Genomic DNA, 60839 nt, shown 5'->3' with positions numbered 1-60839 from the left:
TTTTTCTGATTTTCTTTGTTTTAAAATGATTATTTGAGAGGCAGAAAAAGACAAAAGAATTCTTCCATCCCATGGGCTACTCCCCAAATGCCTACCAGGGCCAGGGGCTCTATCTGGGTCTCCCATGCAGGTGGCAGGGACCCAAGCATTGGAGCCAACACCGCCTGTCCCCTAACATGCACACATTAGCAGGAAGATGGAACTTCCCACTCAAGGGCAGAGCCAGGACTCAAACACAATTTGGGATGCCAGTATGCCAAGCAGATTTTTTTAAAAGAGTTGCAAGAGAGAAGGGCAGAGAGAGAGGATCTTCTACTCACTGGCTTACCCTGCAACAGGCCACAGAATGTGCCAGGCTTAAGCTAGGAGCCAGGAGTTTCCTCCACGTCCGCCACATGGATGCAGGAGCCCACACTAAAGTCATCTTCTGCTGCCTTCCCAGGTGCATTAGCAAGGAGCTGGATCAGAAATGGAGCAGCCAGGACATGAACGTGCACCCATATGGAATGTATTATATAGATGACGGTTTCATCCACTGTGCCACAGAGCTAGCCAAGCACCTGCCCCGGGACTGGTTGATGCGATTTGCTGTGCCTTGGCATCATCAGCCCCCATGTAACCTGTGGCCACACAGCTGGTGGTAGATGTACGCCAAACCTTGTCTGAAGTGGGCAGTGCAGCGGGGACGAGGGGTACTGGGTTAGCACACCCCGGAGGCCGAGTCGCCCCTGGCCTGAATGTGAAGATGCCAGAGACTAGAGGGGCACAAGCCTCATTGCCAGCCCATGGACCCTTACCCTGGCCCCTCTCCTCTCTCCCCGGGCTCAAAGGGTTAAGGGCCACCTGGGCCATCCCTGCAGGCCAGACCAAGCGCTGCGTGTTTGGGAGGGAGGGGAACCCCTTGGGCGCTACTCCCCAGGGTTCCACCCCCCACCGTCCCAGGGTGAAGCCCGATGGGCGGCTTGGCGGCCCGGGCTGCGCCTCGCGTTAGGACCCAGCGGCTCTGGCGCTGGAGGGCGGGCGCCGGCCCGTCGGGGGCCCGGAGGGGGGCTCGGAGCGGGCCCAGGGGCGGCTCCGTGGCGGACTCGAAGCGGGTGGTGGAGCGACCCGGACAGGTAGGCGCGGGCCTGGCGCTTGGGGGGCTCGGGGCTCGGGCGGGGACGTCGAGGGGTCTCCCCGAGGGCCGGGGCGGCTGCGGGACCCTGATCGCGAGGCCATCGGAGCAGATGTGAAGGGGGCACCTGGAGAGCGCCCAGCCCGGGGGTCGGGGTAGCCCGCGCCTGGGGCGTCGGGGGACGGAGGGGACGGCTTTGTTCTCCCGAGCAAGCGGGAAAGTGCGGGGCGGAGGGGCGCGGGTAGCGGCTGATTGTTCCCAGCTGTGCGGCCGCCTACACATCTGCCTTCCCCGGCCCCCGCCCAGCCCGCGAGGGCCTCCTCCTCCAGGACGCTTCGGAGAGGGGCCGAGTGGGGGTGGGGCAGCTCCTGGGCTCTCCTGTCCCCCCCCCCCCGTGGGGGGACCCTAACCCTCCCACTGCTAGGTGGCTGACCGACTCTTGCAGCCCACTCTTCGCCAGGGGCTCACTTTGTCCCTGGTCTGGTCACAGGGTCTTCAGGGAGACGGAGAGCACCCCGACCCCCAGCCTCAAAGACCTCCCTAACCCCCACTCAGCAGCTCCTGAGAAATGACAGCTCAGGCTGCCCCCCCCAACCCTGTCCTCTCCAGGCTGCAGGCAGGGCTGGAGGTCGGGTTTTCAGGATAGGGGTGTTGTTACATGGCCGGCAGGCCTTGGTGGCTGAGAAGGCAGTGTGCCCCGAACCCCAGGACTGAGAGCCAAAATGCCCTGCTTCTGCAGGGTCCTCCCCACAGCCCCAACCTCGAAGGAGAATAGAGTAACGGTTTCCAAGCCACTGGCTGCAAGAACTTCCGGTGCTGGAGCAGGGAGGGGACCCTCCTGGACAGATGAGCCAACACACGCTCTCAAATATTTTCACATATGCCACACACATTACATACACACATAAACACACATCACACACTCATGCACATACAAATGCACACACTTAACATACGCAAGCACATATACTCATGCATACACACAAATACTCACAAATGTACATACATACAGGCACACGCACACATAAACCCACACATATATCCACACACACATCCTTTCTCTCTCACACACACTCACAGTCTGAGGCTTCATCCCATGGAGCCCCACAGGGGCTCCAGCAAGTCTGTTGCTGGGGCCGAGACAGGAGACTGGATGCCCAGGCCTGGTGACAGCCAGGGACCAGGCCTCCCCAGAACTCACACGCGCCCCACACTTGTCACACCCTGCCAGGGGGTGCAGTGCCTCTGGCTGGTGATGTCACAGCCTCTCTGGGGCCAGAGGATCTGTGCAGGCTCCAGCCCTGGTGTGGGGTTGTCTGCTACTGCAGACAGACAGACTTGGGTCTCGTGCCTGAGTCGGGGCTGTAGCCTGCCAGGTCTGGGAAGCCTGGAGGCCTGGCAACAGAGGAGTCCTCTGGGGGCCTGGAGCCGTGCCCAGCCCAGCCCTGGCTGCGCCGGGGGCCCCTCCATGCACACGGTTTCCTGCCCAGCGAGATGCTCAGGGCCTGGGGACTAATTGGAAGCAGGTGGTGGGCTTGGCAGGCGCTGCTGAGTCCAGGCTGTGATGTTGGCTGGGCAAGGCTAATGGCCCAAGGATGTGCCTGGGGACAAGGCGGCACACTGGGCACCACAGCTATACCAGGGGTACAGGCATGGGTGTGAGAAACAGGGCTTGGGGGAGATGGAGGCGGTTAGAGCTGCCCCCCTGAGAGAACTGAGAGGCCTGTTCAGGGTCAGAATCAACTATGTAAAGGTCAGCGTTGTGGTGCAGGGGGTCAAGACACTTGTGGCTTCCCCTCTGGGCATTGGTTAGAGTTCCAGCCGCTCCACTGCTCATCCAGCTCCCTGACTGTGGCCTGGGAAAGAAGTGGAGGATGGCCCAAGTCCTTGAGGCCCTGTACCCACGTGGGAGACCCAAAGAAGCTCCTGGCTTCTGGCTTCAGCCTGGCCCAGCCATCACTGTTGCAGGGAGTGACCCAATCGATGAAAGATCCCCCGCTGCCTCACTTTTTATTGTCAAATAAGCAGACAGATCTTATGAAATGCTAGCCATGCTGCCAGCCTGGAGGGCCTGGCTCCTGTGAGCCGGCACCCTGCCAGGCGCCCCAAGGCCTGGCTACTTCTGCGAGGGGTGCAGGGCAGGCTCTGCAAGCCTGGGCTCCCGGCCCTGGGTGCAGTCCTTGTGCCTCTCTTCTTCCAGCTGCCTCTGATTCCCCCCGGCCTGCCCACTCTGACCATGAGAGCTGCCCACCTCATCCTGCTCTTGCTGCCTGGTAAGGGGTGGTCCACCCTGAGCTTCTCTCTTGCCCTGCTGCCTAAGCCCACCTCCCAGCCCCCCACCTCCAGCTCCTAGGGCCTCCGGCCTGCCTGCACCACACTGCACTGACTCAGGCCTCCTAGGGCATAGAAGAATCTCCTGGCCCTTTCCCCACCCAGCCTTCCACAGCAGTGGGCGGGGGTCTGGGGATTCTGGAAGGGGGCAGGCACCAGAACCTAGGCTTGCCCTCTCAGGAGGGTGCCCAGAGTCCGAAAGCTGGGTTCTGCACCGAGTTGGGGCCCTGCTGCTCCCTCTGTTGTCTCACCTTTTGAGGGGGCTGGACTGACCAGGGAAGTTCTAAACTGGGGTCCCAGACAGAATGAAGTGCTTACAACCTCACCCACCCTGTGTGTAGACAAAGGAAGAATCGGGCAGACATGGTGCCAGGGTGGGTGGGCTGAGGGCAGAGCTACAGTCCAAGGTGAGACCTGAAGTTCAAAAAGCCAGCCTGGTGTCTAAGCCTGCCCACCCTCCCACATCCTGTGCTAAGGTCTTGGAGGGCAGGTAGGAGTCCAGGCACAGGGAGGTTGGTCTAGGACAGACTGTGCCAGGGCTTGTCTAATGCAGGCAGGATGTTGGATCTCATGAACCTGAGGGCCTACGAGTGGGGTCCTCTGCTCCAGGGAGTGAGAGACCACCCCTCTCCTTGGAAGCAGCTTGGGGACCTTGTTTGTCCCTCCTGGGGGCATTCCCTCACACTTGACTCCTTCAGCAGGCCTGCTGGCTCAGGGCCAGTATGACTTAGACCCGCTGCCATTCCCGGAGCACGTTCAGTACCCTCACTATGGTGACCAGATCGGTAAGCGCTATCCCCAGATGACCCCTCACCCTGCCTGTGCTTTCCAGGCCTGGATCCCTAGCTGGGCAGGGCTCTGCCAGGGACCGGGTGGGGCTGGATGCTTGCAGTGCCCAGGGGTTGGGTCCTGGCTCAGCCTGCCCTTCAGCTGGGGCCTGTCACCAATTGTGCTTTGTTCTCTGACTGCAGACAGCCCGGACTACTACGACTATCAGGGTAAGGGGCTGGGGTCAGGAGGTGAGGGCCAGGTGAGGGTGGGGGGCCTGAGCCAGGAAGGAGCCAACAGACCCCTCTTGTCCCCCAGTTGCAGAGGCAAGTCCTCAGCCCTCAGAGGAGGAGCAGTTCCAGTTCCAGTCCCAGCAACAAGTGGAACAGGAAGTCATCCCTGTGCCCACTCCAGGTGGGTCCTGGGTCCCTGCTTGCCCATCCCCAGCTCAGGGAAGGGGGACCCATGCAATGCCCTGAACAGACCTCATTTTATGACCCTTGCCTGCCCCCTCTCTGACAGAACCAGGAAATGGGGAGACCGAGCCCACAGAACCTGGGCCTCTTGGTAAGAGTTGTGACTGCTGGGGAAACCAAGGCACAGCCCAGCACATGGGGTAGAGTCACAGGCGTCCCTGGTGGACTTGCAGGTTTAGGGAGCATGGGCTGCTGATGGGGACATGGAGTGCTGGGGGGCTAGCAGGCTTGTCCCTGCTTTCTGCTGGTATCTCCCAACCCCTCCCCAGGCAGCTCTGGAGGTCACCCCCATTTTCCCACTGTGGGCCTGGCTGAGTTGGCTCCAGCTGGTGGCGGGGGAGACAAGAGGGTAGGAGAATGAGGCAGGGGGTGTATGGAGAACTTTCTGGTGGCCAGAGAGCCTGGGTGGAGCCAGGAAGCACCAGGCTGGCTAAGTGCTGCCTTTTATGCCACCCCAGCCACGTGTGGGTATTGGCATCTGGCACGGGCCTGGAATGGGGGGTTCTCAGTTGGGCCAAGTTGAGCTTGACCTAGCTTAACCCCGCCCGTCACCTAGACTGCCGGGAGGAGCAGTACCCTTGTACCCGTCTCTACTCCATCCACAAGCCTTGCAAACAGTGCCTCAATGAAGTCTGCTTCTACAGGTAAATGCAGGTGGCCACAGGCAGGCAGCGGGGCAGTCGCCTGCCAGAGCTGGGGGCAGTGGGCTGTGGGTGGGGGCAGGGCAGCCCCAGCGGCCCAGGTTCTGGGAGCATGAATCTTGCCTGCCTGTGGTTAAGCCTGGGCCGGCCCCATGCCCTTGCAGTCTGCGCCGGGTGTACGTTGTCAACAAGGAGATCTGTGTCCGTACGGTGTGTGCCCATGAGGAGCTCCTCCGAGGTAGGAGGGTCTCGGCTTGGGCCTCCCCACACCTGCCTTGCATGCACCCCAATTAGGTGCTGGGACCCACGGCCAGGGCCTGAACTCCCCCCAACAGCCGGGCAGGGGGCCCCTTTCCCCAAGCCCCCTCACTCCTGCTCCTTCCTGTCACTCCCTACCTCCCAACAGCGGACCTTTGTCGGGACAAGTTCTCCAAATGTGGCGTGATGGCCAGCAGTGGCCTGTGCCAGTCTGTGGCCTTCTCCTGCGCCAGGAGCTGCGGGAGCTGTTAGGGTGGAGCAGGCACCCTGAGCTCCGGACCCCTCGGGCATCCGCGACCTTGGGCACTGCCTGACCTGGTGCTTCTCCCCTCCCCCTTCCTACTCCCTCATTGGTGAGGGCTCTGCAGCCCCAGGGTGTGGCTGGGGCACCTCGGGCCCTCCCGCAGCTGCTGACCTTGGCCCTGACCCAGCCTCCACCCCCTGAGTGGGTGGGGGCATCCCTGGCCTCTCCATGAGATGAGGGCCCCAGAAGTGCCTTTTCTGTCCTACTAGGGACAGTCCCCAAGGTGGCTATGCCACTCATTCCAGCCACCATGGCTTGGAGTGCCTCACTCCTCTCCCGGGCATGGGCCACTTCCGTTTTATACAAAATTAAAGACAAGTTTTTACAGAAGGTGAAGCCCCTCTTTTCATCCAGGGCATGGAGTAAGGGCTAGTCAGGGACCTCCAACACTGGATGAACCCCTGGGGTTCATGGGGAGAGTGGGTGACCTCACTTCTGTCATCCCAGCCTCCCATTCCTAGGTCAGCTCTGACCTGCCCAGGGCGGAACAGGGTGTTATAGGCAAATAGGATTCAGGGAGATGCTTTTCTGAACCCCAATGTATGCTCTGAGTCCTGCCTCGAAGTCCTGTCTCTGGTGTGAACAACACCCCCAGCCCCCAGCCAGGGACAGCGAACCCAGAGGCACAGGGGTATGGGGGGGAGCACAGCTGGGAGCTGCAACACGGGGGAGGCACAGGGGCTGCTGGACGCCAAGGTCTGGGGCGAGCCTTGCTCCTCCTGGCCGGCTGGTGGGACATGTGCCCATATGACCAGTAGGGTGAAGCCTGGATGGCTTAGCCCAGGGCTGGGACAAGAGCCCTTGCTAATCCCTCAGCCCGGTTTGTCCCCACCTACCTGGGCTGCCTGTGTCTATCCAGAGGTGGGGCTGGTTGGGAGGGCAATAAGCCTTGGAAAGGGTCAACCATAAGCTGGCCCCAAGCCTCACCAGTCCCATCTATTAGCCAAAGACTCTGGGGTGTGCTCCCCACCCCCAATACTGCTTCCCGGGGCTCCCCTGTCTGCCCATGGCCTCCTACACAGGGGAGGCACCCTGTCCAGTAGAGAAGAGACTCACAGGTACACACGGCTTCTAGAAAATGGATTCTTCTCATTACAAAAACCTTAAGTCTGAACAGGTAACATTATAAAAAGGTAGAAAAATACAGGAACTCTGGGGGATTTCCTGGTCAACACTGTAAACTAAGGCGCTGACACCCTGGGGAGACAGGAGCCAGGGGCCTGGGTGGTCAGGCCCAGGGAGGCCCTTGTACAGCCTAGGGTGGCTCGTGCTTGCGGGCGCCAGGAAACCACTGCTGGGCCTGGAGCTGGCATCCCTGCTCCAGGTGCCGGGGCCGAGGAGCTCACGTCTCTGCGGGGCTGGAGGGTGGGGAGAAGGACGCCAAGTTCCGTCGAAGCCCCTGCTGCAGTTGTCCCTTCAGCGTGGACACCTGGGAAACAGAGGCTATGAGGACAGCGAGGGCCCAGGCTGATTTGGGAGAGGAAGGGGACATGGCTGGGGGGAGGGGCAGGGCCTGGTGACCTGAGCTGACCAGTGAGAACCAGCCCTCAGCCAGTGCTGCTGTCCCGCCTCTCCTCTGCAACCCCAGCTTGTTGGCACAGCTTGAGGCCACCTGTACTGCCCTGGGAGAGAAGGGGCAAAGCCCTGGCCAGAAACACCGCATCCCTTGGCATCATCTGGGTCCCTCTCCAGCTAGGCTGACACCAACATGGGCCCACGCTGGTCCCTTTTCAGTTTTCAGGTCATGGCCAGCCCTCTGCCTCTGCAGTCTCTCCTGCCCCACCTCCCCCAGAGGCAACACCTGCCTACCTGCTCCTCCAGCCCCCGCACCTTCTGGAGGTGGGCCCGCTCCCGTGCCTCCAGGGTACGCTCAGTCTGCACCTGGGCACTGCGCAGGCGCTCCACCTCCTGCTGCAGCTCCCGCCTCTGCTGCTCCTCAGACTCCTGCTGGGCCACGCTAGGGTTCTGCTCCAGGGCCACCATCTGGGCCTGCAGGGAGGGGTGGCCACTCAGGCTGGTGGGTGTGTATGCGCACGTGAGTGTGACGGGTTGGCAGGTGACAAGCACACAGCCAGCACATGTGGGGAATGCAAAAGAAATCTCAGCCCTCCTCTTGTGGGCCCTCAACAGTGAACTTGGGGTGGGTCAGACGGTAGGATGTGGGGCTGTCTGGGACTGCTTTGCCCCCAGGCTGGGGATGGAGCTGAGGGCCTGGCTAGGGTGAGAGGGTGGCCGGCTGGATGGGGCAGCACCAGACCTCCAGCTGCAGAATGTGGGTCTGGGCCTCGGCCAGCTCCAGCTCAGCCCCTGTGAGTGTGCGGTCCAGGCGGCCCTTCTCCACGCTCAGCCGCACTGTGTCCTCCTGGCTGCGAAGCTTCTCCCGTTCCACCTGGGTGGGAAGAGCAGGAGGGGGTCAGGAGGCCCCTGAGGAGCTGAGCCACAGCGGGCCAGAGGCAGGGTGAGAGCCACTGCTGCAGTCCCCAGGGGGGGCAGGCCCGGGTAGCGGCCCACCTTGTCCAGGGTCCTCCTGAGGGCACCACGGTCCTTCTCGAGCCGCAGGGCCATGCGTTCCACCTCCCGCTTCTCGGCTTCCAGCTGCACCAGGGCCTGCTGCAGGCTGCCCAGGCGCTCCTGCAGCAGCTGCCGCTCTTCCTGCAGCCTCTGGACCGAGTGCAGTGCAGCAGCCTCGCCTTCCTGTCGCTGCCGCAGCACCTGCAACAGGGCCCAGGCAAGTGGTTTGCCCCTGTGGGCCCTGGGGTGTGCAGCTTGGAGAAAGGGTGCTGGCCCACTGTGCCCATTCAGCAGGCTACTGAGAAACCCATGTCAAACAAAGAGCACCTTGGGGCCTCAGTTTCTCTCTGTAATGGACTGAATGAGCCACACAGCCACACAGGTGACAGAGCTGAAGTGGGCAGGAAGGTCCCAGCCCTAGCCTCAAGCCCCAGGGTCTCCTAGTGCCCTGCGTGGAGGAACCCATCCTCCCAGGCCCTCACCTCCTGCAGCTGCTGTAGCTGACCCTCGGCCTCTGCCCGCTGTAGCTCCAGGTCCGCCAGCTCAGCCTGCATCGTCTGCACCTGTTCGCCCAGGGAGCTGCTCTGCTTCCGTACCTCTGATAAGGCCTGCCGGGTAGCATCCAGCCGCTCCTGGGGAACAGGGACTGATGGGGCCCTAGGAGCCCTAAGGCAGATGTCTCCCCTCTGTTCTGTACCCCAGGGCAGGTTCACAGCCCATAAAGGCAGGTGTTGCCTCACCTAAATGGGGAACCACACGGCAAGTCCAGTCCACACCTTGTCCTTGGGCCTGTCTAAGGTGGGATCTGCTGGGACCCTAATTCTCTCCAGCTGATTCTGCTCCTAGGTCCCCCTAGTCTGTACCTGGAGGCTCCTGGTCTTCTTGGGTGGGCCTTGACCCCTACTGCCCCCTTCCACTGACTGATGTTCACGGGCCCACCCTTTCCTCCAGGCCTACCCTCATTGGCTCCTCAGGGTTCCCACCGGCTGGCTCTGCACCAGGCCCCCTCCAAGTCTGTTCCTAAGGACCCCAGAAACCCTGTACCTGCAGCACCTGGCGGTCATGTTCACAAGCAGTCAGGGCCTTCTGCAGGTGTAGGTTTTTGTCCTGAGAGTTGGCAAGGCTGGCGTTGCTCTGGGCCAGGGCCTCGGTCAGGCCCTGCACCTTATCATGCAGGCTCCCCTCATTCTCCTCCAGCTTAGCCAAGGCCCCGCTCAGCCGCTCCACTGTCAGCTGCAGGGTCCTTGCCTTCACCTCGCCATCTGCCACCTGGCAGGACAGCAAGCCGGGCAGTCAAGGGGCTGTGCTCCCCATCGGCCTCCTGGACCGGATGTGTCTAGGCCAAGTCCTTCCCACCTCTGTCTGGGCCTCCGCCACTGATACCCATGGTTCCTATGCCCTACCCTACTGCTGGCTAACTGCTTGGCCCCACAGCCCCATCTGCTGGGGCGTCAGACACTAGTCTCTGTCCCATGCCAGGGAACAAGAGTGACACGGAGCTGCTGCGGTGTCACCTTGGCAGGTGTCTGTGCGGTGCTAGCCAAGCTAGTCAATGTTGTAGTTAGGGCTTAGCTTCCTGACAGCCAAACCAAAAAGAGAAAGGCGTAAACCCACGCTCTGATCTGTCGCACGGCTCCTCCTCTGAGTGTACATAGTCTGAATTCTAACTTTGGCCCTGCCATCTATTTGGCAGAGCCTCCATTTGCCTGTCTGTAAGATGGGAATGATGGCACTGGGCTTGAGCAGGGAACAGGGAGGGGAAGGGACCCACCTGCCTCTGTAGAGAGTCCACCCGGTCCTGCAGGACCTGGGCCTGGGCCTCGCGGTCACTTAGGCCCAGGCGGCTGCGTTGCAGCTCCCCCTCGAGGGAGCGCCGTTGCAGCTCCAGCTTCACTGTTCGGCTCTCGCAGGCATCCAGCACCTCCTTGAGGCGCCGCTTGTCGCTCTCCAGCTTCCCCTCATTGGCCTTCAGCTTGCTGACCTTCTCCTGCAGCCGGGCAGAAGCTCAGGCCCCAGTGCCCAGGTCCCATCTGCCCCATCCGCACTCCTTCCTCCCTCGGAATCCCAAGGTCAAAGTGGGGATCAGGCTGGACGCTCTGGGAACTTGGCCTCCCATGGGCTCGCAGCAGGAGAGCATGGAGGCTCCCAGGGTACATGCAGCAGAGGCTGAGTCAGCCAGCAGCCCCTCTGTATGTTAGGAGGTGGGAAAGCCACCGCCCGAGGACTCAGGGAACCCACACTGCTTCCAGCTGGCCTCAGCCCCCAGGGTTGGCCCAGGAGCTGCCTGCACAAGCTGAGCTGAGCCAGGCAGCTCTGGGTGGGCCCCGCTGTGCCAGGGATCTGGGAGGGGATTAGTGATGAAGGCCAGGGGCTGGGGAGAAGACAGAAGACAAAGGGTTCTTCAGGTCAGGCTGCTGCTCTGGGGCCTGGGCTGGGGCTGGGGGTGTGATGACTGCTTGCCCACGCCTAGCCTGTGCCTAACCCCGCTCCTGCCCCGCCTGGGCCCATGGCCCCCATTCTGGCTCCTGCCCAGCTTTGTTCCTGGCCTCCTCCAGCAGTCCCTGTAGCTGGGCCCAAGGCCAGAGCTGAAGCCGCAGACACAACAGCCCAGCTCAAGGTCGGCCCCCAGCCAGAGGCAGGGGGTGGGCTGTGTCTGTGGTCACGAGAGGCAGACACGGGGGCCTGGGGAGGGAGAGGCCAGTCACAGAGGGCCCGAGAATAGAGAAGATTGTTGGCTACAAGCTTAAGGCTCTGGCAGCGTGGACCCTGCCACCTCCCGGGCCTGGGCTTTGTGTCCCAGACACATACACACACAGAGGTAAACACAGACCGTCCCCCTCAAAACACACATCAAAACCCCAGCACAGCACTTATGTGACTGCATGCATAGACATGAGAGAGAGGTCCCTGTGCACCACCCATGTGCTAAAAGCACATGTGCCTTGTCTTTGTGAAGCCATTACTGGTAACCCTATTATAGGAGACAAAAATGAGGGCCAAACAGCAGACAGGCCTCGGGCCAAACTTGAATCCAAGTACATCAGACTCAAAAGCCAGTACCAGTGTAGTGGTACAGCACGTGAAGCCTCTCCTTGTGACCCCTGCAGCCCACAGGAGCACCAGCTGAAGTCCTAGCTGTTCCACTTCAGATCCAGCTCCCTGCTAACACACCTGGGAAAGCAGCGGAGGCTGGTCCAAGAACTTGGACAACTGCCACCAAAGGGGGAGACCCAGGGCAGTTCTAGGCTCCCAGCTTCGGCCTGGCACAATTCCAGCCACTGAGGCTATTTGGGGAACATTCTCTCCCTCTCTCTCTCTCACCCCCTCTCTGCCTTGCTCTCTGTAACTCTTCCAAATATAAATAAATCTTTCTACAGATTGGTAACCTCAGAGGAAATGTTGCTGCGTTGCAGCCATGCTCTTGGGGCGGAACTGCAGACGGGTGACCGCAGACTTAGGCAGGCAGAAGCCCCCTGATATGCACCGGCACCCCCAGACCCCGCTCCCAGCCTTCAGCGTCACGCACCTGGCTCGCCCGCAGCTCGTTCTCTGTGGCCTGCAGGCTCCGCTCCAGAGCAGCCACCTGGTCCTGCGTGGCCCGGCGCTCCCGCTCGCTGCGCCGTATGCTCTCCTCCCGCAGTGCCAGCTGTGCCTGGGCTCCACTCAGCCGCCCATCCACACTGCGCCGGGCTGCAGTCACCACCCAGCCCCATCAGACACAGCCAGGCCCAGTCCCCAAGGCCACGAAATTCCCGGCCTGCCCCCCAACCCACGTCAAGGTCTTTTGAGGCCAACAAGGGAAGTCCCAGGAGGAGACAGCCCTGTGTTGGGTCATGGAGCAAGGTCCCCAGAGCAGAGTACCTCCCCAGGTCCCACTCACCTTCCTCACTCTCAGCCACTGCCTTTTGCAGCTGCTGGGCCCGTGAGGTTGCACTGTCCCTCTCGGCCTCCATCTCAGCCAGCTGGTGGCTCAGGGCACTAGCCTGGGTCCGAAGTTCATCCTGCAGCCCCAGTGTTGGGAAGACCACTTCTTTGACACCTGCAGTCCTTCCAGCCCCTTCCCCCTCCAGGGCATCTGCTCCAGCCACTCCCACGCCAGCTCACCCGCTCCCTCTGGGCACTCCGCAGCTCCTGCACGAATTCCCGGAGCGCCCCCCGCACAGCCTCGGGGTCTAGATCTGAAGGTGCTGGAGAGGTGGCGGGTCCCGGGGATGGAGGCTGGGACCCAGGGCTCCGTTCCAGGGGGCTGGGGCTGTTGAATCCTTCCTCGCTTCCTAGAAGAACAGAAGGGCTCAGGGTGGCAGAAGCCACAGCCTGGCCTACAGCAATGCTGCTATGGGCTCTGGAAGCATCTCACTTGTGCTATTCGCACAGTGTCCCCAGCCAGCCTGTTTTGCACCACACAGTTAGCATGCCCTCACCCTTATGCCAAGACTTGGCCGGTCCCACAGCCCTCAGTTCAAGGCCAGGTTCTCTGTCAGAGATTTGAGGTTCACCTCTCCCCGCTCTTGAAAGGCCACCCTGCATCACTGTATTCTGGAACATTCCTTGTCCTGGGCCTTTATGGGGACCTGCCCCTGAAAAAGTCCCTGAGCTCCTGATGGGGGCTGAGGCCCAGGATGGCCATGCCACCACCACAATACTTCCTGGACTGAATATCTCCTATGAGTGAGGTGCTGGGCAAGTGTCAGCCCCAAAATGCCTCACTTCCTACTCACGATTCCCTGACATGTGAGGGTGAGCCCCGTCACCCCACAACACACACATGTGCTTCATAGGCAAGATGTGTTCAAGGCATTTCATGATACACTCAGGCTGAGCCAAGAAAACCAGGTACACATCAAGGAGTGGGGACAAGAGCAGGACGGACGGTCCCTGGGGGCAATCATTGGAGCCGCAGCACATGGGACCCTAACCTCCGCAGCCTGCGTCTCAGCCATGGTCACCCAAAGCGTGGGAACCTCTCCCCTGCCTAGGGAGATCCTGCTCCCCCCTCCCGTCCCAGTGTGAGCACCAGCCCCTTCTCCTAGCGTACAGGTACCACCTGCACGTGCCCCATCCCTCACCTTGCTGGCCACACTGCCACTGTCACCACTGCAGCCCAGAAGTCAGGGAAGAATACCCTGGGGTTCCCGTCAACCCTGGTTCTGTCTGGAAGCCCTTCTTGCCCTACCCCCACAAATAGGCCCAGCCCCCTTTGCATGTTATCTTTAAACTCTTGCTTTTAGGACAAAATGCATAGAGCTTGGGGGCCCAGCACAATAGCATAGTGGCTAAAGTCCTTGCCTTAAATGTGTCAGGATCCCATATGGGCACTGGTTCTAATCTTGGCAGCCCCACTTCCCATCCAGCTCCCTGCTTGTGGCCTGGGAAAGCAGTTGAGGACGGCTCAAAGACTTGGGATTCTGCACTAGTGTGGTAGACCCAGAAGAAGCTCCTGGCTCCTGGCTTTGAATTGGTTCAGCTCCAGCCAGTACGGCCGCTTGGGGAGTGAATCATCAGACAGAAGATCTTCCTCTCTGTCTCTCCTCCTCTCTGTATATCTGACTTTCCAATAAAAATAAACAAATCTTTTTTTTAAAAAATGTATAGAGCATAAAATGTGTCGCTGTCTGGGCTAGTGCCCTGGCATAGTAGCTCAGGCCTCTACATGTAGTGCCAGCATCCCATATGGGCCCTGGGTCAAGTCCCAGATGCTCCATTTCCAATTCAGCTCCCTACTAACATGCCTGGGAAAGCAACTGAAGATGGCCGAAGTCCTTGGGCCCCTATACACTCAAAGAGGCCAGGATGAAGCTCCAGGCTCCAGGCTTTGAACAAACCCAGTTCTGGCCATTGTGGCCATCTGGGAAGTAAACCAGCAGATGGAAGATCTTGGTCTCTCCTTCTCTCTCTGTAAATCTGCCTTTTAAATAAAACTCACACTGAGATCCCTACCTCACACCTCCTAACATGGCCACATTGGGAATCACGGTTACTGACACTGTTATGATAAAGTCACCTGCACAGGGGAGGGTCTGAAGCCTGTGTCATGCAGTGACACACCGTGTCTGGAAAGAGGGAATATTCAAGCCCCACACGCTGACCAAAGTCGTGTGGTACAGCTGTAAACCATGGAAGTATCAGCGAGTGGTGATAGGCCAGGCAGGAGTGCAGCCTGTACTAGGAGCTCCCGCAGGCACCCTCACAGTGGGGCTACCGCCTCCACCTGGAGACAGCCAGCCTGGGAACTTGTGGGCTCTGTCTGCAGAGCCCAGCAACCCCAGACATAGGGAAACAGCAGGTACACTGCAGACTTCTGTCCTTGTCATCACTTCCTGACAAGCCGAAGCCCCTCCCAGTAACCTGAGTAGGTAAGGGGCAGGTCACCAAGGATGTGAGCTCCTGGTGGGGTTTGGTCTTGCTGAGGAGGAGGCTGAGAACCAACTCCCCGCAGACACCGAGAGGGGACGACCCTGTTCCAGCAAAGCAACACAACCCCAGACAGCCAAGCTGGACCCCCGGGTAGGGCTCCATGGCTCCCATCCTTGCTGCTGCTAAAATCTGCTCTTCCAGGTATGATGCAAAGGCGGGTCCTCCTTGAGTTACATCACCTGGCCTGAGGAAGCGAGGACTCACACCCATAGCGGTTGGCATTCCCTGCCAGTCCTTGTCACAGCTGTGTGGTGGTCCACCTGCGGGACACACCCCATTCCTCTGCTGATGTGCCTCTGGCTTGGGTCCCCCTTGCCTACTGTGAATAATGTGACGAGGCACGTCTGCTTCGCTTACCTCTCCATCCCATTACTTGAACTGTATGTATTCACACAAAGTAGGTGCCTACTCGGTATCACGTGTGACCCTGGCTGTGTCCAGGGCTGGGATGGGGTACTGGGGGAGACAGAGCACAGGCCCCAGAGACTCAGCAAAACAGGCAGAGCTCAGAACCTGTTCCCAGCCTGAAAAAGCAGCAGGCCAGACAGGAGCGCTGAGCAGGACAGGGCGTGGCCTGGAGGAGGACCACTCCTTGGAGGGATTTAAGGGACGCAGGGACGCAAGGGCGCAGGGGCGACGTTCCCCACTTCCCAGCCCCACCTGCCCGCGGTGCTCACCTCCAGCGGGCGCTTCCCGAGCAGGGGAGCAGGGCACTGGCATGGGCCGTGCGGCAGGGCTTGGTCCACGGCCGAGGCCCAGGCCCCGGCGCAGAGCCGAGCGCAGGGCTCCGAGCTGAGCCTCGGCCGCGCGCCGCTGAGCCTCCATGCGGGCCAGCTCAGCCTCCAGGCCTTGGGCTCGGCCCTCGGCCGCGCTCAGCCGCAGCCCCAGCTCTGCAGCCTCAGCCCGGGCTGCCTCCAGCTTCAGCTCCAGGCTGCGAGCGTGTTCCAGCTGCTGCTTTTCCGCGGTGCGCGCCTCCTCCAGGGAGCTCAGTAGGCCTCGCTCCCGGATCCGGAACTCTCCCTCTTGCTCCTGCAGCTTCCGCTGGGTTCCCTGGAGCTGGGGGCGAGGGGAGGGGGGCAAGGGGCAGACAAAGCCAGGAGGTGGAGTCAGCAAAGGCGCCCCCACCTCCAGGCCCAGACTGCGCCCACTGTCCCTTCAGTGGCCCCCTCTCTAGTAGGGAGTTAAAGAGCATCCTGGGAACATGGGAGGGAAGTGCTGGAATTTTTGTCTCCCTTCCAAGGGTCAGCTGGCAGTGTACAGTGCCAGGCACTAGCTGTTTCCAGGAACATCTTCACTCCCACTCTGTGGCGGAGGCACTGAGAGTTAGGTAACTTGTCCAAGCTCGTGCAGCTGGGGAGCTGCAGGGCTGGGATTCCAAGCCGGGCCTGATAGCCATAGAAGTTAACAGCCACCATACTGCTTCTTGGCCCACAATGGGTCAGTAACCTGCGCATGGTGGGCACATGCACCACAAAGCATTTACTGCCGGGGTGCATGCGCACAGAGGTGAAGACAACCCTGTGGGTCGCAGTGTCAGTCAGCCTGTCACGGTCTCACTGGGCACTCCTCTGCTGCGCCCCACTGGATGCCAGCACCTGTGCCCTGCTGTGCTGGTCCCCTCTCCCAGAGGCACAAAGAGATAAGTGACAAGGTCAGGGTTACACTGCAGGTGTAATGAAACTGCCGGAAAAAGTCAAGTGCAAAGTCAGACAGCCCTGGGCTGTGTGTGACCATGGACAGACCCCTCCACGTGAATCCCAGTGTCTGGTTCTCCCTGTAAAACAGGATACACAGCACCTGCCTCAGGGGGCTGCTGGGGTCATCACCAGGCTGCACCTACAGTGCCATCTCCCCCTGACCCATGCCTGCACACAGTAGGCCCAGTGCTGTCTACACCCACATCTGCACACAGCAGGCCCACTACTGTCTACTGTTGCTGGGACCATAGCTCCTGAGGGAGTAGTCCTTGGTGGGGGTCCTCAGAGTGCCCACCAGCTCCCTGCCTGGGCTGGAGGGATTCAGCTCCCTACTTCCTAGAGCCCACCCATACTGGGCTGCCCACCTCCTGCCCTGTTACCTCCTGCCGCACTGCCTCCAGGCTGGCCTCACCCTTCTGTAGCTTCTGCCGGAGGCCCAGAGACTCCCGCCGGTTCTCCTTCTCTGCCCGTTCCCCCAGCGCCAGGCGACCCTGCAGCTCTGCCAGCTCCCGGGCAAGCCTGGAGTTCTCACTGTCCAGCGCCTTCATCTGTGAGAGTGGGGGATGTGGCAGCAGTCAGCCCTGTCCCTGGGGTCACCCTTTTCCCCAACAATGATGAGCAACTTGAAATCGAATTTATTTAAAAGGCAGAGAGAGAGAAAGAGAGATCATTTGTCTGCTGGTTCATTTGCCAAACGGCCACAACAGCTGGCGCCAGGCCAGACTGAAGCCAGGAGTCTGGAGCTCCAGCTGGGTGTCCCACATGGAGGGAGAGGCCCAAGCAGGGTCCCAGCTCATGAGCCATCTTCTACTGCCTTCCCAGATACATCAGCAAGAAGCTGGATCAGAAGCAGAGCAGCTGAGACTCAAACTGGTGCTCCCATAGGGGATGCCAGCCTTGCACACGGTGGCTTCACATGCTAAGCCCCACCATCAGCCCCAGTGATGACCACCTGTGCTGAAAAGCACGCCCCGTGTCCAGCTCACTTCTACTGACCCATCTAATCTTCCTACGTCCCTCCGTGGGGCAGGCAGTAAGGTTATCCATATTTAGCAAGTGAGAAAATACTCAGTGAGTGGAAGGGCACACAATCCACCAGTCTGCAATCCCAGGCCAAGTGGATGGCCCACGTGTGTTCTAGGCCTGTCTCCCCAAGGCAGCAGGTGGGGGTGATGCTGGTGGGGGTAGGACAGCGCCTGGGAGCTGAACGAGGCTATTTCCTTTGACTCTTCCAGAGCAGAACCTAAGCCCACAGTGTCCAGGGCAGTGGGTAGTTCTCACCGCCTGCTCTGGAGATGGGCTTGGAGATCTCATCCCCAGGCTCAGCACACTGCTGGCCAAATGCCCCTCCGCTTCAGGATCCTGCAAGGGACTGTGGTAAGGATGGGCCTTCTATCCTGATCCATCCATTTCCAACTGGTTGAAAACTAAAGGACAGTGATTCTGAATGCTTGAAAATGGTGTGAAATCCAAATTCCAATGTCCAGATGCAGCACTTTGCTGCACGTACTGTCCAGTGGAGTGCAGTTGCTGCCACGAGTACCAGGTGGCCACTGAAGCCAGACACATTGATCTACTGGCTATTTACAAACAGGCGCATCAGCCCCAGATCGCTCTCGGACCCCTCTGAGAACCAGAGACCTGGCTCCGCTCCACTCAGAGAAGTGAGTCTCAGCATGTACACAGGGGGGCGGAGGGTGTGCTGAGGGGCAGTGGATTCAGCAGCCGCTTGGGGCACCTGCATCCCTCAGTGGAGTGTCTGGAGTCAGGTCCAGGCCCTTGCTTCCCACTCAGCTTCCTGCTGATATGCCCAAGAAGCAGCAGACTGCTGCCACCCACAGCTCCTGGCTTCAGCCTGGCCCAGCCGCAGCTATTAAACTCATGTGGGAACCAACCCAACATATGGAAAATCTCTCACTCTGTCACTCTAGCCTTTCAAACAATTCATTAACTATATAAGCTAGTAAGTACATCTTGCAAGGACTTCTCCAAGTCTGACCCTTCACACCAAGTGTGGTAGCAAGCCCACTTAGAGTTCAGAGCCCTGGTTCTACATTCGGGAAACTTGGGTCCAGGAGGAGGGTGGGGCGGCATAGGAAGGGTACCTGGCGCCGCAGCTCCTGCAGCTCCCGCCGGGCCTCCAGCCGTGAGCGCTCCACCTCCTGCAGCCCGGCTCGCAGCTCCCCAGCCTCCCGGCCCGCGGCCGCTCGTGCCTCCTCTAGGAGTGCCAGCTTCTGCTCCTTGTCCTCATTGGCAAGCTTCAGACTGGAGGGGACAGAGGGAAGCAGATGCTGTGGATCCTGTGTGCTACAGGATCCTGAACTGGCTCTGCCCACTGCTTTGCCACCTGGGCACATGGTCCTCGGCCCTAGCAGAAGTAAACCAGTGACTGCAGGAGGGGCCTGGTTTCACAGGTGACAACAGCAGGTAGGGGCCGAGTCTGGATCAACCCCACTGCTGTCCCATGGACCCTCTCTGTAGGAAGACAGTCACATAAAATGCTGTGCTAACGGACAGAGATGCCTCTCTAGGCCGCTTCCTCAGCACCATGGGCCCAACACCAAGGTTTGAGGGATGAGGCGTGGTGGGCAAGGTCAGGGCTCCAGAAAGGCCCTCCACAATGGGGCTAAGTATTCCACCCATCCCGGGCCACTCACCTGATCCGCTCGCCCTCAGCCTTGCGCACAGCAGCCCGCAGCTCCTCGTTGGAGCGCCGCAGGGCCTCACGCTCCTTAGCCCCCTCGCTCAGGCTGCGCCGCAACTCGCCCACCTCCTGGCGCTGGGCCTCACGGGCTTCCTGGCTCTCACGCACCTTGCGCTGAGCCTCTAGCAGCTCTCGCCGCAGCCCGTCGCGGGCGTCCTCCAGCAGGCGCAGCTGCGTGCGGAGCTCCTCAGCCTGTGCAAGCAGGTCAGGGCTCAGCAAGCCCTGGAGCTGGGCCAGCAGGGCCTGCACCCAATGCTCTGACCAATCTGTGCCAGTTGGAGCTATGCTTTGGGGCAAAGCAAGCTGGGGGCAGAGGCTTCTCACCAGAAGTGATTCCTTATCAGTCAGGAGCATCCTGGAGATTCCCCACTCCCCCCACCTCAAGTCCCCCAAATCCCACATGCTTCATAACTGCTCACTGACCTCACATATAGGGGAGGTCAGCTGCTCTCCTGCTCCCTCCCCTGACTTCCAGGGGACAGCAGGAGTGTATGGCCAGCAGGGCCCAGGGAAGCTCACCTCACGTACGCAGGACTCATGCTGCTTGCCCAGCTCACGGGCCTGCTCCTGCAGCCTCTTCACTTCCTGGGCATTCGCCACAGCAGCCTCCTCAAGCTGGGCCCGAAGGTCATGCAGCTCAGATGTCAGCGCATTCACGGTACTCTGGGACACATGGGCCCCTCAGATGTGGTCCTGCTGCAGCCTCTCTGCTCCCCACTGCCCACTTCCGGCTTCAAACGCAGCCCTGCCCAGCCCCTCTGTGGAACCCTCCATGTCAGGGACCGCTGTTCGCCCTCAGACTAGGGGACTGCCCAGGGTGAAGCCGGGCCACCTCCCTCATATGGGGGCTCCCGAAGGAAGGGACTTCCCCACTCAGACAGACGGGACCAGCCACCCTGCCTGCCCTACCCGGTCCTGCTCCTGCCGGCTCTGGGCATCTCGTTTGTGCCGCTCCATGTCCAGGGAGATGGCGGCCAGGCTATGGCGCACACCCATCAGCTTCTCTGACAGCGCCGCCTTCTCAGACTCCTTCAGGGACAGAGCCTGGGCAAGGGGGCAGGGAACAGAGGGCTCCAGGTCAGCAGGTCCTGGGGGTACGTGCAGGTCTTCTCCCTGCCTTCCCTGAGAACTGTGCCCACTGGCACGTGGTGGGTCCTGGGTAGAGGTGCACGCTCACCCTTTACTGCAGCCCTGCAGCAGGGCAACTGGTGGCCGCAGCAACCTGAAGCTGAGCCTTTTGCTGTCCCTTTATGGATAGGACCAGGGGCCTCACAGAGGCCAACCGACTTGCCCAGCGTGGCCCAGCTGGTGGGGACGGGACAGGAGATGGATGCAGGCTACACGGCCTCCACTATGCTGTGGAGGTCTGGAATGAGTTTGTGTTGGAGACGGTCAGCTGACACCCCTGGGCATTGTGGGGGTGGCTTAGAGGATGGCATGCCCAGTCTGTGGTAGGATGAGCGATGGGGAATGGGGATGGTGTTTTGGTATCACCATCAGAGCTGCTGTCCCCCACACGCCCTTATGGCCAGGCACGGTGCTCAGCCCTCCCCAGTGGAATAAACTGAGGCCCAGGGAGGGAGGCAGCCTGCTCCAGGGATCCCGGCCATTGAGCAGCGAAGGTGGCACCCACAGCACCTACACACCTGCTGCTTCTCACTCTCGGCCAAGAGCAGGCCTTCATCACGCTCCTGCTGCAGGGCAACGATCTCCTCACTCAGCTCCTCCTTCTCGGCTTCCAGGCGGGCCAGCAGTTCCTCCTGTTCCCGCTGCAGCTGGCTCTGCAGCTGCGCCCGCTCCGTCTCCAGCTCCCGCCATGCCGCCTCCTGGGGACCGGGTCCAGGCACATGTGACACAGCAGGCCGGGCCCAGGAGGCCCCCTGTGAACCTCAGGGCAGAAGGGTTGTCTGTCCCCCACCCCTGCACACATCCCCCTGAAAGACAAGGTAACAAGGCAGGAATTGGGGGACATGAATGAGGCCAACTCAGGAGGTCCCAAGGGTCAGAGGCGTGAGGGTGAGGGGACAGAGGTTTGGCTCCCTGGGGAGTGGGTGGATGGGTATAGCCCACTGGCAAAGGACAGCTCACGAGGGGTAAAACCAGCCCCTGGCACTTTGTGTACAAAGCAGAAGGAGGTGGCCTGTCTTCACGTGCTGCACTGCCTCCTTCTGGAGAGATGTGGTAATAGCCACCCACAGCCAAGGTGCCCCCGGAGCCAGGCAGCCACAGTCCCGAGTGCCCCAGCGGACAGTATCCCAGCACCAGGAATATTTGCGGAGGACTGGCTAAGTGCCAGGCACCATGCTAACCGTTTCATATGGTTCATCCAACCTCCCACTCTCAGTACCTTGTCTCATAGCCTATTAAATCCACAGGGGTCCTGCCCATGCAAACAGTGCTTCTTAACAAAAGCATTTATCTGTTATGCATCAGGTCAGCATCCCCTCCACAATGAGGGTCACTGGGGATGGACCTGCATAACGAGGACTGGCTGGCCCCAAGGCCTCCATGGCAGAAATGGAGTTTCACAGACATGGAGCCCAAGGCAGAGGAAGGAGGATGCATTGCCTGGCATCACAGAGGGGCCTCCCTCTCCCACCCAGCCGCCCAGACCTTTTCTCGCTGGAGCCGCTGCAGGTCCTCTTCGTGGGCCACCTGTTGCTCCCGCAGAGAGGCCTGGGCCTCCCGCTCGGCCTGTACCAGCTTCTGGGCCAGGAGCTCCTTGTCCAGGGCCACCTTCTGTTCTATAGCTATCATCTGCTGCCGTAGGCCCGCCAGCTCCCCTGTGCCATGGAAAGGAAGAAAGGTCAGGGATGGTTCAAACTGCCCCCTGCCTTGGGCCAGCAGACTCAGACGGGAGGTGAGTGGCGGGAGGTGAGCAAAACCCCAGCAGGAGAGGCCAGTCCATCTTGGAGAAGTGGCTTGTGCTTTCCTGGCCTCTTTTTCCCTCCGCTGCACGGGCCCTCCAGCCTTCTCCTCTTGGCCTCCCTGGAATGGTTTCCAAGAGTGAAATGACTGGGAAAGGAGGTCCCCTTGAGTGGGAAGGACTTCAGAAACGTAACAGCTCCTACCCCTGCGTGTGCACCCCAGGCCAGGCTAAAGACTCCACGGATAACACAGCCATGCCTCTGGGTAACACGCCCAGGTCAGCCTCATCTCTCCTGGGAGCTCAGTGAACAGCAGTCATTTTTTAAAACTATCCAGCTTTACGGTGAGCACCTCCTTTTATTGGAGCCCGCGCTGTGGCACAGTGGGTCAAGCTTCAGCTTCCAACACCTGCGTTCCTTATCAGAGTGCCTGTTCGAGACCCATCTGTTCCACTTCTGAAGCAGCTCCCTGCTAGTGTACTGGGCAAGGCAGCAGACCCGAGCCCCTGTCAGCCCCATGGGAGACCCAGATAGAGTTCCAGGCGCTTGGCTTCAGAGCATGGCAGCTATATGCAGAGTGAACTAGCAGACTGGAAAGCTCTCTCTGCATATCCCTGGCTGCCCCATCACTCAAATAAATCTTTTTAAAAATAATTTTTTAAATTATGTATTTTCATTTTATTTGAGAGGCAGAGAAAGATCTTCTGTTACTTGGTGTAAAGCAAGGCATTTGGGACTCTCAAATGCATTTGGATCTCCTAGTGGACAGCAGGGACCCACCTACTTGAGCCATCACTCGCCTCCCAGGGTGCCCACCAGCAGGAAGCTGAGGCAGAGCGAAGCTGGGACTGGAACCAAGCATGCTGACAGGGGCAGTCCTCTGTTGTCTGCTGGCCACAGACGCCCTCAGTGGAATGTGAGCCATTAGCACCCACAGAGGTGGCCCAACCCAGCAGGCCCCGGCTGGGTCCTGGCTGACACAGGTGGACATGCACCCAAGCAGGAGTTTTGTTTATGTGCGGGGGAGGGGGAAGTGGGAGCTGTGGGCTCAAGGGCTGGGGGAACAGGGGCCGAGTAGCTCCAAGTCCTTCCATTGTCCTGCAAGACAGCTGCCACCAGTGCAGAGCCAGGCACGATGTCACCAAGGCCCTTGCGTGCTCATCTCACCTCCCGCTGGCAGCTGGCTTAAGCTAGTTCCAGAACCAGCAGCCCAGGGATGGCAGGGGCTGGCTGAGATGAGCAGCAGCACAGGACTGGAACCTGGGTTAACCAGACCCCCCAGCACTGTGGAACCCTAGATCTTTACAGGACTGCAGTCCAGGCAAGAACCTGCATTGCCCCACTCCCCCAGCTCCTCCCAGTTCCCCAAGCCCCCAGCCCCTCGTACCAGTCAGGGTTTCCTTGGCCAGCAGCAGGGCTTGCCCCTCCGACTCCAACTGCTCCCGGCGGGCCTCGAGTTGGGCCAGCTGCCGCTGCACATCAAACAGGTTGCTCTCCAGTGCTTCCTTCTCCAAGCTGCAGTACACACATACCCCTTGAGGCCCTATGACGCAGATGAGGGGCCCCAAGAAACTGTGGTCTCAGGGTATGACCAGCCTTGGGCCAAGTGCCAGCCCACCTGCCCAGCTTGGCCCATGCTCCCTGGGGAAGGCTAAACCACAGCTAGGATGTGTTGGTAAGCCAGGCTCCTAAGTAACTGAAGCAATGCCCTGCCTGCAGCTCCAAGGCCAGGGCATGACTGGCCACTGTGGCCCTGAGCAGATCCCCTGGGGTGGGGGGCACAGTCCCCTTTCCCCTGCCGATCCCAGCCTTACCGTAGGCGGGTGGCCTCCTCTGACAGGCTCCGGCCTTCACGCTCAGCTGCAGACAGCTGCACAGCCAGGCTGGCCCGCTCCCTGGCCAGCGCCTCCTTCTCCCGGGCTGCCCGCTCCAGTGCTTCTGCCTGCCGCTGAGACTCCCGCCGGGCCTGCTCCAGCTCCTGCTCCCGTCCACTCAGCTGCCGGGAGAGCTGGTGCCCCCCATGCAGGGATGTAAGCATCGCTCCCAGAACCCCCAGCCACTCACCAGGGCAGCACCCAAGTCAGTGCCTAACACAGCCCTGGTAGGCAGGAGGCCCAGGTTCAATCCAAGCTCATCCCCTCCCACAAGCCTGTTCCTGCACCTGCCATACCCAAGCAGGCCTTCACTACTCTTTGGGAGCCACCAACCTTCAGTGTAGTCAGAGGTCCCTCCGGGAAGCTGACCCTGATGGATAGACTCCATAGCAGGATCCCTTCTAACTGCAACACCCCCAAAAGCTTCTGGTCTACCTATTACCATTGTAATTTATCTGCACTCAAAGCAGATGACAGGACAGGCCAGCCCATGCCAAGCGCTCACATGAGTTTTCTCACACATTCTTCAATACAACCCTCTATGGTAAGGACTCCCAGCCCCATGTCACAGCCAGGACTTAGTCCAGGACAGGACGAGGAAGCCAGGTGCCCCAATGCCACTGCCCTGCCCCAGACTTCCGGTCTACCTGGGCCAGCTGCTCCTGCAGCTGCGTACGCTCCCTGCGCAGTGTGGGCAGCTGCTGCTCCAGCGCCTCCCGTGCCTGCTCTGCAGCCCGCAGGGAGCCCTCCAGGCCCTGCCGCTCCACCTCCTGCTCCAGTCTCAGCTGCTCCAGTCGGCCCTGCTCGCCCAACGCCAGGGTGGCCTCCTGCTCTGCCTGCCGCTGCCGGCCCAGCAGGGCTGCCTTCTCTTCTTCCAGCTGTGGGATCCAGCAGGAGTGAGCCTGTGACCCAAGGCCAGGTGGGCTTCCTCCTCCACCCGTCACAGCCAGGCCAGGAGACAGGAGGACCCAGGGGAGGGAGGCGAAGGGTGCGGCGAGATGGCATCAGGAGAGAGGCGGAGTCTAGGACAGACAGGTGCAGGGTGTTTGGTGGGGGGTGGGTCAGGCTGGTGGGCTCTTGCTCATACCTGGGCCACGAGGCGGTTCAGCTCCAGCTTGTCCTGAGCGAGGCTCTCATTGAGGGCACTCAGCTTGGACAAGGAGTCGCGCAGTGAGGCCTCCTCTGCCCTCAGCTTGGTCATGGTGAGCTCCAGCTCCACTCGGCCAGCCTCAGCCTGCAGGGCGGCCAGCCAGGGAGACAGGAGGAAAGGAGATGAGGAGACACAAGACTCGGAGATGTGGGCCCATGGTGAGACCCCACGGGAGACACACAAAACCACGGGCAGGAGCAGGTGTGTGCGAGAAGCCACACCGCACGGCTATGCCAGGAGAACCTCCATTTCTGCTGTACTGCCCAGGGCCCAGGCCAGCAGGACAAGGGCGGGTACCCACCCAGGACTCTCATCGACCCAGGACCTGGGTCCAGAGTGGGACTGGATGAGCCTGAGCTACAGGCACTACCCTCAGAACCATCTGGAAAACCAGGGACATGGCTATTAAGCAAAGTTAGAAACTTGGGTCAGAGGTCGAACTGTGACCTCTGCGGGGCAAAGGTCAGCTTGAAACAGGATCAGTCCATGGCCAGGGGCCCAGGGAGAGAGGCAAGTTCACGGCCACATAGCAAACAGGGACGCACCTTGGTCAGCGCCTGGGCCACCTCGGCCTTCTCGGCCTGTAGCATGTCCCGCTGCAGCGTGGCACCGCTCAGCGCCTCCCGCACCTCCACCAACTCCTTCGCCAGCCCTGAGCGCTTCACTTCCAGCTGCTCCAGCTGCCGGTGGCTGCGGGACACGAGGGTGGGTGGGAGCCCTGTCAGCACCCAATAGGAGGCTGAGCCAGGGGCCAAGCCTGAGGCAGGGGCCTGGCGACGGGGGGTGGGTGGGTGGGGGTGAGGGGGACCAGGGAGTAACCCGCAAGGACGCTTCTGGGCTTCAGTCTTCACATCTGCCTGCCTTATGAAGCTGTTATCAGGATAATATATGCGGTTCTTGCCTGACAGGTCCCCCCAAAGGGCCTTCACACACAAGGATATCCACCCTCATCATGCAGGAGACATCATCACTACACAACACAGTTACTCCTTCAACTAAGTAGCCCTGTGACCTGGAGCAAGTCATATGGCCTCTCTGTGCCTCAGTTTCCCCACAGCACCTTCTCCATCATAGTTAGCATGACGGTTAAGTGAGAGTCCGTGGGCCTGGCACTGAGCATCAATATGAAAACTGCAAACTATAGACAACTCCTATCATTTTAAACTTAAAAATCACCATTATCATCTTTTTCCTCTTCCTTAGTGCTACGATCAGCACACACTGCCTCCTCCTATCAGTTCTTTACTCCTGGGTGACACCGCCTCCCTGTGGGGGCTGGTGCAGAGACCCAGCACCAGGCAGAGGGGTGTGTGTGCAGGGTCCCTTGGGGCAGGGGCAGGCTGCTCACCTGCGCTCCAGCTCCCGGCGAGCCCGGGCCACCTCCTGCACCGTGTCATCCTGCTCCTCTTCCAGCCGGGCCCGCTGGCGCTGCAGCTCAGCCTGGGCGGCCTGCAGCTTCTCCATCTCCTGCCCAAGCTCCTGGGCCCGCTGCTGGGCCACCTGCAGGCTGTGGGCCAGGCTCTCCTTCTCCCTGCGGGACAAGTGGCTGCTGGGAAGCCAGGAACTGCGCAACACCCTGTCCTCAAAGGTGTGTGCCTCTAGGAAACCTTCTCTGACCACCCCCAAATGTTCAAAACGGGGGACAATCTCCAAGCGGGGTAGGTGTTTGGCCTTAGGGAGATACTTAAGCCCACATGGCTCTCACTCCTGACTGTGGCTTCTGGAAGGCAGGGATGATGGCCCAGAAGCATGGGCTCCTGCTCCCCAGGTGGGAAACCTGGATTCAGATTAAAAAAAAAAAATCTCCAAGGGGTTGGTGTGTGGCATAGGAGGCTAGGCCAACACTTTCAACACCGCTGTCCCATACGACGCAGATTCAATCCTGGGTGTTAGGCTTCCCATCCAGCTCCTTGCTAAGGCACCTGGGGAGGCAGCAGGAGACAACAGCCCAAGTGCTTGGGGCCCTGCCACCTACAGGGCACCCCACCAAGGTGGACTGCCTGGTTCCTGGCGTCAGCTTGGCCCAGCCCCCGCTGCAGTAGCCACCTGAGGCATGAGCCAGCCGTTGGAAGGCCTCTTCTATCCCCCTCTATCTGAGACCTTTCAGGCAACTAAAAAACTCCTACATGCAAATCTCTGAGAAACCTGGTGTATTGGAATCCTGTCCCCAGAACTCTCTGAGGTGACAGGCGTGTTCCACGGCCACGTACAGAAACGCGAATGGTCCCTGGGGAGCACCAGCCCGGCACCTGCTCAGGAGGTCGTTGGCGCTCCGCAGCCGCTGCACCTCGCGCTGCGCGTCCTCCCGGGCCTGGGCGGCCCCCGCGGCCTGGTCCCGCAGCTGCCGCAGCTGCTCCTCCAGGGCACGCCGCTCGTCCTCGCCCTCGCTCAGCTGCTTCCTCAGGGTGCCCAGGAGCTCCTGGCTCGCCTCATAGCGCCCACGCATGTCCTGAGGCATGGGGTCTCTGAGCGCGGGGATCCTGCGACCCTCTGCGGACCCCTCAGCTTCCCGCATGTCCTTCACCTCCCTGGCAGGGACACTTCCCTGGGGAACCCTCGGGAACCCCTACAGACCCCAGCACCTCTCAACTTCACCAACCCTCCTCCCAGGCTCCGCCCCACTACATCCTGGTCCCACCCTCGGACTCCACCCATCTCTGGTCCCGCCCACAGCTGCCCATGCCCCGCCCACTCTGACTTAGATCCCGCCCTGCTCTGCTCTGAGGCTTCTCAGGGCTCCACCCTGTGGCCTGGGGCTCGGGAAGCTCAGGCTCCTCCTACAGGGAGCTTGGGCCCCGCCCCCAGATCTATAGTCCCGCCCAATGCATATGGTTCTGCCCCAGGATTATGGCCCCGCCTCAAAACTGTGGTTCCACCCCCAAGGCCTCAGTCCTCTCCAGGACTAAGACCACACCCCCAAGACCAAACTTTGACCCCGCCCCCATGGCTATGTCCCCGCCCCCATATCCCTGGCAGTGCCCGCCCACTTACCCCAGCCCAGTCCCACCTGGACCTGTAGCTGACGCTTGTGCAGGGCAGAGTGGATCAGGGTGAGCGTGGAGGAGTCGGAGCAGGCCGGGGACGGGCCACGACGCGGGGAACGGCCGCGGCCGGGCGAGCAGCGCCGTGGTGGGGACGGGGTCCGCGGACCCGAGAGGCCCCGCAGGCTGCCATCTGAAGCGTCCGCAGTGCGTTCGGAGCCGCTTAGCTGGACGCCACTCTCTGTATCTGACAGGACCGCCTGGTGGTGAAGTCGAAGAGCAGCAGGAACAACCCGAGTTAGCTGGGCCAGCGAGGCTTCCTCCTAATAATGTTCCCACAAAAGCCTTCCCGATTTCACCTCCACCAAGGCAGGGCCCTCAACCTGCCATACAGGCCTCCCATTCATTGGTATGACCTCGTCCTGCTGGACTTCTCACATATGCAGCCAGGCAGCGCTGAGCCTCCCCTTGCAGAATGGGGTCCCCCCGAGCAGAGGCCACCAAGCTAGCAGGGCTGTGCAACAGCAGCATGGGGTCTCCTGGCCCACTCCTCACCATTCAGCCCAAGGCCACCAGAGCGTGGGCAGCCAGGCCTGCCTGAGGTTCCCAGCTCACCCCTCTCCTGCCCGTCATCGTTCCCACCAGCACCTGGGCCAGATCCCGCAAGGTCTGCTGCAGCCCCTCTCCGTCTTCTGCCTCCGCCACCTGCTCCTGTAGCCGCAGGGATTCCTGGGAGACGTTAGGGAGGCTCAGGAAGGCTGGCAAGGTGCTCTGCCCACACCTGAGCCTTTCTCTTCTGCCCAGCGCCTCTACCCCCGCAGCCTCCCTGCCTTTGGGGACAGACCATGCTGGGGAGTCATGTCCCATCCCAGCCACACAGGCCTAAGCTTGTGTCCACGGATGTGCCAGTCCTGGCCCCAGCCCTGCCCCACCTGGCCCCATCTCGGGGCTCTGCATCTCACCAAAGCCTCCAGTTTCTCGGCAAGGGCCTTGTTGGCCTGATCCTTCTCCAGACCCTGGCTCCGGAGCTGCTCCACTGCCTGGGCCAGCTCTGCTGCTCTGCAGATGAGGGAACCAACACAGGATAGGGAACCTACCCCAGCCCCTGGGTCAGGCTTCCCTAGACCTGGGGTTGGGGAGGACGGTGGGAGGGAGCCAGGAGCCACCTGTGTAGCTGTGTGACTTTGGGTAAGTCACTTTCCCCTGCCTCAGACTTCTCTTCTGTGAAATGGGCATGGGCTCACCCCCTAGCATCATCTCTGGGTCTGGTCCAGGAGGCAGGAGGACTTGGGCACAAGTTCCAGCAGCAGAAGTTAAACTGCTCATGATGTGCTCTGGACAAAAAGCCTCGGACCCTCAATTAGGGTGCTGGGGGCAGCCTGGCTGAGCCCTCACAGAAGAGATCCCACTCCTGAGAGACAGATCCACTCTCCATCGCCCACTGAGTCTCCGGGCACTCACGCCATGGGGAAGCCTGCCTCGGCAGTCCCCGTGGCCACCCACCTGGCACTGAGGTCAGCCTTGTCCAGGTCGCTCTGCACCTGCAGCTGGGCCAGGTCTTGCTCACGAAGGACCTTCTCCCGCAGCTGGGCCTCCAGCTGGGCCTGCAGCAGGGCCTGCTTCTCCAGGGCAGCCTCGACCCGCCCCTCGGCCAGCCGCAGGCCAGCACTCAGTCCCAGGCCCGCCTCCTGGATGGCCCGGGACGTCCGAGCCAGCTCCCCTCCCAGCTGCAGCAGGTCCCTGGGGGGAGAGGGCACAGAAGGGGATGGGATGGAGGGTGGCTCCCAAGTGCTAACTCCAAGTGTACTGAGAGGCCATTTGTCACTTCAGATTGAGGAGGAAAAAAATAGAAGTCACATCACACACTACGGGATGAGGCTATGGGACAACAGGCCCTGTGTCACTTAGCAGGTGGAAGGGGACACAGGTACGTGATCAGAGCAGGAAAAGCTAGGGACACAGAGGGCAGCTGCCTCACCAACTGCCCCTTTAAAGGAGTGTCCCACAGGGATACGAACAACCCCAGCACAAGCTGACCCAGTTGTCCCTTGGGCTCTGCAGGGAACTGGCCCCAGGACCGCTCATAGCTATCGAACTCCACGGGTACCTAAGTTCCTCCAATAAAGTGCTATAGGACCGTCATCTAACTGTACATTAAATCAGCTGTGGATTACTTCTAACACCTAACAAGGAAACTGCCATAAGCAGTTGTTACTGGAGGGGATATGGACAGAGGCTGGCTGCATGTCTCCAATGTATTCTTTAATGTATTTGAGACAGGTTGAGAAAAAGTTTCATCCACTGGTCCACTCTGCAGGTGCCTGCAGCAGCCAGGGCTGAGCCGGTTCAGGGTGGACGCTAAGAGCTGGAAATATAATCCAGGTCTCCCACGTGGCAGGCAAGGTCCCAATCCCTGAATCTACCCCACCTTCCAGGCCTGTGTCAGCAGGAAGCTGCGCTCGGGAGCAAGCCAGGGATCCAGCCCAGGTGCTGATGTGGGGGACAGGCATCTCTACCACCAGGCTCACCACCTGCTTTCAATCTACAGTGGGTTCAATCCAACGATGTGGAACCCACAGAAACAGAGCTGGCCAGAGACCAAAAAGGCATGCATGTGTATGTGAGGGTGTGTGTGGATCTAGTGTGCTTGAGTGTGTATATATGAGGCTGTGAGTGCATGTGACTGTGTGTGAGGGTGTGAGTTTGATTTACTTGCCTGTATGAAATACTCCTAGAGGGTCACTTAGGAAGCCATTAATGCTGCTTGCCTCCAAGAAGGCCAGGGCAATGCTGGGACCCGAGGGGAGGCCGACCCTCCCTGCACATCCTTCTGAACTATCAACCCTGTAATGTCAATCCTGCACATACGTAAAACGCAAATGTTTAAAATGCAGATGAAAATGAGAGGCATCTTCAAGCCATCAAACAGGTTAAATTGTTCCTTCTCGCCAAGGACCTATCCCCCAGGGAACCCAGTGGTCAGGAGGGACCTCAGGGAAGGGCTTTGCTCCAGAAATCCTCTGTACCTAAGGCAGTGACGAAGGAGAACAGCACCATTTTGCAACCTCTGAGGATTGTCTGGCTCTTGGCATTGGGTCAGTGTTGTGGCACAGCGATTTAAGCTGCCACTTAGGACTCCATAGGAGGACTTGTTTATATCCTGACTGCTCCACTTCCCATCCAGTTCCCTGCTAGGGAGCCTGGGAGAGTAGAAGAGGATGGCCCAAGGTCTTGGGCCCCAGCACCCACATGGGGGACCCAGAAGCCTCTGGCTATTGGCTTTGGCCTAGTCCAGCCATCACTGTTGCTGCCTCAGCCCTGGCCTTGACCCTGGCTCTTTGCTTTGCCCCACTGGCCGCCCCATCAAGTCAACACTTGAGCTGTGTCCTCCATTTGGAGACCCCCAGCTCTGCTGGCTGCATTGTCTCTGCCCCCAAAGCTTGCTGCCCATCCTGGCTCCTGCTGCCCCCCCCTAGCCTTTAGCTTTGCTGTGACCTCCCCTATCCCAAGCCTGCAGGACATGTCCTCTGTCCCCTTTGCTGTCCCTTAGCACTCCCATCCTCAAGCTGGACCCCAAAGGTCTGCCTGGTTACCACTAGCAATTGCAAGGTCCCTGCTAGCAGTAGTGAATGTTCTAATGAATTATTATTATTATTGTTAAAAGCTGGGCCTGCCTGAAATAGGGAACCAGGAGCTTCTGTTGGGTCTCCCACATGGGTGCAGGAACCCAAGGCTTTGAACCACACTCCGCTGCCTTTCCAGGACATAATCCAGGAAGCTGGATTGGAAGTAGAGCAGCCAGGACTTGAACTGCCTCCTATGTAAGATGCCGGCATTACAGGTGGAGGATCAGCCTACTCTACCACTGAGTCGGCCCCATTCTAGTGAATTAAAGACAAAAGCTGTGCCAGACATTGTGGTGCAGCGAACTGAGCTGCTGCCTGTGATCCCTGTACTCCATATCCAGATGCAGGTTGGAGTCCCAGCTACTCTGTGCTTCTGATCTAGCCTCCTGTTATTGAGTGTCCACTGGCCCAGTGCCTGGCCTCAGGTATGTGTTGAGTTCAAGTTGTGCTAAGTTTGACCTAGAGAGCAGGCTGGCCTCCCGGCAGCTGTCACCCTTCCCCCAGGCCCGCCCACAGCAGCCCCTCACCTCTCGGTGTACATCTTCACCTCGCTGACCAGCCGGCGGACCCCCACCACCTGTCTCCAGAGGATGAGCAGGCGGCTGTGCTCACTGCTGAAGTAGGCGTTGAAGGACTGGAAGGGAGGTGGAACATGTAAGAGCTCGCCCAGGGGTCCAGCCGGCACTGTTCCAGGATGGACAGGAGGCACCGTCACCCAGGAAGCGGATGGCTCTGTATGGGCCAGCCCGGAGCCCATGCAGGGGCTGTGTCAGAGCGGCCATTCTGAGGCACCCTTTGGCACAGGGGAAGCTGGGTTTTGATGCCTCTCCTGGCTGCAGGAGGCAGCAAGGAAGGGCAGAGGGTACTAGCCACCTCCACTTGTGTCCCAGCTGCCCACCCACTCTCCTGTGCTCAAAAGACAAGGCAGCAGCTGCCACATGCTGTCACTACAAGGAAGAGAAAACACACATAGGCCCGGTGTACCTGATTGGTGACAAGGGCCAGAAAAGATTACAATGTCTGCTGAAATGCTCACTGAGTCGGCAGCCCCCATCTCCTCCGACCCCTCTGTCCCCTCTTTCCCCTCCTGTGCCCACCTCCTCCTCGCGCCTCCACGCCGCCTCCCGCTGCTCCAGCTCCTTGCAGCTGCGTGTCCAGTCGCTGGTCACTTTGCGGATGTCCTCGCTGAGAGCCCGGTTGGCCGAGCCTGCCTGCTCCAGCTGCTCTCGGAGCATGGCGTTCACCTGTGCCAGGCTGGTGCTCCTGGGCAGTGGGGAGGGAGATGGGCAGGTGCTCACCCAGGGGAGCCACTGTGCCCTCCCAGACGTGCCCTCACCTCTGCTGTTCCTCCTCCAGGCGGGTGAGAGCACTCTCCAGGTCATGGCGGTGCTCTGCGTCCTGGTTGGGGAGTTGGGGGAATATCAGGTTGGACGGGCAGAGGCGAGAGAGCCTGTCCCTGCCGCCACCACTACCCCTGCCCTGGTATCCACCTGCAGCCGCTGCTGCTCCAGCTCTGTAGATTTCTCCAGCAGCTGCTGCTCCAGCTCTGAACACTTCTTTTTGTACTGGAGAATCTGGGACAGGTGGGGGGGCAGTCAGGGTTTAGTTCTGGGTGCCGCAGGTAGGGTGATGCAGGGCAGACGGAGCACACGGGGAGGGCAGAGGAGGGAGTGGGTGACCCTGACCTTGGCCTGCAGCCGCTGCACCAGCTGGGCCTGCCGCTGCTGGCCTTCCTGGTAGGCCTGCAGCTTGCGCCGGTAGGAGGCCTGCTCCTCCTGCAGCTGCCTCCGCAGCTCCACGCTCTGCCGTACCAGCCCCCGGGGCTCCTGTGTCTCTGGCTCCCCACACTCCAGCCGCACAGACTGCTCCAGCTGCAGGGAAGGGCCCTGAGTGAGGGTCCAGGCCTTCCGGGAAAGGCAGACCCAGGCCTTTCTACACGGGGTGCCAGGTTTTGCCCGGCCCACAATGCCTTACTGATACCCTGGCAAGGCAGTGGGTGTAGGGGACAAAACAAGCACATGGAAGCAAGGCCAGGGTGCTGCATGTATGCGTGGCTGCAACAGGGCATGCACAGACACAAGCAAGGGGACTTACAACACGCACTCCTGCAAATCACAAAGGCGCGGGCAGTGGTAAACCCTGTAGGCCCACACCGCGCCTGCCTGCACCTCTCCTCCAGAAAGCCCAGCTGAGGCCTCTGATGAGTCATGCCCAGGTCTCCCTGCACCCACGCCGCCCACACACCAGGGGGAGCTCGGCAGAGCCTGGCAGTGTGCTCCCCATGGCAGCTCTGAATCACGACAGTGCCGGGCTGCAGCACGGCTCTGACTCAATTAATGCCTGTTGAGATCATAAACCAAGGGCATGCGCATGTGTGACTATGTCCAAATCACACATGTGCAAGTGTGAGCTTGGAGGCATGCACACCTGCAGTGCACCCGGGCAGCCCCAACCGTGGGCAGGGTGACACTGAGGGAATGCCTGCAGGCATGGTGTCAGATGGGTTGAGGTACCTAGCAATGCTATGCCCTCCAGCCGGGCTCAGTGACTCATCATATGCCCTCCTCTCCCTATTTACAGGAAGCCTCCAATGCCATCCACCTCTCCCTCCAGGCCCCTCTGCACCCAGGCAGGACACCTGCCCTTTCCATTACGCTTTGAGGCACCTGATGGTCCCAGATGGCCCTGTGGTCTCCCGCCCAGCTGTGAGGGGATACGAGCTGAGGCAGGTTCAGGGTGAGCTGAGCAGGGTAATGAAAGTGCACACGAACCAGGGCAAAACACAGGGTGACCCCCAGTCCTCCTACCTTCAATGCTAGCTGCACACATAACAGCTAGCTCCCCCTGCCCAGAGCCAGGCCTGCCACAGCCTGGCAGGGTATCCACAAGGGTCCAGGCCTACCCAGTCTCCCCAGGGGACTGTGAGCCGCTCACGGCGCTAATAATAGCCATCTCTCAATCCACCCACCACCAGGACACATTGAGGCACAGGGGCCACTGCCCAGAGGGAAGGGCTGCCACAGGCTGCATGGGCTGCCCACTCAGTGGGAACGCAAACCAAGGATGCCTGGTCAGTTGGCAGGGTGCCCACCTCTGTGTGTGTACCAACTCCCCTTGCTGGGTACCACGGATGTTTTGTCATCCATCTCCGTGTGGGACCCACGTGTGTGCTGGTACATGCTGACCATCAGGTGTGTCCGGGCCTTCCTAAGGACGAAGAGGTGGTGCCTGGGGTGGGAAATGTGATATGGCGCCAGCGTTGAGTTCATGTGTGTCAGGGCATGAGCACCTGTCGGCTGCCTATGTGCACTGCTGGGAGGTGTGTGCACAACCAGACATGGGTGCATCTGGGGAGGGTGTCCCCCCATGGGTGTCCAGGACTGTAGGTCTCTATGGGACCGATGATGGCTCTGTGCCTCAGGCACAGAGGGCATGCCCTGTGCTGCCCGCATCGTGGAAAGTCAGTGGTGCAGTAGCCGGGTTTTCAGGACCCTCGGGACCATGGCAGCTGCGGAGTGGTGTCCATAACATCCAGCTGTGGAGGCATGCTACACTGTGCACACTTTCCGCGGCTCAGCGTGTCTGCAGTGTGCTTTGTGGCTGTGCACCCCCATGTGAGGTAACAGCCCAAGCACCCCCTGTGACCCAGGTGCCATGTGCTTTTCGTGATGTGGAGCCACGCCTTACCCCTTCCAGGAGCTCTGCCCCACAAACAGCTTCTCATTTTGCTTGCAATTCAAAAGGCAAGGGAGCTGCTACCACGTCAGGGATAAAAGAAGTTTAGGGTTTCCCCTAGCAACAGTCCCCCTTGAAACTGCATTCAGTTCACTCTGTCCGGGTTGCCATGGAGATGGGGGAGGAGGCCAGAGGATCAGCCAGGGGGCGTGGTCATTCCCTCTGGCCCCCTGCGGCCTCTCTCTGCAACTGCTCCAGCTCCACTAGGACTCTGGGGCTCTCTCTCTCCGACCCTGGAGTGACCTCTGGGAACCCCTGCCTCAGTTTCCCTGCAGAAAATGCAATCAACAAGACAAGCATTCTGACCCTGCTACCACGCACCATCCCAGGGTAGCTGTGGGGTTTAATTTTTTTTTTTTTTTATTTTGTATTTATTTGAGAGAGAGAAAAGTGAAGAGAGCTATCCCACCCACTCACTAGATCACTCCCCAAATGTGTGCAACAGCCAGGAGTGGACAAGCCAAAGCTGAGAACAGGGAACGCAGTCCGGAGCTCCCACACGGTAGCTGGTGCAGGAACTCAACCACTTGAGGCATCACCACTGCATGGCAGGGTGCACAGCAGCCAGACGCTAGAGTCAGGAGCCAAAATGGGCAGTCACACTCGGGGCCCTCCAGTGCGGGACACAGGCAGCTAACACCCCCGCTGCTGTGGGGTTTAAAGGACCAAAACAGGGTCCAGCACAATAGTTCAACAGGCTAACCCTCTGCCATGCAGTGTCAACATTCCATATGGGCATCGGCTCGTGTCCCCCCTGCTTCACTTCCACCCCTCTCCCTGCTTACAGCCTGGGAAAGCAGTGGAGGATGGCATATGTCCTTGGGTTCTTTCAACCACAAGGAAAAAGCTCCTGGCTTCAGATCGGCCCAGCTCAGGCTTATGCAGCCATTTGGGGAGTGAGCCAGCAGATGGAAGATCTCTCTCTCCTTCTCTCTCTGTAAAATCTGTTTTTCCAATAAAAAAAAAATCTTAAAAAGGAAAAAAGGACCAGAAAGGCTGGCAGCCCCTAGCTCACCACAGTAAGCACCAGTTACAGCCATGGGGGTAGGCCTGCCACCTGCAGGCACAGCCCTGAGGGGGAGCAAGGAGAGACCGCTCCAGCACCCTGGACTCCTCTCCTGCCCTCAGTTTCTCCAGATTCCTCTAAGACCCAGTCCCCAGGAAAGGCCTTCAAGGTCATTCTCATCTGCTTCCCACCTCCAGGTGAGGTCTCACTCAAAGCATCTGGGACTGGCAATTCACAGCACCGGGTTCCTTCTGCATACCCTGCGGGCGTCCTTAGCCACTTGAGGGAACATTCCAGACTAACTCAGCCCACCATCCCCACCCATGCTCTGTCCCTACAGGGAAGGACCTCCCACCTCCTCTTCCCTTCTGCCAAATGGTCAGGAGGGCGCAGGTGGCAGAGAGCCGTGCAAGCTTCACTGCGCATCCAAAGCTGACATGTCAGGGACAGTCCCCAGAGGTCTGGCACTGTACCACGGGCCAAAATAGAGTTCTCACTGGGGAGGGGGCTGGCTCAGGGCCACATCACCAACAGCAATGTGGAATCCAGGGCTTTGTTCTGATCTAAGCACTAGCGGTCGCCTTGGGCCCCCTTCCTGGCCCTCGGCAAGCCCTAACAAGCTAGGGGCTTGTCTAGGCAGCTGGCTACCAGGACACGGGCCCATGGGCAAGCATACACAGAGATGCATCCCATTTCCCAGCCCCAGTTTGTAGGCCTCAGTGTGGCCGGCCCGCCCAGGGGTCTAGGACTCACCTCAGCTCTGCTAACTACTGTACAAGGGACCCCAGGCAAGTCCCTGGCCCTCTGGGTCCCTTCCAACTTACCCATTCCCTGTAGTCACCTGCCATAGCCTGGAGGCCCCAGACTGGCTGTGCACCTGCATCCTGTCCCCTAGCTCAGACCCTCCTCCCTCCTCAGGCCTGCAGCACAGGTCCCTGGTGATGTGAATTCTTCTGGCTTGGGATTCAGGCCTGGCTTCTCCTCCCTTCCCTGCCCAGGGCTCACAGGAGCATGGGTTAGATCTGTGACTACCAGTGGGTCAGCCTGCTCCAACATCCAGCCTCAGCTTGGGCCCCAGCAGAGCCTGGGCAAATGGGAATCCAGAGAGATGCCCAAAGAGCAGAGGGGTGACAAGGGCCTCTGGGGGTCTTACTGTCGGTGTCCCACACCCCACGCAGGGCTGGGATACAGGGGAAACATGGAACCCTGCTGGCAGGCTGCACTTTATCAGGTGACCGCTCACGGCAATGCCACATTACATGTCCCCTACAGAAAACAGGCCCTGGGCCTGGTGTGGTAGCCTAAAGTCCTCACCTTGCACGCGTCAGAATCCCATATGGTTGCTGGTTCTAATCTCAGCAGTCCCCATTTCCCATGCAACTCCCATCCAACTGGTCAGGGAAAGCAGTCGAAGACAGCCCAAAGACTCGGAACCCTGCACCCGTGTGGGAGACCCAGAAGCTCCTGGCTTCTGGCTTTGGATCGGCTTAGCTCTGGCCATTGTGGCCACTTAAGGAGTGAATCAACAGACGAAAGATCTTCCTTTCTGTCTCTTCTCTTCTCTGTATATCTTTCCAATTAAAAAAAAATAATAATAATAAATCTTAGAAGAAGAAAACGGGCCCTGAGAGTGGAGTGATCTCAAAGGCCACACAAGCACACAGAGCCACACTCTGAACCCAGGCACCTATTGCCCAGGGTGCAGGTCCTGGCAGCAGGCGAGCCCCAGCCCTGCCCCAGCCCTGTCCCGGCCGAAGCCCCGGCAGCACCCACCCTCTCGGTGACTGCGTTGTACTTAATAGCAAGCTCGTCGCGCTCGGCCCGGCTCTGGGCCAGCAGATCCTCCACGCGGGACAGCTCCTGCTGCAACAGCTGATTCTCTTCCTGCAGTGGCAGCAGTGACGCCATCTCTGAGGCTGGTGGCGGGGCTGGCAAGGGGAGGTGAGACACAGTTGGCTTCCGCTAGTTTCCAGTGGGCCCTTCTCCCCACTGCCCCTGCCGTGGTAAGAGGTCCAGTGAGGCCCTGCAGAGGGGCTGCTGAGAGAGGCAGCAGTTCCAGGCCTGCACAGGGAGCTGAGGCAGAAAGGTGGAAGGTAGGGTCTGGGGTGAGACCTCTGAGAGCAGACAACTGCGCTCAGAGAAGCCCCAGAGGTGGCCAAGTCAAGAGACAGCTGCTGAGTTCTTGCACAGTCCTTCCCCAATTACTAGTCCTTGGGCCTCAGTTATGCTCCTCTGCAAAATGGGTGGGACAGGCACCTGAGCCTGCTAGAAACACATTTAAAGCTCCTTGAAGTCCAAAGCTTCAAGAAATTTCTGAAGCTGAGATGGGGGGGAGGTCAGTTTGTTGAAACAGAGGACAAGGAAGAGTTAGGAGGGAAAGGAAAGCTGGGGGTCATTTGCTCTCCTCCAGGGGGCTCCCCTCCCACCCTGGAAGGACAGCTGGACATGCACCATGGGCCTCAGGCAGCCAGGGAGGGCCAAGTCTCTCCCCATCTGGGACTCTATTCCGTCATCTGTAAAATGGGTCTCCCCTCTGCAGGACTGTGCCTGCCTCAGGTGAGTTTGCAAGAAGTGGATACCAGTATAGTTATCTCTAGGATGGCTGGGGGGCAGCAGGGGGCAAGGAGAGGGCGAGAGAAGAGGTATGGGGGACGTGGAGGGTACCTGGGCTCTCAGGCTGGGACAAGTGGTGGGCAACAATCTTGCGGATGCGGGAAGATAGGCTGGCACCCTGCGAGGCTGGGGTAGGGTCGCCTGTGCTCGGGCCCTTCTCTTGGCCCGGCCCCGGGAGACCACTCCCCAAAGTCTGCAGGAGAAGAGAGAGTTTCAGGGGGAGCAGGATCCCTGGGCACAGAGGGGGAAAGTCTCTGCCCCCCAAGATGGGGATGCTCGGGAGACATCCAGGCATCTTGGAGTTAGCGCACAGCCTGCGCCTGAGGCTCAGAGATGGCCCACTGCCCCCACCCCTGCACCAGAGAAGCACATCCTGAGAAATAAATGGGCAGCCCGCGGGACAGCAGGGAAAGCCCCACGCTACGATCCAGTCCAAGCTGGGTGGGTAAAGGCACAGCTAGACCTGAGAACACAAGAATCCTAAACTCCAGGGCAGGGACCTTGTCCTCACGCAGGGCACAGGGGTAACAGTCTTACCAGGGTGCAAAGCACAGCCCCTGTGCACCCCGCCCCCAACACACACAAATACGCCATCTACCCAGCCTGCCAGGCCTCTCTGCCCTACAGCACATAGTGGGGCAGAATCCCCTGGAACCCACCTGGATAACTGTCTCCAGTGCCACCTGGGCCTCCAGGGACCCAGCCAGCTCCCGGTTCATGAGGAGGAGGAAGCAGTGGGCTCCCTTGTGGCCCCTTCTGCAGGCCCCCAAGACCAAGCTGAGCCTGCCGCTGGGCAGAGCAGTGGCAGATTAAGCTTAAATCCCGCGGTGACCCCACGTGACCAAGGCAGTGGGAGGAGCAGGGTGGAGGGAAAGGGGAGAGCAGAGCGAGGGAACAGAGGGGAAGGGGAGCAGAGGGGGAGAGGAAGAGGAGGAGGAGACAAGGGATGGGGGAGGGGGGAGAGGAGGAGCCTGGAAGCAAGGAAGTGGTCCCTTGAACACACACACACACACACACACACACACACCCTCTCCACCCTCCCCACAGCCCGGTTCTAGGTCCTAGAGCTCTCCAACCTGAGGGTGGTGTCAGCAGGGCCCTGGACCACAGCTCCCCACAGCACAAGCAGGGCAGACAAAGCAGGCTGTGGGGCTTTGGGCCTCCCACCCCTACTCCCACTCCCCACCCCCTGTTATGTGACACCAGCTGCGTCCCAGCTAAGATTGGGGCATTAGTGACACTTGCCTGTCTGCAATTCAGTAAAACATTGAATGAGTGTGAGACATGGTGCCAGGTTCCCCAGCGAGATATTTCTTCGGGAACATTCATTCATCTGAACCTCTGAACTGCACCACTCCCCATGGCCCAGGGGCGGCCTGTTGTGGTCTTAGGCAGCTAGCTTGGGGTCAGGAATTTGAAAGCCACTCCTCCCCACCTAGGTGTTCCCTCCTGCGCACCTGTGATGCTCACCTATCACCACCTGGAACCTGAGAGGGGGCGGCATTGTGTGTGTAACCACTCCCCTCACAAGCCCCCATAAACACCCATGACACCGAGGGGCTCGCTCTGTTGGTCACGTGCTTCCTTTGCTCTTGCACTCCGACTCTTGGCTCCCCAGGACCCGCTTGCTCTCCGGCTACCCGTGGACAGACTCCGAGGACAGGGAGTCCCTCAGCATGGCCCCTGCGTGTCTGTATTCCTCACCCTCTGTTCACTGCTCGGAGCAGTCAGTGAAGATGTGACTGCTAAGATGTTTTGTATTTCTAATGTGTGTACCCTTGAGAGTTCCAGGAGAGGGGAGGCCTAGCGGTAGTGGAATGTGGGCAGAGAAGCCAGGAAATGGTGAATGTTTGCAGCTTTGTAAGTGTGTGCAGATTGTTTGTTACATGTGTCTTAGGATAATTTATATTGCTGGGGATGCCGGGACATAGGACTTCAGACGGGTTTCACGGTAATGACCATGTGTTCCACTCAGAGTTTCAATTCAGACTAGATTGCCATGGTGACTTCAATTGCTAATTTCTAGTAGGCACTGCTATCACCAAGCTTAGTTAATAAAGACTCCTAGGCTTGTTCGGCGTGATCTCTCTTGCACCCCACAGCAGGTCTGCGGTGAGGACTGCAGCTCTGGGTCGGCATGGGACACCCAGCTCTGATCTTGGACAAGTCAGCTTCCTGAACCTCAGCTCTGTCATATCTAAAACAGGAAGCAGGATACCGATCGCAGAGGGCTGTGGAGTGGAAAGGTGTGAGGGTGTCAGCAGCCCACCTGGCGATGCGGAGGGGCTGGGTAAGCAACAGAGCCTGAGCCCTTCCTCCTATTAGCCTCAACTGCCTGGGCTCCCTGCCTGTCAGGGCTGGGGCCAAGCTCGCCACACATTCGCCTTGTCTCCTTTCTTCTTCACCTCTACCCGTTCCCAGACCAGGGGCTCTCACCTCATCCAGGTGGTTGCAGCCAGAAACAGTAGGCCTGAGCTCACTCCACTCAGGCTCCAGAGCCCCGCACTGAGTGCCCAGTGCATCCCAGCTCCACCATTACACCTAGGTCAGAACCCGGCTTGCAACAAGTGCTACAGATGCACACCAGCGCAGGTGGCACTCTGCAGGCCCAGCTAAGAAACGTGTCCTATAGATGGAAACCCAGGACACAGAGTACTCCTGGCCCAGAAGGTAAGGGCTGCCAGGTTCCCATGGTAAAGCAAGACCAGATCAGGCAAAACAAACCAGCCAGGGGGTAGAGAGTACTCACAAAACCCAGCGACAATCCCCTGCAGACAGCCTGCCCAAGCCTCTGCAGGCTGCTGCTGCCGGGGGAGGCCTGGATGTCCCCCATCACGTGCCCAGCTCAGCAGACAGGGACCTCAGATATGCCTGGTGACATGAGCTGGGTTTCTGTGTCTCTCTCCCAACTAGTACTTCATACCACAAGGGAAGAAAACAGGATATTAGACCCCGAGCCCCAGGTGACAATAGCCCTGGCTCCAACTCCAGCTGGGTTCCTGCTATAGACTGTGGATCCCAAGAAATCACAGCCAACCCTGCGAGGAGGATGTAGGCTGCTCTAGCAGCCCACTGCAGAAGAAGTAGCCAAGCTCCTCACCGGCACCTGCTGAGTTCCTAGCATGCACCTGCCTGCTTAGACTCCCATCTTGGCTGTGCTTCCTCACTTCTCTGAGCCCCAGTGTCCTCATTTGTAAAATGAGATAGCAATGGCAACCGCCTCTTCCCTCCTAAGAATCAGATAAGATACCCCGTGCTTAGCTGGCTGCCTGGACCCAGTGTGGTAGTAACTGCCATGTGTGCACCGTGAAAGCTCCCTGAGTCCACCAGCATGTGTGGGCAGAGGTCTTTCCCAGACTCCCTTGCAGCCTGCTACAGCCATGTGATCCAGTTCAGACCAGCAGAAATAAGACAGCAAGGGTGAGTGCCACTGCTGACCCAACCCACAGAGAAGCTCCTACGGAATCCCCAAGGTCCCAGGGAGCCACAGATGGAAGACATCTGGGTCTGTAGAACCCCACGTGGAAAAACACTTGCCAATCACCCAGCAGCAGGCATGATGAGAAGGGACCACTAATGTGCTCAACCTCTGTTGCCTCTGGGTGGAACCACTGGCTAGTGCTGCCCTTACAGCTGCCCACACTGAGACGCACACTGGCCATCCCTGCTGTGCCGTCACCAGTAAGACTCTCACAGACTTCCCCCAGGACCTCATGCCTGGCTCTGACTCAGCTGCCACAAGATGAGTAACTACACAGACCACACGTGCTGCACCTGTCCCCTCCTGTGCTCTGTTCTGCGCTTGCCCACCCTGCCAGGCTGCTTTTTGCTATGCATCACTATAGGAAGTGGCCAACAACCACCTGCCACAGTCAGACACACCAGCTGCTGTGACTCAATGACCCTTCTTTATTCTCTATAGCTAACCAGAAAGTAACAGAAATCTTGCAATGGGGCAGGTACGATGGCTCAACTGACTAGTCTTGTGCCTGCTGAAATGCCAGCAGTCCATGTAGGAGCTGGTTTGTGTCCTGACTCCTCCACTTCCCATCCAGCTCCTGATTGTGGCCTGGAAAGGCAGTAGAGGATGACCCAAATTCTTGGGACTCTGCACCCGTGTGGGAGACCCTGAAGAGGCTGCTGGCTCCTGGCCTCAGATCAGCTCAACTCTGACCATTGCAGCCATTTGGGAAGTGAACCAACAGATGGAAGATCTTTATCTCCTCTTCTCTCTGTAAAGTCTGCCTTTACAATAAAAATAAATCTAAAAAAAAAAAATAAAAAGATGATGACTTGGTTCAAAACACAGAATGTGAAGTACCTCTTTTAAAAAAAATCTTGCAGCCACTGTGAGCTAGGCCCAGGGCCCTGAACCTGCCACCTGTATTGTCCCCACAGCCCCAGGAGCTGGGAGTCATCTTCCCCACTTTGCAGGGATTCCACTGAGCCCCAGCAACATTCAACCATCTGTTCAAACACACCCACAAAGACCTGGAACTGCAGCCAAGACCTAGGCCTGCTTAGCTCCCAAGAGCTCTGTTGCTTTTGTTTCACTTATTATTATCTTTTATTTTAACTTATTTGAAAGTCAGGGAGATAGACATAGACACAGAGAGCTCTCATCCTCTGGCTCACTCCCCAGTGCTGCCGCAGCCCGGCCTGGGCCAGCCAAAGCAAGGAGCCTGGAATTTAAAAGGGTCTCCCTTGTGGATGGCAACGATGTAAGGACCTACGCGCTCCCCTGCTGCCTCCAGGGTGTGCATCAGCAGGAAGCTGGGTCAGGTCATTTCCAAAGGGACAGGCAAGCCGGCTGGAATCGCCTGGGCTGTGGCCTAGGTGGGGGTGCTTGTTTACAAGTCTGTTTACCTCCATGGCTTTGTATTTGGAAAGGCCTGCAGCTGTGTCTAGCCTGGGTCTGTTTCCCTGCTGGGGGAAGGAATGGGGACAAGGGGCAGTCCACTGGTCTGGCACTGGTGGGCTCTAACACCTGCAGAGGGGGCTGAGGTCCAGGTCAAGGTTGAGGCCACCCTGGAGTGCAGTGGTGGAGGTTGGGGGAAGGGCAGTTGTCCTGAGGTGTGGCTGGCCTGGCTGCTGGAATGCAGCAGGCCCCAGCATGGCAAGGGTCTGTGTCATCCTGTCTGGGGTCCCCAGCCCTACTGGTCATCCCACAGGCTCAGCAGGCCTGTTCTGGTCCTACCTGACCGCATGGCCTACTTCTTAAAAAAATAAATAAATGAAAAGAAGATGACGACTTGATTCAAACACTAAATGTCAAGTATCTCTTTTAAAAGTTCCTGGCTTTGGCCTGGCTCGGCCCTGTTAATCACAATCTTTGGGAAGAATAACTGGTAGACAATTAATAAAGCTTTTAAGCAAACAAACCTGCAACCAAAAATGCTTCAAAACGCAAGCTTTCTGAGCCGTGGAAACTTCCACACCTGACTTGCGCATGATGGTTAGTTGCACGACCGCACAAAACGCTGCGTCAGACGGCCTTCAGGTATGCAGATGAAGAGTGTGCGAAGCAAAAATGGATTTGGGCTTAGACTTGGGCAGCACTCAGGTTATTTCATGATGCCTCTGTGACTACTCCAAAATCTACAAACATCCCCATACTCCTGGTCCCAAGCGTAAGGATAAGGGATATTCAACAGTGTAAGAAACAGAATGGGGGAAAAATAAGAAAGAAATAAAGCAATTCCCCTTGTCATTAGCAGGTGTCCCTTGGGGCACACTTGGCTTTGGACAGTGCCACCCAGCACCCTGTCAGCTCCCAGGGGTTCAGGATGAAAGCCTCAAACAGGCTCCTTGGTGGTGAGGGAGCAGGGCTGTTCTCCAAGGGGAAGGGCAGGGGCAGGTGGGAAAAGCTCAACTCCTGATGGAGTCACCTGGCCTTGGCCCCAGGATTTACTTATTAAACATCATCTGGGACTTAACAGTGTTTGGAACAGGAAATCTCAACGGGAAATGGACAGATGGCAGCGGACAGCTCTTCCTGCAATGCCTGGCATTGAAGTCCCCGGATTGGAGGTCCCCAGTGGTCATCGCCTAGGGCATGGTCCTCGTCCTTGGTTACGCACAACAATTACTAAGGAATCACTAAAGAATTCGCTCAAAACCAGCACTGGAGAGCCGCCCACTGGTCCAGGGTTCTAGGACCCCACGATGAGAAAAGGCAACGGGGTGGGAGTGGGGCCGAATTCCTGCACAGCTGCTATGGCCTCGCCATCCTGACCCGCCCGGGGCCTCAGTGTCCTCATCCGCACAATGGAGACAGCATCCCACACTAGGAAAGGCGAAGACGGGGCCTGGTTCAGCGGAGGCCGCCGGAAGCGATGTGTGTGGAGAGTTGGTCCCGGCGGGAAGGGCCTCTCCCGCGGCAGCCTGGCCGGGTGGGGCCAGGAGCCCAGGGGACCGGCCCGAGGGGTGCGGGGGCACACCTCGCGGCACGCTGCCCCCGCCCCCGATCCAGCGCGCGCAAATCTGGGCAGGGACGTCCGCGGGGCTGGCCGGTGACCACAGGCGGCGAGGGCGCCCGGGACGTCCCCAGCCGTCCCCAGGACCGTGACGGCGGCCTCAGCCCGCCCCCTGACGCGAGACCGCCACCCCCGCTCCGCGGCCACGCGCGCCCCGCCCCCGCTCCCGCTCCCAGCGCACGCGCGCGCTCGGCCGGCCTCCTACCTGCGCGCGCCGCCGCCGCCACCGCCGCCGAGCGCGCTCCCGACGCGGAGGGGCGGGCCCGGGCCGCGCGCGCTCCCGGCGCGGGGCGGGGGCAGGGCCCGCGTTTGGCGCGCGTGCGTGGGCCCGAGACTCCCCTGCGTTCGCCTGGGCCCTTTCCACCCTGCACGCGCCCGCAAGCGTGGGGCGAAGCGCGGCGTCCTAGGCCTCGCCGGCGCAGGTGGTCCCGGCCGTCCTGACCTCAGCAGGCACGCTGACGGAGCCGTTCCCGCTCGTCCCCGGCTGGAGCCCCATCCGGAGGCTCCCTCCCTCCCTCCCCCTTGAACCGTGAGCGAGAAGGCCCTGGTCCGTTTGCTCACCTGTAGCGTGGGGGTACCCCTTTGTGCGCCACCCCCTCCCACAGTCCCCGGTGTGTTCCCCAGTGCCAAGGCAGTGTCCCGTCCCTTCAGCGGCCTGACCTGCCACCGTCGTGGAAGCTGGGTCAGATCATTTTCAAAGGGACAGGCAAGCCAGCTGGAATCGCCTGGGCTGTGGCCTAGGTGGGGGTGCTTGTTTACAAGTCTGTTTACCTCCATGGCTTTGTATTTGGAAAAGCCTGCAGCTGTGTCTAGCCTAGGTCTGTTTCCCTGCTGGGGGAAGGAATGGGGACAAGGGGCAGTCCACTGGTCTGGCACTGGTGGGCGGTTATGGACCCATCAAGCTCTAACACCTGCAGAGGGGGCTGAGGTCCAGGTCAAGGTTGAGGCCACCCTGGAGTGCAGTGGTGGAGGTTGGGGGAAGGGCAGTTGTCCTGAGGTGTGCCTGGGCTGGCTGCTGGAATGCAGCAGGCCCCAGCATGGCAAGGGTCTGTGTCATCCTGTCTGGGGTCCCCAGCCCTACTGGTCATCCCACAGGCTCAGCAGGCCTGTTTGGTCCTACCTGACCACATGGCATACTTCCCAGTCCCCCTCCCAGCACCGCCAGCCCAGCCTACCCTGCCCTTCCCCACAGGACCTTGCTTGTTCCTCTCAGCCCGGTCTCCCTGGGTGACAGGTGCCTGCATCTCCCAGGACACCCCTATGCTAGCTGCAAACCTTTGCACACTGGGCTGCCTCCACTTAGAGCTTCTGGTGATCACAGTCTCCTCTAAACATTTCTGTAAAGGATCCAAGCTGTAAAGAAGGTTCCAGAATGCTCCCAGTTTTACAGCAAGGGAGGTTGAGGTGCAGAGCACATTTGCCCAAGGACACACAGCAGGAAGTTGAGCACCTCTCTTCCCAGACCATTCTATCCCATCGTGCTGCCTAAGATTTTGGGGGACACACACCTCCTTGTTGCAGGGCAGTGAGTACTGACACCTGCTCTCTTCAGAAGTCCCTCGGCTTCAGAAGTCCCTCTGCTGAGGCTGGCTCCCCTACTGTGCTGCCCCCAGGCCAATCCCACTCCACTCAGCCTTGGCTCTGCTCATTGGATTCCCTCACACTGCTGCACAAAGGGTACCCCATCCTGTACAGCCCACTGGTTCCCACTACCACGGGCAAGCAGTGCCAGGTGCTCACCTGCTCGCTGAGGGTTCAGTCTTTAGGATGGAGGAAAGCAGGTACCTGGAGTTACCTGTGCCAGCTTGCTGATGCCAAGTGTCTGCTGAGCCCGGCAGCTGGGCTTGGACTCTGCCCACTGTCGGCAAAACCACATTAACCAGGAGGCTTAGCAGACGGGTGTTCTGGATAAATGGATTTGTTGGCTCTCTGAAGACCAACATGAAAATCTTTCTAGAATGTCTGACTTCAACAACAAACTTAAAGTCCAGCCACAGGAAACTGAGTTAATAAGTCAACATATTATTCATACAATGGACCACTATGAGCACATTTTAAACGTTATGGACCTTTTTGTTTTTTAAAGATTTATTTATTTAGGGCCCGGCGCGATGGCGCAAGTGGTTAAAGGTCCTCGCCTTGCACGCCTGGGATCCCATATGGGCGCCGGTTCTGGTCCCGGCAGCCCCGCTTCCAGCTCCCTGCCTGTGGCCTGGGAAAGCAGTCCAGGACGGCCCAAAGCTTTGGGACCCTGCACCCACATGGGAGACCCGGAAGAGGCTCCTGGCTTTGGACCGGCATAGGATCGGCCATTGCGCTCACTTAGGGAGTGAATCATCGGACGGAAGATCTTCCTCTCTGTCTCTCCTCTCTGTATATCCGCCTTTCCAATAAAAGTAATAAAAATAAATCTTTAAAAAAAAAAAAGATTTATTTGTTTATATTGGAAAGTCAGATATACAGAAAGGAAAGACAGAGAGGAAGATCTTCCGTCCAATGATTCACTCCCAAGTGACCACAACAGCCAGAGCTGCGCTGATCTGAACCCAGGAGCCAGGAACTTCCTCCAGGCCTCCCACACGTGTGCAGGGTCCAAAGGCCTTGGGCCATCCTCGACTGCTTTCCCAGGCCACAAGCAGGGAGCTGGATGGGAAGCAGGGCTGCTGGGATTAGAACTGGTGCTCATATGGGACCCTGACGCTTTCAAGGTGAGGACCTTAGCCACTAGGCCACCACACTGGGTCCTGGAACCTTTGGAGTTACAGAAAGAAGAAACAGATCTGTTAGTTCACCCCCAAACAGCCACTCTGAAAGGGACCCAAGCGGCCTTTCAACTTCATGCCAACAGTGCAGGAGTCTGAGAGAAGCTGCCACAGCCTTAAGGTAATGGGGCCATTCTGACAGAAATCTGGATACACAGTTGTGGTGGGAGGGGTGTGGAGTTCAGCTGCAGCATTCTAGGTGGTGTCTTTTTTTCACTCACTGGTTTGCTCACCCAGCTGCCATAACAGCCAGTTCTGATCCAGGCCAAGGCCAGAGCCAGGAACTCCACCTGGGCCTCCCGTGTGGCCATTCTCTGCTGCCTTCCCAGGCACACCAGCAGAGAGCTGGATCTGAAGGGGTGCAGGTGAGCACCAGGTGACAGCTTAACCAGCACACCACAGTCCTTGGAAGGCTTGCAGCCCATTCACCACCTACACAGTGTCAAGGCAAAATATTTATTTTTTAGTCTTAAAAATTTAGCCCCACAAAAAGGCCAATGCTTTCAGTTCACAGTCTTGAGCCTTTCACAGAGGTAAGTGCATGGAGTGGGACTACGGAGGGCGCTCAGCGAAGCCACTACCTTCTACAGCAGCAGCCCAGGCTAGCCAGGACCTGCGGGTCAGGTGTAATCTCCGGTGTTATTCACAGCCCCTAGGGGAGGAGAGGTTAGGAGGCTGCCTGCAGGTGAGACACTGAGAAACCACCTGAGGGAAAGACTGAGCTGGGAGATCTTGCTGTTGAGCGCACCGCAGCAACGTGTGCAACCCCCCCCCCCACTCCATGACAATGGCCTCCCCTTCCATCCCCTCATCCCCTCACTGGTCCATCTGGTTTCCAGGGCAGCCTGGACTCAGCACTGCCACCTGCCCTGGCAGACGCAGAGTTGGGGGGTGGGGGTGGGGAAGAGCCCAACACCACTGCCAGAAGCTCGGGCCAGCACAGGGTAGGAGTGGTCCCCCCTTCCATACAGCAAGGAATGCCAATCAGCACATTACATTAGGAAGGTAAAATACTGAAAATATTACAAAGCTGCTTAATCCTTCCAGCACTGCCGGGGCCTATTCCAGCTGCGACCCACACAGCCCACTGGAGAGCAGAAGGATCCTCGGTCCAGAAGGCCCCACTGAAGGGGCTCAGCCTGGAGGACAAACCCCTGACCAACAGCCAGGGGGTGACAGCTGCAAGCCCCAGGAAGGTGGTCAAGTCCACGCAGCCCATGCCTGCTTTGGGGGTTTGGGTTTAATAGGGGTCAGTGGGATGGAAAAGGCCACGGTCTCCAGTTTCTCAAGCAAGAGGACAGACAGGGACAGGGATCCTGGCGCATCTCCAGTGTCCTGGATGTGTGCTCAACTCCCATCCAGGTGACAGGTGCTGGTACTCCCGCCACATGCACACGGTCCCAAGTGCCAGGCTGGGGAAACAAACAGCAGTGCCCCTGACAGGCTGGCAGGGACACTTTCCTCCTCCTTCTTGGGGCCCTGATGACGTAGCTCCTTCCCAGAGCTCAGAGGAGCCGAAGCACCATGCTTGGTTCAGAACTGGACCCAGCCTGTTCCTGGCTGAAGCTGGCTCGAAGTCGACCTGTTCAGGGGAGAAAGGGAGGGATTGGAGACAAGGGTGGGGGTAGGGTGACAGGTGTTAAATGTGGGAAATACAAAGATGAAAGCTTGTTTTCCCCACCCAGGCACATTAGGTCAAACTTTAACTGTTCCCGGCAGCAGGCAACAAACCACAGTCCAGGGACCAACTCTGGCCCTGCTTCATGTAGTTAATATAAACTTAATTGTAAGTTTTCGCATCATGCCTGTGTTTCTGTAAATAAAGACTGACTGAACCATAATGCTAAGGGAAATGAGCCAATCCCAAAAGGTTAGATACCACATTTGCCTTAATTTAAGAATCTATAGCCATTTTGGGGTGTATACACCTGATTGTATATAAACTAAAATCAAAATGTCAAATGAGGAAGTCACAGGTGATTAACAACTTGCATTTTTTTTTAACATACTGGTTACTCAATATGTTCACTAATTCCATAACGTTATAATTTGTTGCTGATGTTATGTTGGGGCTTTTGATTGATCGGGATGATACTGTGCCAGCTTTACCTTCAGACCAGAGATGGTCTCCCTAAGAAGATACTGAACTTATCTGGACAATAAGTTACTGGTCTCTATGCTTGGTAGATGCTTGCAATGGAAGAATCTCAACTGAACTTGAACGGTGGCAATGCAGCAAGGTGGAGGAATCCACCATGGGGGGAGGGCTTGGGAATGGGTGGGGGGAATCCCAATACCTATGGAACTGTGTCACACAGTGCAATGTAATTAATTAAAAAAAAAAAAAAAAGACTGACTGGTACACAGTCACGCTCATTCAGAGCAGGTGGGGGAGGTGCTGGTACACAGCCTGCAATGCCAGCATCTCACATCAGGGTGATGCATATGTGTCTTAAAGATTTATTTATTTGAAAGTCAGAGTGCATGTTTATTCACTAGTTCTCTCTCCTGGCTACAATAGCCAGGGCTGGGCTGAAGCCAGAAGTCAGGAGCTTCTAGGTTTCGCATAGGGACGACAGGTGCCCAAGCCCTTCAGGTATCTTCCACTGTTTTTCCTAGGCCACAAGCAGAGAGCTGGATAGTTAGTGGAGCAATAGGGACAAGAACCCATGACCCACGGGCCCAGCTCATTAGCCTAGTGGCTAAAATCCTTGCCTGGCATGCACAGGGACCCCATCTGAGTGCCGGTTCGTATCCCAGCAGCTCCACCGCCTTTCCAACTCCCTGCTTGTGGCCTGGGAAAGCAGTCAAGGACGGCTCAAAGCCTTAGGACCCTGCACCTGCATGGGAGACGTGGAAGAGGCTCTGGACTTCTGGCTTTGGATTAGCTCACCACCGGTCATTGCAGCTACTTGAGGAGTGAACCTGCGGATGGAAGATCTTCCCATCTCCTCCTCCTCTCTGTAAATCTGACTTTCCAGTAAAAATAAGTAACTATTAAAAAAAAAAAAAAAGAGGGCCCGGCGCGATGGCGCAAGTGGTTAAGGTCCTCGTCTTGCACGCTTGGGATCCCATATGGGCGCTGGTTCTAATCCCAGCGGCCCCGCTTCCCATCCAGCTCCCTGCCTGTGGCCTGGGAAAGCAGTCGAGGACGGCCCAAGGCTTTGGGACCCTGCACCCGCGTGGGAGACCCGGAAGAGTCTCCTGGCTTCGGATCAGCATAGCATCGGCCATTGCGCTCACTTGGGGAGTGAATCATCGGACGGAAGATCTTCCTCTCTGTCTCTCCTCTCTGTATATCCGCCTTTCCAATAAAAATAAAATAAATCTTAAAAAAAAAAAAAACATACACAAAAAGGGCTGGGTTTGGGGTAATGGCTCAATTGGATGAGTGGTATTGGCACTAGGGTGGGGTTGAGTGGTAATGAGTTGCTGGCACCCCATGGGCACTGGGTCATATCCTGGTTGCTCCTCCTCTGATCCAGCACCCCTGCTTGTAGTCTGGGAAAGCAGTGGAGGATGACGTAAGGCCTTGGACCCCCATGTGTGGGAGACCCAGACAAGGCCCCTGGCTTTGGGATGGCTCCAGCCACTGCAGCATCTTAGGGAGTCAGAGAAGGCAACACTTGGCCTCAGAGGTCCTACAAGGAGGGGGATCTCGACCCTCAGCCTAGCATGCTGGAGGAACTGGAGATGGAGGAGCACTGGGGAGAAGCCAAAGCACTAAGTGAGATTTGCAGAAGGAAGCCCTGGTTGCCTAGCAACAGACTGCAGCAAACAGTCTTCCTGGAGAGAACAGGGTCACCCCCAGCTGCCTCCGGCAGCCCTGCGAGCATCCATCCCAGGACCAGGGACAGCACAAGGAGCAACCTCAGAGCTCAAAGACATGGCCCTGGCAAAAAGCGTGGCCCTCCTCACCCTGTGGATGCAGTGAAGTCGCCCCAGATGTCAGCAGTGGTGGCAGCGGCAGGCTTGGGCTGTGGCCAGGATACATTGGCACCTCCTACTGATGTCCCCAAGTCCAACGGATAGGGAGAAGAGCAAACAAGAGGTCAGAGTTGGAGACGCGGCAGTCGGAAAGGTTTCTTTTGGTCACCTTAGTGCCCAAATCATGGGACTCTGTCATCAGTCAGGCAGAGGAAGACCTTCTGGACAGCCTGTCCCCAGTGTCCTGCCAGGTTCCCAGCATCTTCTCAGGAGAGCCCTTGAGGCAGAGAGCCTCATGGTGGGGGAGAGACTCTGGGAGGGTGACTCCTACATCTGTCTCTCCCACCTGAGCCCGGACCTGCCTCACATGGATGCTACCCCTGCCCGGCAGAGGGGTGTCTGATGGCTGCTTCCACCCCGGCCCAGCTGGGGCATCCCCACAGGACTAAGGTTTGAAGACAATGTCGGGGACTCAGATGTGGAAGAGCAGAAAGGCTTCTGGCCTGGGTGCTGCCACCAACAACCTGGACCTGGTGAGAGCTGCATGGAGAACTACCCAGGCTAAGGAGTCAATGTCAAGAGCACGAGACAAGGTGTCTTGGGACCCAAGGTCCCCACAGAGTCCATTAGCACAGCCCACAGATGGTCTCCCGCCTCCCACAGCTGACCACCTCACTGAGCTCGGCCTGTAGCCACATCTCCAGTCACCTCCTACCACTGCTTGCATCTCCCGTGGCAGCCCCGAACACGCCCCAGCAAGTGCCAGAGTCCGAGCCTGGTTAGCGCTCTGGTGTCTGAGATGCCAGCACCTGCCACCCCCAGCTTATTCCTTCAAACTCTGCTCAAGGTTAAGGCTTCTGCAAAGGAAGCCATCTTACATCAGGCAGGCCGTGAGTGTGCGCCCCACCCACCTGGTCTCCATGCTGGATAGAAGTGACCCATCTCTACCCAGCTGCCAAGAGGATGATTCTGCGGTCACCCCGCACACTGACCTGATCCAGGAGCAACGGCTGGCTGACCAAGGGATCCGCCCCCAGACACCTGCTCCCCGGGGGGAGGGAGGAGGACCGAGGTCCTGCCTCCTGGTGGGGGGGGCAGCAGGCTCAGGCCTCCCACGCTAGCGGGACGGGCCCGGGGAGTTCCAGGCGCCGACTCCTTCTTCTTCATGCTCTGTAGAAAGGAGAGACAGGCACCCATGAGTCAGCTCAGCCAGAGTCCCACAGGAATGGCGAGGGCAGCCCTGTCCCTGTGACACCCAAATGTGGGCCACCTGGTACCATCCACCACAAATGATACCCCCGAATCAACTTATCCTCAGGGAAATACAGAGCAACACTCCAACAAGTCACCATCAGATACCCTCAGAATGGCAAAGCACCGACAAGATACGGAGCAACCAGAAGGCTCGGCTGCTGCTCGGAGCAAAGTCCTTTAAAGATTCTATAAAACGTCACAAAAGGACTTGGGACCTCACAGCTCCATGCTAGACACAGACCAAAAGCAACGCACACGTGCGTGCACCCCAAGACATGAACTCCAACTCCACCAGAGTGCAACAGCCCCGCACTGGAAACCACCCTAGTGCCCGCCATCACTGAAAGAGCAAAGCAAGCTAAAGGCATTTCTCATAGAGGCACACACTCTAGCAAGAGTGCCAAGTGACCAGGTGGGTGGCCCACAGCACTGGGTGAGAGACAAAAAGGTGCATGACTCCATTCATCAAAGTTAATAAGCACAAAGTGTGGGGCCCCCAAAGCCTGTGGGTGGTAGCTACTTGGGGTTGCCAGTCACTGGGCGGCAACGGGAAGGGGCCACCAGAGCGGAGACACGCTTCCACGGCTGGACGTGGGTGTGAGTTTCAAGGATGCCAAGTTCAGTTTTCTGAGGTACACTGAATTCTGCGCTTCCGATTTCCGCATTGTTAAATATGATGACTGTACTTCCACAAAATGTTAACACAAAACAAAACCAAGCACCAGGGCAGGACCAGCAAGTGGCACGGGGGAGACGGGGGGCACGGGGCACGCAATGCCACCTGGGAGGAAAGCAGCAGCTTCAGCATGAGGTTCAATCCTGGCCTCCCGAGACCTGTCACGGAACAACTCCTGTGCCCTCGCCAGTGCCCCAACTTCTCGAAGCTCCGGTTTGAGGGGGCACGCACACGTCCGTGAGAATCATCTGGACACACACCTGGCCCACAGCTGCCGCGCAGTAAGTGTTAGTTTCCGCCAAGCAACAGAAAGAGTCACATCCCAACCAGGCCACTGGACTGGACCTGTGCTTTCTCCCAAGGGCCAGGCGGCCACCTTCAAGGGTCCCAAGTCACCACCAGCAGGAAGCAGAGAAGAGGAGAAAGAGATGGGAAGTAAAGAAGAAAAGCATTATTTTCGAGTTACAAAATCTCTTCAAAAACAACCGGTGCACTCAGTCCCTGGTTCCCACACACCCTGCCTTGAACTCCATCTCCCCAGTCTAGCCCTGCAGCCAGACCCAGTTCAGCCCTGGTGACCAAGCCCAGTCGGCCTGTGCCCACTCTGCAATGCAATGGAAATGCCAGATGCAGAACAGCGCAGAATGAAGACCCGTGGAGCCAGGACGACAGCACGGGAAGAAGCTGCCATGCTGCCCAGGCCCACCTCGATGCCTGCCACCTAGAGCCCTCCCAGCCCCTCGTGCTCAAGGCATCGGGCCCAGATGCAGAGGCACACTCTGACCCCTGCTCACTCTCTCTGACAGCTGAGAAACACCAGCTCTGGCTGCATGGGGCTGAAGCTCCTTCTGAACTCAGCAGCCTTCCCCACTATTTCCTCTGCCCAACCACCACTTGGTCTCATTTCCCACATTAACAGGCTGCTTCTTCTTGGAAGGCTTCCTTGGCCATCCCAAGTACAGACTGTGTCCTTCGCACATGGGAAAGCAGCTCTGGGGCCAGGCTGTGATCATATCCACCTGCTTAGCTGTGAGTTCCTTGAGCAGGGGCATCCTGTGCAGCCCTGGTGTGAACCCAGCACAGGCACCTGTTGTGCATCTGCAGTGCCACTGCGTGTAGAGTGACAGCCTCTGGGCAGACGGCCACATGAGTCATGTGACCAAGGCTGCCAGATCCAAGGGCGGGAGGGACTCACAGCAATGCTGAGCTTGATGGTCTGACCCTCCTTGAAGCCCAGGTCCAACTTGGGACCTTGGTCTGGGTCCTGGGCCTGTTTCGCAAATTCACACTGTTGTTTCACCCACCTAGGGAGAGAAGAGAAGAGAAGGGGTGAGTGAGCCCAGCCCTGTGGGCAGCTGTCCTCTCATGCTGCCCACAGACGGTACAGGAGGGGCTGGTGCCAAGGCCATGGGCAGAGTGCCTGAAGGAGGAGAGGCAGGCTGGACGTCAGGTCTCAGCTCCCACCCCTACAGCCTCACACTCAGATCTGTTTCCTCACCAGCACAAAAGATGGAAGATTCCACCAGTCCTAACAGCTGCTCTGGGATTTGGGTGAGACCACATAGGTAGAGGGGGCGACCCAGGCCTCCAGGAAATATGAGGGCCAGGCCCTTTACACCCCAGCAATACTCAGGCTCGCAACTGAAGTAAGCAGAAAAACATGGTCCCCACATATACTCCAATGCTCATGACGTACAAAGAAGAACGAGGCCTGGAACAGGAGCAGTTCAAAGTTGTCCTCCCGACCCTCAAGCAGTGCCACCCAGCAGCCACCAGGACTAGAATACCAAAAAACAACTGGAGGGCCACGCACGAACGGCAGAGGTGCACCCTTCTACCCCTTCAGTCCACACCCCAGGAGCCTACACAGGGGCCTGGTAAGGGAGGCGATGTTACATCCTGAAGGCAGGGCCAGAACCTGGGGGTGGGGCGGATGCAGCCTTCATGGCAGAGCGGGGGCAGCCAGCAGACAAACCACACACAACTCTCAGGACTCCTCGCCCAGAATGTGGTTCTGCTGGGCAGAGGAAGGAAGCAGCACACACCCCCAAAACCACTCACTTGAAATGGTCCTGCAACGCCACGTTGAAGTCAAAGGCATCACCTCGGTCCCCAAAGCCAATTCCAATAAATGCCCGTCGCCCTGGGGAAGAGCCACAGTCAACCCCGTTGTCCTAGCCGAGAACCCTCGAAGGGCAACACCCACCCCACACATACCATTGCCATCTTCAATGCGGACCACGAAGTACCTGCTGGAATCCGTCACACTCTCCACGGCGGTGCCTGGAAACTGGTCCACGGGTGCCTGAGCAAAGAGCTCCCCTGCAAGCACAGGCAGCAGAGTCCTGAGCCCCGCCCACCCATCTGCTGCTCCCACTGCACAGCCAGGCCTGGATCCCCCCAGGCACCTACAAAACGCCACAGCAGACAGATGCAAACTAAATCTGTTATCATTGAAAGGAAGACACAGAAATATATGCATGGAAAGACTTATTTCTGATGACTTATTTCTGTTTTTTCACTGAATGGGAGAGCGAGACAGATAAGAAATGGAGAAACCATTCATCCACTGGTTCACTTTGCAAACGCCTACAACAGCCAGAGATGGACCAGGACAGAGCCAGGGGCTTCCGTCTACCGGACAGCAGCACCCGGAGTCCTCGGGCTGTTGTCACCTGCTGCCTCGCAAGGCCAGCATCAGTAGGAAACTGAGCCCCAACCAGCAATTGCTGTGGGATGAGGCTGCCCAAGCGATGACCCAACCCCACATCAACTGCCTGTACTACTGAGGAAGGCTGACATCAGAGATGGCTTCCAAGTCAAATCCAGTCCACTGGGCTCACATTCCACCTCCAGATCACTTCACAAGCAAAAGGAGCCAGACTTCTGGCGTCCCTCCCACCAATGCCAGCCCTCCACCCTGGCAGCTGCTACCTGCCTGTCCCACTTTCTTCACACACTTCTACTCCCCGCCTAAAGTGAGGCTCTGAGCCCTGGACTGGGGCGTTACGCCTTCAGGAAAGGCCTAGGACTGGAGGCAGGACTCGGGGAAGGGCTGGCAGTCCTGGAGAAAGGAGGGAGAACCAGAAGCCCGTCTACAGGGTCCTCTCTGAGCCACAGCAGGAGGGGCTCTCAATGGAGCTCTGGTCACTTAGCGACCACGCTGGCGTGGCACGTGCTGTTCTAAGGACTAAAGCCTGACACTTTGTGTTCTGGGACTTGGAGGTCATGCTGGGATCAAGCCCAGCTGAATGACCATCAACAGCCCCAGAGCCTACAGCTTCTGTCGAGTGCTCTGCCCCATGCAGTTTCCTCAGGTGCTTATGGGGAGCAGTCTTGTTCCTCCCCCTTGCAGGAAACACGAGAAGACCCACCTCGGGCGCCCCGCTCCACATGCCAGCAGCACCGAGGCTGTGCTCTCTGGCCTGCTGGGGTGCGCTCACTCTCACCTGGAAACAGCAGCATGAGCATGACCCTCAGCTGGGCACCTTAGGGTGGGCCTCAGGGGAGACCCAGCCCTGAACAGCATTTGCGACATCACGGTTGCAGTTTCCCAAGACCATGGCCACGCTCTTGGGATGCTGGCTGGGCCTCCCAGAAACTCTCTGGCCAACATTCAACGGCCTAGCCATGGTCACTGCCTTTCCAGGCTCCTATGTCACCAACATTCAAGCGACAGCAGAAGGGCAAGAGCCCACTCTGGGCTGCCTTGCAGTCCAGAAAGCAACCGGAAAAGGCATCTGCTCCTTCGGGGTCCCCAACAGCCTGTGAGGATCTGTGCCTGCACTGAACGGAGGCCACGGCGTGCACAGGGTCAGCCAGCCCCACCTGTCCATCTGTGCTTTGTTCTACACACTGGGCAACTCTACAGAACAGGAAAGAGAAACGTGATAAGACGCCTGGCTAGCCCCACTCATATGGCTTCAGGCTGGGATGACTCCAGACAGGTGGCCTTCCAGAGGATTCCTCAGCAGCTGCACCTGCCAGCTGTCTCTTTGCAGCCCAGCTGAGCTGTCCTCTTACTACACAAAGAGCTGAGTGGCAGAGGTTCCAGTTAATTCAAAGGCTAAGGCCAGTTTCAGGGAGTCACCACTAAGCTGCGAACGGTGCTCAACCAAGGGAGCCGGGCACCTTTACCCCTCGTCTCTGCGGCCAGCACCCCGCGTCCTGCCTCCTGCTGGGTCTGACCCACACACCTCCCGTGCGACACAGTGAACAGCCCTTGGCCAGTGTTCTGGTGACAGTGCTCGCTACCACTATCCAGCAGAATGGAGTCCAGCCAGGGCTCCAGCCTGCAGGCCACCTGTGCAGGTCTGAGCTGTCCCTTCCATGAGGCAGAGGCCTGGCCTCAGCCCCTCCCCCCAGCCTTTACCTGAGGTCCTGTCCTCCAGCTTGATGTAGGCCACCTGCCCCTTGGCTGTGATCCGCAGCCGGCCACTCCATGACGGCTGATCCAGCTGCCACTCAGCGGCCCTACAGGGACAGAAACCGCCTGAGCCCATGCCTGACACACCTGCTTATTCCTGCTGTGCTGGGGACAGGGGGGCTGCTCCTTGGGGCCTGGGGTAGGCAGCCTTCTTCTATGAGAGACCAGACCGGCCACTGCTGGCTTTGCCAGCCACATGGGCCATGTAGCTGTGGTCACAGGCAGGCAGCTCTGCTGCTGCTTGGCGAGGGTCAGGCCACGTGTGGTACTCGGAAATCTGTCCACGGCAACCCCCTCCTGAACCACAGATGCGGAAGTCTGCAACGCGTACCATTTTCACAATAAAATATTCTTCCTTAAAATCTTCCTGACATTTGATAATGTAAAAGTATCCATCCTTCGTTTGCGGGTCACACAGAGACCCAGTGAGGCACACCTTGCACGTCCCTGTCTTAGCCCAGGGCGACCTCATCCACACAGGACGGCCTTCCTGTTGTGGAGGAAGCACTGTGGGGTCTCTCTGGCCCTTGGGTTGGGCTGACCTTCTCCAAGGGAAAGGGAAGCAGCTGAGGGGCGAGGGGAGGACAGCGGCCAGACGTGTGACGACAGAGTGAATTCATCTCTCTGGGCCTGCGGAAGCGACATCTCTGTGGCTCCTCCTCTGCAGTTCTCAGCAGCAGTTCGGGAATCCCTGGGTACTGATAAGTGTGGGTGTTGCCAGCAGGCTCTTCCTGGAAGTGCCTACACACATGCCAGCTGTGAGGGCCACACCCATGCTGACTCCAAATTCACAGGGCGGCAGCCCCACTTTCAGTTCCTCCTAGTGGGCTGCAGGCCTTAGCTTCAGGCTACGGGGTACTCCGAGGCACAAGTGCAGGGGCCATGGTTGCCTCCATGCCACCATGCCACTCCAGCCGGCTCCAACATTCACTCCATGCCAGACACAACAGGGGTGGGGAGGTGACCACTCCTGGTTTGTGTGGTCCAACTCCAGCTGGACCACAGAAAGCAAAGGTGCTTTTGCTATTTGTTCCTGTACTATTTTAAGTCATGGAAACAGTGACTATGTGGAATGAAATATCCGTTCAGCAGTTAGTCGTGTATGAGCGCAGATCAACACAACAGGGAAAGGGAGGGGAGAAGGGGCAGGTGGACGCTCTCGCGGGGCAGGGCGGACCCTGAACCCCCGCCCCTCCGCCAAGAGCCACGCCCCTCAACCCATCACCCCTGGTGGCGTCCAAGGGCCTGAGGTGTGTGCTAGGAAACGCACGTAGCGGGGAACATACACACACGCTGAAGACCCCAGTTTCTTTCCCGGGACACCCCGAGAGCCACCTGCAAGCCTGTCTTGGCGGAAGCCTGCCGTGTGGAGGGGTGGAGTGCTGCTCCACCTGCTGAAGCCGGAGAGGAGGCCCCTGCTTCGAGCCAAGCTCCCAACCCACTTCCCGCTTCGGGCACTGCAAGACAAAGCTCTGTGACACCCCCACCCACCACTGCCAAGTTCAGGGTGCTTGACCGTCCACGAGTGGTAGGGGAGAAGGGGGCTCCCCAAACGTCCAACACGACCTTAACACCTTCCCCGCAGCCCAGAGTTCGTATGTCCCCCGAGATAGCCGACACCCTGGGTCCCCAGACTCCCACCCCAGCCTCGACCTGGAAGAAGCCGCAGCTGTTCCTCGCCCTGGCACCCACGTTGATCAGGGCCGTCCTCGGCTGCCTCGGTGGGAGTGTCGGGGCTGCCGGGGACGGGGGCAGGTCCGGCGGCGGAGGGTACCTGTAGCCACGATTGGTGGCCCGCGGCGGGATGCGATAGACGTGCACCTCCGGTTTCACACATAGCACGGACTCATAATCACTCTCCTCCATCTCGACGCCCGGAGCCCGCCGGACTTCCGGCTCCTTCCCCCTCGGCGGGGCCGGAAGCGGAGCGTCTCTATGACCAAGCTCTGGCTGGAGCGGCAACTGGCGGGACTCTCGCACCTCCTCGCCCGTGCGTCCTCTGCTGGAGACATGCGGCGACCGAGCTCCCCATTCTGACCGGTTGGCCGAGGACCGGGTCCTCCCGAGGCTTCCGCCATTTCCCAGGTACCCTGGGCGGCCGACGAAGGCTTCAGTAAGGTCTCCCCACCGCCCCCAGCATCGTAACCCCAGATCTAGTTGCTTGTGGAACACCTACCTTCCCACTGCCTCGCCCCTGACCTCCGAGCCCAGTCGGCTCTGTCTCTTGAGTGGATGTCCACCCGTCCCC

The 60839-nt window shown here is 58.8% G+C and overlaps 3 protein-coding genes across 6 annotated transcripts; 1 reads left to right on the top strand and 2 right to left on the bottom strand.

Moving 5' to 3' along the window:
* Positions 1-1058: 1058 nt before the first annotated feature.
* MFAP2 (microfibril associated protein 2) lies at positions 1059-6122 on the top strand. Of its 2 annotated transcripts, none has more exons than XM_040987697.1 (9): positions 1059-1115; positions 3315-3387; positions 4147-4230; positions 4417-4443; positions 4532-4627; positions 4736-4780; positions 5246-5333; positions 5495-5568; positions 5737-6122. In XM_040987697.1, the coding sequence occupies exons 2-9, from the start codon at positions 3351-3353 to the stop codon at positions 5838-5840; spliced, it is 555 nt and encodes a 184-aa protein (XP_040843631.1). In that variant the 5' UTR covers positions 1059-1115; positions 3315-3350; the 3' UTR covers positions 5841-6122. The 2 variants fall into 2 exon arrangements, with proteins under 2 accessions (XP_040843631.1, XP_040843630.1); XM_040987696.1 differs by having other exon boundaries at positions 4144-4230.
* Positions 6123-7192: 1070 nt separating this feature from the next.
* Positions 7193-39789, bottom strand: CROCC (ciliary rootlet coiled-coil, rootletin). Of its 2 annotated transcripts, XM_040987694.1 has the most exons (37): positions 39730-39789; positions 39122-39263; positions 38231-38385; positions 33402-33587; positions 33207-33290; positions 33053-33114; positions 32814-32979; positions 32244-32350; positions 29594-29830; positions 29053-29149; positions 28739-28819; positions 28117-28350; positions 27359-27558; positions 26458-26640; positions 25655-25799; positions 25047-25193; positions 24607-24837; positions 23900-24093; positions 23473-23600; positions 21832-22001; positions 20865-21044; positions 20128-20262; positions 19738-19881; positions 19172-19410; positions 18620-18779; positions 16895-17062; positions 15495-15873; positions 12508-12677; positions 12284-12404; positions 11930-12093; positions 10175-10390; positions 9448-9672; positions 8886-9035; positions 8404-8604; positions 8150-8281; positions 7702-7881; positions 7193-7321 (listed from the first exon to the last, which is right to left on the bottom strand). In XM_040987694.1, the coding sequence occupies exons 1-37, from the start codon at positions 39787-39789 to the stop codon at positions 7235-7237; spliced, it is 6060 nt and encodes a 2019-aa protein (XP_040843628.1). In that variant the 3' UTR covers positions 7193-7234. The 2 variants fall into 2 exon arrangements, with proteins under 2 accessions (XP_040843628.1, XP_040843629.1); XM_040987695.1 differs by lacking the exons at positions 33207-33290; positions 33402-33587; positions 39122-39263; positions 39730-39789 and having other exon boundaries at positions 38231-38365.
* Positions 39790-48748: 8959 nt separating this feature from the next.
* On the bottom strand, positions 48749-60503 carry NECAP2 (NECAP endocytosis associated 2). Of its 2 annotated transcripts, XM_040987965.1 has the most exons (8): positions 60366-60502; positions 58538-58638; positions 56383-56487; positions 56227-56308; positions 55361-55469; positions 53228-53405; positions 52227-52311; positions 48749-49890 (listed from the first exon to the last, which is right to left on the bottom strand). In XM_040987965.1, exons 1-8 carry the CDS (start codon positions 60455-60457, stop codon positions 49842-49844), a joined length of 801 nt encoding a protein of 266 aa, XP_040843899.1. In that variant the 5' UTR covers positions 60458-60502; the 3' UTR covers positions 48749-49841. The 2 variants fall into 2 exon arrangements, with proteins under 2 accessions (XP_040843899.1, XP_040843900.1); XM_040987966.1 differs by lacking the exon at positions 52227-52311 and having other exon boundaries at positions 60366-60503.
* Positions 60504-60839: the final 336 nt, after the last annotated feature.

The sequence above is a fragment of the Ochotona curzoniae genome, unplaced genomic scaffold, assembly GCF_017591425.1.
Source record: "Ochotona curzoniae isolate NIBS_2020 unplaced genomic scaffold, NIBS_Ocur_1.0 contig_4792, whole genome shotgun sequence".
Classification (NCBI taxonomy): Eukaryota; Metazoa; Chordata; class Mammalia; order Lagomorpha; family Ochotonidae; genus Ochotona; species Ochotona curzoniae.
The sequence above is the reverse complement of the archived record's forward strand: the minus strand, read 5'-3'. Positions and strand labels throughout refer to the sequence as shown.

Coding starts and splice junctions, on each gene's coding strand:
- MFAP2 (XM_040987696.1), top strand. CDS start 3,351: ATGAGAGCTGCCCACCTCATCCTGCTCTTGCTGCCTG. Junction 4,231..4,416: donor TCACTATGGTGACCAGATCG/GTAAGCGCTATC, acceptor CTCTGACTGCAG/ACAGCCCGGACTACTACGAC. Junction 4,444..4,531: donor GGACTACTACGACTATCAGG/GTAAGGGGCTGG, acceptor CTTGTCCCCCAG/TTGCAGAGGCAAGTCCTCAG.
- NECAP2 (XM_040987965.1), bottom strand. CDS start 60,457: ATGGAGGAGAGTGATTATGAGTCCGTGCTATGTGTGAAACCGGAGGTG. Junction 58,639..60,365: donor GCCACCAATCGTGGCTACAG/GTACCCTCCGCC, acceptor CTGTCCCTGTAG/GGCCGCTGAGTGGCAGCTGG. Junction 53,406..55,360: donor CCATCAAGCTCAGCATTGCT/GTGAGTCCCTCC, acceptor TCCTTTCTACAG/AGCATGAAGAAGAAGGAGTC.
- CROCC (XM_040987694.1), bottom strand. CDS start 39,789: ATGAACCGGGAGCTGGCTGGGTCCCTGGAGGCCCAGGTGGCACTGGAG. Junction 33,115..33,206: donor TGGAGCAGCAGCGGCTGCAG/GTGGATACCAGG, acceptor CTCCCCAACCAG/GACGCAGAGCACCGCCATGA. Junction 21,045..21,831: donor AGCGGCTCCAGCGAGAAAAG/GTCTGGGCGGCT, acceptor CCCGGTCCCCAG/GAGGCGGCATGGCGGGAGCT.